At 32.2% G+C, this 72,089-nt stretch overlaps 3 protein-coding genes across 4 annotated transcripts in view; 1 reads left to right on the forward strand and 2 right to left on the reverse strand.

The window, feature by feature from the left end:
* LOC139527046 (uncharacterized) overlaps window positions 1-9,151 on the reverse strand; it is a 12,059-nt gene extending 2,908 nt beyond the window's left edge. The window contains exons 1-8 of one of the 2 annotated variants that reach the window (XM_071322301.1): window positions 8,625-9,151; window positions 7,093-7,175; window positions 6,552-6,629; window positions 5,220-5,300; window positions 3,439-4,129; window positions 2,602-2,792; window positions 1,160-1,939; window positions 1-138 (exon numbers count right to left, since the gene is read on the reverse strand). The exon at window positions 1-138 is cut by the window's left edge and continues 31 nt beyond it. In XM_071322301.1, the coding sequence (XP_071178402.1) occupies window positions 1-138; window positions 1,160-1,939; window positions 2,602-2,792; window positions 3,439-4,129; window positions 5,220-5,300; window positions 6,552-6,629; window positions 7,093-7,175; window positions 8,625-9,006 (2,424 nt within the window). In that variant the 5' untranslated portion in view covers window positions 9,007-9,151. Of the gene's footprint in view, window positions 139-1,159; window positions 1,940-2,601; window positions 2,823-3,438; window positions 4,130-5,219; window positions 5,301-6,551; window positions 6,630-7,092; window positions 7,176-8,624 lie in introns of both variants that reach the window. The other variant, XM_071322300.1, reaches the window with a different exon arrangement.
* Window positions 1-15,451, forward strand: part of LOC139529038 (immunoglobulin superfamily member 11-like) — a 238,474-nt gene extending 223,023 nt beyond the window's left edge. The window contains exons 7-10 of the mRNA XM_071325273.1: window positions 10,841-10,999; window positions 11,531-11,713; window positions 14,452-14,586; window positions 15,349-15,451. Of these exons, the coding sequence (XP_071181374.1) occupies window positions 10,841-10,999; window positions 11,531-11,713; window positions 14,452-14,586; window positions 15,349-15,355 (484 nt within the window). The 3' untranslated portion in view covers window positions 15,356-15,451. The remainder of the gene's footprint in view (window positions 1-10,840; window positions 11,000-11,530; window positions 11,714-14,451; window positions 14,587-15,348) is intronic.
* Window positions 15,452-22,075: 6,624 nt separating this feature from the next.
* Window positions 22,076-47,152, reverse strand: LOC139527051 (uncharacterized). Its single transcript, XM_071322306.1, has 4 exons — window positions 46,819-47,152; window positions 32,074-32,268; window positions 26,721-27,477; window positions 22,076-22,479 (listed from the first exon to the last, which is right to left on the reverse strand). Exons 1-3 carry the CDS (start codon window positions 47,132-47,134, stop codon window positions 26,729-26,731), a joined length of 1,260 nt encoding a protein of 419 aa, XP_071178407.1. The 5' UTR covers window positions 47,135-47,152; the 3' UTR covers window positions 22,076-22,479; window positions 26,721-26,728.
* Window positions 47,153-72,089: the final 24,937 nt, after the last annotated feature.

Consider the following 72,089-nt stretch of genomic DNA (forward strand, 5'->3'; position numbering starts at 1 on the left):
GATTCCATTCCTCTCAAAGGTGAAGTTTGAATAACTTGATATTGATGGAATGACACGGTCCACACTTTTAGGTTTTGCTGTCATATTGTCTACCACTTTTATTCTGTATCTAACTTTCTTCATTGACTTGTCAATGGCCTGAAAAAAACAACAACAATATATTGATTGCTAATTTGGATAATTTTGCATTGATAGTCAATATCTTGTGACCATGAACAATTGAAAGCTTTTGGTTTTAAACTATGAAATTGCTGTCATTTACAAAAATCTAAAACAGAGTTATATTTTTAATCAAAATATTATACACTTTTTATGCCCCATTTATATGCCCCATTTAGGACCATTATGTTTTTACGTTTGTGCGTCCCTTTGTCTGTCCATTCTTTCGTTCTTTCATTCCTCCGTTTGTCCTGCTTCAAGTTAATGTTTTTGGTTACAGTTTTAGGTGAAGTTAGATTTGAGGAAGTTGAATCCAGTAGACTTAAAACTAAAGTCTACTATATAGCTGACTATGCGGTATGGGCTTTGCTCATTGTTGTAGGCCGTACGGTGACCTATAGTTGTTAATTTCTGTGTCATTTTCTCCTGTTGTGGAGAGTTGTCTCATTGGCATTCATACCACATTTTCATTTTTATACATGTATGTTCTATGTAATAATCGTTCTAATTTTTATGCAAAATTATAATTTTGACCCCAATTTCACAGTATAATGAACATAGAAAATGAATGGGGCATCTGTATACACATTCTTGTTTATATATATTTTAGTAGAAAGGAATCAATGATGATTTAAAAAAGCATTTGTAATAGACTTGTTTTAATTTATAATACCATTCTCTCATACAAAAATATCATCATTAGAAAAAAAGCAGTATTGAATGTGTTGACAAAGTAATTTCAAGTAACTCACCTACATGACCTAGTCCATTAGGAATAAAATCAAAAGTATTTGGGATAAGTCTAGTTTTGAATTTTGAAATTACTTCTGATTAATGTAGAGCAGTGTAATGATGTTGCCAAATTAAATACAGTTTTTAAAAGTGTTATTCTTGTTAATATTATTTTGTTGAATTTAACACCAAATCTAATCACCTACATCACTTTAATGATGTTTTATAGGTACATAAATGTATCATACATGAAAAGAAAAGTTCTTACCTCTTTCATGTGATTGGCAGTTACAACATCATTTCCTTGGTTGATGTATCTTCTTATTGCTGATTTAACAGTTGCTGCTGTCCTATCACAGGGGCCTTTGCCATTCTGTGCCTCACAAAAGTTGTAGGTTTGTACACTGCCCAATTTAAAGAGTTGTGCCATCATTTCCGAGGATTTGTAACAGGCAGCATTGTCAGACCAAAGATGAAACTTTGTGCTCTGGTTATCATCTTGGATTGATGTGATGACACCCTGTATTATGCCACTGGTAGTGTGACTATCCTGTGAGGTCTGGTTTGAAAATATATGGATGAATCCAAGAGAGTGTAGAGAATTATCAATTTTCTTAAATGCTATTGACAAATGCCATGGAATCCCCCTCTTTGCAAACCAGTCACACTGACTTTCTCTAAATTTTCTGGGCAAAAATTTCATAGCCCAATCGCAAACTATGAAGACTTCATTTTCCTTCATTTGTTCAAATGTGTCATTTTTGGCTTGGTCTTGTATTTGACACCTAACAAGATGTTTCTTCAAGTTAATGATACTTTGTGCTGCCTGGTTGATTTTAAATCTCATATCATTTGCTGCATCCTCATGTTCTGTAGTGTTGGTTACTATTTTTGTCATCGCTGTTATGATTTCTTTCAGCTGCTCACATGACTCACAAATATGTGTATGCGAATGATTGCATTCAGATTTAAAATTTTCATCTTTGGGATCGCTTCCTCCATATGTAAGACAATGGTCTGCAACTTGGCATGACTGAGCAACATGGACCTGAAATTAAAACAGCAATATATAGTATATAGATATACCATGCTTTCTAAAAAAAATATCTTCCATTTACAAGTATTTGGTATTTTACTTTTTACTGTTTTTGGAATTTACATTATTAAATCTTGTTTTAATGTCCGGACATCACTCACAAGTCAAGTTTAGTGTTGCATGGAATTTAACACCAAGAGGTTGACATTATATGCAATAATTGTAGTTTGTTATATCATTCATACAAACTTACAGGAAAGTGTCATTTTTTTTCTTATTTTATTTTTCCTTATTTTATCTAGGCTTATAGACTTCATTGACCTAGGACTATATATAGTATTGCTACTTTTTATTTAAAAAAATAATTGTATCAATACCTTCTATTTTAAATAAAGAACAGTGTTTTACTGGACCCTACCCATCACAGTGCAAAGGGCAATAACTCCTAAAACAAATAGGGTATTACAATCAAATAAAAATAAAGTGTTGAGATTTCCTTGATAGCTACAATGTAGATGTAGATGGATGGACAGATAGATGCATAACAATACACTGTTCCTACATAGATGCGCATATAATAAATTTTAAAATTGTGTTTTACTGTCAGACGAAATGAAAATAGAAAGGAAAAACTGCATGTATATATATTCAGAGTACTAAATATTCACACATACCCTAAAATCTGCCTTCATGTATCTTCTTGACTGCACCAACAGTTTGTTGATATCACTGAATTCAGTTTGAGTCATCAGATCAAGACTGTGTAATTCTTTAGCTACAGCCTCTAGGGTAGCAAAAGCCCTCCCAACTTCAGCCACAAAATAGTCAACACCTTCAAAGCTTTGTCGGATGGTAGCTGTACATTCTGATAAAATTTTGTACATTGTACTTTCACCTGCAATAAAGAAGTATAATTAATATTCATATTCATACAGCTGAGTTTGATTTTAAAACCACATTTTCAACAAAACAAAGTTCTGTAACTCTATGATAACACTAGAAAAAGTCATTTAAATTGAGGTGGGATCTTATAATGAATATGACTCTATCATTCAGTTAATATACTTTTTTGTGAAAGCAATCTTGGTTTATTTTTGGAAATGGTAAAACAATTTTTTTTTTCATAAACAAAGTACTGTAACTTCATTATGAACTCTTGGACAAAAAAAGAGAAAATCATAATACATTTATGTATACCAAATAACTTTTACCTATCAGTGACTAGTGGTTTCCCCATAAACTATCCTAATCACAAATTAATACATGTAATATAAGGAAAAGTTTTAAAATCGATAGACCTTGACTAGCATATCTAAGTCTTTCTTTTTTTAATACATCAAGGTAAGACAAATAACAAAAAAAAAAGGATTTTTTGTAACAAGTATGCAATATTATATAAGATAAAATTGAGAATGGAAATGGGGAATGTGTCAAAGAGACAACAACCCGACCATAGAATAGACAACAGCAGAAGGAAGAGGCTACTTGAAACTTCTTGATTTTATTCTTACCTAATGGGATAATAGTGTTTTCTTCACAATATAGTTTATACTGTTGAATGATATCTGATGAGCCCATGCATCGAATCAGGTTTGGCACATTTTGAACTGTTCCATCAGATAATTTCAATTTCTTTTCACCATATGGTAGATCTCTGATAATATGTGGTGATGTTATGAATTCTAAGAAGCTGTCCAATTTCATTGGATCCATTTTTTGTCTGTGTGTTTCTGCTTGTGGTACAGGCAGCCCATAGCCAAATTTCTCTCCATGTTTTTTGGAAGTGTAGTATTTAAACTCTGTTAAGTCAGGGATAAGTTGCAATACTTCTTGGTAGGTCATAAACAATGAAAGCATTGATAATAATTGTCTTCTATGCTGCCAAGATTCTGATTTCTGGTAAAACTCAGCAATTGTTGATAAGGTTGCAAGAGGTTTGATATTTTCTTCAGAAGAGACCTTCGCAGTTGAGTTTGACAGAAAAATCTGCTGTGAGACATCACTAAAATTCTCAGGGAAAAAACATCCTATGACACAGTCAATAATATTTTGTAGTCTATCAACATACAAGTATTGAGATTTCTTGGATAGTTCAAACCAGGACTTTGACGGAAGGCTGGAAATAGTTTTGCTGCCATTAACTTCTAAAAAGCGATTTAAATACTGAAGTGCCTCTTCTCTTTGGTAACTGGCCTGTGATTCCTGTAAAAAAAATGTTCATCATTTAGGTTCATAAAATAAATGTGACAAATTAATGGTCAAATAATACAGTATTCTTTACTCATTGTATTAATATTGATATTCAGTATCAGGTCTGATCTACAAACTCACTATGGTGAATAGTCAAGCAAAAGTCTGTAAAAACTTAAGCTTAGGTTAACAAATTAAATGATGATAAAAAATATCTGTGTTCCCTGTTGTCTACTTGTATATTATTCTTATTGCGTAGGTATATATAGAGAAATTATTCTTCTTATGAAAAGATATAACATACACGGGTAGAGCTAATTTTATATGCAGGGATCTGGAAAAAACAAAGAGAAATTTTATTTTAAGCCCAACATTCAGCAGCTATTTTGATGCATAAACAAGGATGAGTATATGAGCAACACAAAATGTTAATTTTACATAAACATAGAGGTTCTAGATACCCTTAATTTTTTTTAGGCCAACTGTGGTTTAATTTGTATTTTCAGAGTAGAAGATCTTTGTTAAGGTTTCAAAGATAATTCAAGTTGATAACCAACTTGATCAAACACTGCAAAATTTCTAATTTATGGGCAGCAACCCAACAACAGGTTGTCTGATGTGTGGGAAAACTTCTGACATGGCAAATTGAATGTGACTAGAGGAAAAAATTTTGGTCTTAAGTTCCTGAGACAGATGAGACGATAAATATTCATGGGACGGAGGGACGGACTGACAGACAGACAGACAAAAGTAAAAAAAATAAACCCCAACTTAAAAAAAATGACAGAAATTTACAAGTTAGCTAATCATGTGTAAACTCATGTAAGTATTTAGTAAGCAGGAAGTCGTGGAGTGATGAAACTGAAAACACATGGTTACACATCAAACGGTATAGCTGACATATATAAACTCTAAAACCAAATTTCAAAAATCCTTCTTATGTAATTCCTGAGAAAGGAGCGATGAAAAATATTCATAGGACAGAGGGACAGATGGCCAGACAGAGGTAAAAAAGTATACCCCCTTTATTAAAGCGGTGTTATAATGATTCAGCTTAACTGAACAATAAATGATATCATAAAAGAGTTATAAAATTTTATACCTGTGTAGATTGCTGTTCAATTGTTTCTGAATCTGAAAAAATATTACTTCCATCATACACCATTTGACATGTCTCATGGGTCTGTAAGTAAATCATATAAAGATTAAATTCACCACAAGGCACAAGGCAACAGTAAATCTGAGAGGATTACATTTTTTTAACTTGCACATTCTGTTGATGGGCCTTACTGTGAATTTTAGATGAATAACAACAATGCAGTGCTGTTCTTTTGCTTTTTGTGTTTATTTGTTATAGTGTGTCTACTGATTTTTTGTTATGGATGGATACCCTATATCCTTAGTTTTTATACGATCGCAAACAAATTTTTGGGATCTTATAATGGTATGATGTCGTCTTCTGCTTCGTTGTCTGCATCATCCTCTTCGTCTTTGTTGGTTTACGAACAATAACTTTAGTTTGTAAATGATCTCTATGAAATCTAAGAAGGTTCAATATTACAAAAGGAAAGCATTTTTGTAGTTTCTGGACAATAACTTGTGTGTAGGATAATGGATCTCTTTGACATTGTACCATGTACAAGATTCCATATCACAAAAGGAAGGCCTGGATCATGTTAGGAGGTAATTGCTCAATTCATGCAGGAATAGGGTGTAAAACAGGGCCAAAAACAAACATTTTTCGAGTTTCGAGACAATTATTTGTGTTTAAGAGTATGAATCTCTCTGAAATTGTACTTCAAGGTCCCATACTACAAAGGAAAGGCTAGTATTCAGTGTGGGGTTAATTGCTCCAAGTGGGGATTCAATAGTTGGAAGGGGGGTCTAAATTTTTTTGGAAATTTTCAAGAAGAATCTTTAATTGTACAGTATTGCGCAATAGATTTGATAGATCTTGACATTTTTTTTGTGTCAGAAACCTATACTATGTAAAAAATTTGATCACAATCCAAATTTCACCCAACTGTTCAGGGTTTAACATCTGCGGTTGTATCGGGCTGCGCTCAGCAAAGCAATTTATTATATTATATTATAAAACTATAACATGTTAACTACAATCTGTTAAAAAAGATCAAAATGAAAAATAATTATGTTGTTGACACCAGAAATTTGTTTCAGAGGTAATGTGCTCATGATGACTGCAATTATGAAAATAAAATATCAACATATCTATAAAACTATATGCATTCATACATGAAATCTTGATCCAACCAATTTTTATAACAACTATCAAAATGATGAAATTCCAATATTAGACATGTTAAACAGACCGCTTTCATATCTAATATGCCATATACCAAATTTGAATTATTCTATCATAATTGAGCATAAAATCAAATTTCCATAAAGACTATACAAGTTTTGTAGTACTTACAATTCCATCTGTTTGTGTCTCAATTGTATTTTGGCTCTCAATCAAAGTATCCATACAATGTATTGAACTGTCTTTAACCTAAAAATAGAAAGCATACTTGAATACTACAATCAGACAGACAGACAGAGACAGACAGACAGAAAGACAGAGACAGACAGACAGACAGAAATCTGACATGTCTGACAGAAGTTAAGACCCTTTTTACCAAAGATGAAGATTATGCTTCATTAAATGTGTTAAATTATCATATCTGTACTATAAATGAGATTTTTATCAGTATATGACATCTATAAAATCATTCTTACTAGACACATTCAATTTAACATATTTGTATAGATGTAGGAAGATGTGGTGTGAGTGCCATTGAGACAATCCTCCATCCAAATAACAATTTATAAAAGTAAACCATTATAAGTTAATGTACGGCCTTCAACATGTATAGATAAAATGATTGCAAAAAAATGCTAAAATCAAATATAAACTTTTGAAAAATTAAATTTATCCTATATATTTTTGTTGCCAACTGGTCTTATTTTGGTACCTTTGATGAACATTCCTCATATGTATATATATCCTCATCTAGTTCTTTTCTTGTAAATTCTTTTCTGCAGCTAATACAGACAGCTACAAATGTAAAATTAGATAAGTCAAAATATTATAAGTAACATAATCTGCCTGGTGTATGTTTGTAGAATATATATTGTTAACTATAAAGAATATTTTATCTAAAATATTATCTAGCATTGTATTGATATACAGTTGAGCTTAATCACTTTTCAAGTACAGACATGAATTTATTCAAAAACAATAATTTCAAACTTCAAGTTTAAATATTTTTATAAAACACCATCATCATCATCATATATATATGCAAAATGTTTTATAAATTTTGTCATCATGTACATGAAAATTAGACATCATCATCATATATATATATATGCAAAATGTTTGATAAATTTTGTCATCATGTACATGAAAATCAGACTTCTGTTTGAGTAGTTGTGGCAAGTGAGATTTTCATTATTAATTCACTTTGATATTTATAAATCATGTTTCTATACATGCTATAAGTTCAGTCATGTCAGTTATAATTGAATGTAACTTTAGATTTAAACAACACTACTGGCTTATTGACCTGTTAGGTGTTTGGAAGCTATAAAAACTTTGTTAACAGATTTTTTTACTATATTTTTTCATCCATAATCTTGTCCCCGTTTACTTTTTTAATTGTAATTGAAATGTCTAATTGTCTTTCTTGTGTTACTGGGTTTCTGTACCCATTGACCTCTAACATAAGAAATAGTGATAGGGGAGTGATAGTCTTGTCATAGTGTACATTATTTGTTATAGTTTTACTATAGATGCCTGATGACTTTGATATTCTAGGAGGTAAGGGAGAGAGGGTTCAAGGGGATTTGGGAAATAAATGGTCCAACTTTATTAAAAGCAGAAATAATTTCTGCCTAAATATTATTTGAAACTAATTAACTTTCACAATAAAGAAAATAATTTATTGTGATACTTTGACTTCAGGATGAACTTTTAAATCTACAGGCCCAGGGCTCAATTGTGGGACAAATTTAGTTAGATTATGTTGGCCTGTAGAAATGATTTTCATAGGCCCAAAAACAGTTTTACTTGCCTAGGCTGCTGGGCCTTTGTGAAGACTGCATGGATACTTAAACTAAAGAAGAATAAAAATATCTGTTTTCTTAAACTAGAACCTGTCCCCATTGAGAATATCCAAATGTAATTCTAGTCAAATTGGCACCTGGTTAAATCGGCACCTGGTTAAAACGGCCCTTAATTTAGTCATTTCGGCACCTATGTAAAATATATGTGGAATATGCCTATTTTTTCAATAAAATAAATGTGTTATCTGGCAATTATCGACTTTAAAATATCTTTGTGGATTTAAGTATGTTTTTTTGTTGTTGTTCAACTTAATATGTCTTCAAGGTATTGGATATTTGTAAGATACAAAGGCATAGCACCCCTTTAAAAATTGAGTTTTACAATTGGACATCATTATATCCCCCACACCAACCCATATACAAAAGTACATTGACTTACGTGTTCCTACTGGCAGAACAACACCAGTTTTTCTGAATAAAGTTGTTACATCATCAAAGTGAAGACATTTGCTTCTTTTTCTCTTCTTCTCATTGTGGCTTACAACTTCTGACGAATGGGTGTGGTCTATTTCTGGATGTGTACTAATGTGAGATGGTACCAGGCAAAGAAGTCTATTTCTTTTCTTTTCATTTAGTTTAAGAAAGTTATTGAAATGTGACGAACAAATAGAATAGGTATTAGCTAACACATTTTGTGGTAAAATACCAGCTTCAGTAAGCACAATAATAATGTCATCATATGAACATGTTTTTAAATGGAAAAAGTCTTCAGAACATCTGATAAATTCTTTGGATAACGATCCAAACTGGCAGAAAGTCATTTTTCAATCACCCTGAATCATTATTTGTCGATCACAAAGCCTTGAATCTACTATAAAGTTAAGATGATGGTTGTTTTACATCTTGTTGTCTGCTGACATCTTGTTTATTTGTTACCTCATAATAGGAAGAGTTTTTAACAAGGGAGATAACTTTATAGCTATGTTGGAATAAATATTGATGTTAGCACTAGCTGTACTTTATAAACAGCTATATGCACTAAACAAAGATACTTATTTTTATTTATATTATATATTACATTAAAAATAGTACTCTAGTGCAGCATTTGAAAAGAATATTTATTTCAAATCACAAAAACGTCACCATTTTTTTTAACAAATTATATACAAATATAGGGCCAAAGCAATGCATTTAACTTTTTTATTTTAAATATCACCTCTCTATAATTTAACATACGTTGAAAACAATATCTTCAAGATTTATCCCTAAAAAATCCTACAGATCTGTTGTCCAATTTTTTTTTTAATTTGTTTTGAAAATTGCTGAAAATGTTAAATTTGAAAACTAGTGTATTTTCCCAGAGTTCCACAGGCTGGTACAGTAAAACGAAAATATGCACAGCTTTCATTTTTTTTAATTTGTGTAGAACTATAATAATCCTTTCAGGGTATTAACAGTGATAAAATTACAACTACTTCCTTGTTATGTTAAGATAGTTTAAATTTTGGTTTTTTTTCCAGATTTTGAATCGAAAAAAAAAACAGTCTTTTTAAATATGTTGTGTTACCATGGCAACACATATTTTTTTAACATTTTTTTTTATTTGAATATTGTTTTATGCCTATAATGCACCATTCAGCCAAGTTTTGTCTGATTTCATGACATACTATTTCCTTGTCATTTTGGTGCTTACAGAGAATGACTCTTAAAACCATGTACAAACTAGTGTTAAACATATAAAAAGTTTATTATAAAAGTACAAAACTAGTCACTTATAATTCATTTTGGAACAAATATTTTACTTTTTACTGACATCACATTATGATTATAATGATTGTTTTCATCACATTGGTTGTGATGAATGAATTACCGTGATTTCCCAGTGACATAAAAACCAATAATTTCAAATAAATCTACACATTTTACTCCTCTTACATTTACGTCATACAACAACGTGTGTTATCAAGACGTTGTCTATGACAAAGCAACAAAACAACTGAGAATGCGTAGAATTAAGTTCTTTTCATTTTCTACAGTTTTTCCATTACGAAGTTCATGGTCAATGGAAAAAAATAACTGATCCAATAATTACTCACATTCGTCAATTAACGTGTTGTTTTGTTTCTTGTTATTTCGGTATTTGAATTATTGGATTAGTTATTCAATAATCAACATAAGAGAAGTATATTATGTTCGTACATTTTCTGTACTCGTACTTTCTGTTGTGTATAAAAAGGATAAAAGTTTTGCAAAAGAGTTTTTGAAATCTTATATCAACAAAACGTTCTCCTAAATGACACAGGCATTATTCACCCTATTGAAGAAAAAACCCGTAAAGTTCACACCAGAAATGTGGTACAATACAGATATTAGGTATTTAAAGAAGTGCTTGACCTTTTTGCAATTAAAAATTAGTTACCGTTATATATTATGTTTCCCATTAAGAACTCGATATAGAAGATTTTCTGCGAAATGCATATCTGGTGCAGTAGAATTGGTATCCTCAATGTTATTTTATAATATGATAAACCTAAGATGAATACGTTTACTATGTTTTAAAGATTACCGTTATTCCACTATTACATATAGCAATCATTTTAATTCGGTTTAGTGTCTTACAGTCCTAAGTAATAATATGTTTGTTTTTGTATGTAGAAAAAGAACGCAGAACTGCTGCCAAAAACTGATGGACTGTTCAATGAAATGTAACGACGATAGCAATGTCAAGACCATTGCAAAAAGCACTATACCCTTAACCAAATTGGAATCTGGTTCAGATGATAACAAGGAAAGAGAAAATCACAGCAGGAGCAGGTATGTGTTGATATGAACATGCATGTTGTTGACACTTTTGTATTAAAATTATAGCATAATTAAAGATGTATGTCAATTGAAATATATTCAATTAATTTTAAAAAATGTGGCTTATTGATAAAACGAATTACCGGAAAAGATATATTGAATTACTAGATCTTCATTAACAAAAATGAAATAAGAGAAGGGGACTTGAGTTCTAAATCATGTCATTGTGTTTAATATATTTGATATATAAAAATATGAAAGTTATAAAATCATCCTTCATATAGAGAGACAAAATTTAACAAAGGAAGTTTAGTTTCATATTTAAATATACATATGATTGATTTAACTTGTTTTATAGCTAAGTAAATCTCTCACGTGACAGTCATATAGAATTCCATTATATTGACAACAATGTGTGAGCAAAACAAACAGACATAAATGGCCATTTGTCAACTAAGACATAGACACACATTTTCACTCAGTTTAATGTCGTACAATATTACTGTGATATTAGTCTTACTATATTGTCGTCCTAATGTTTAGAAATAAGGAAGAAAGCCGCAGCCAAAATTTGGATGACAGCTTTATCAGCTGTCATGGTATCACTTTCGACCCCGAATATACACCCGTAATCTTCATAAACAACACTGTTAAATCAGGTGACTTGGAAGATACGTTCGATGTTGATAATACCATAACTGAAAACAAAATCAACCGTAGAAGCAAGTATGTAGCAACACTGACATGCATGCCGTTATCGATTATGAAATTCACAAGTGATTTAAAAATCCTCAGATACTAATTCTTTATACCTATACCATTTATACCAATCGAATGTTAAAAATTGGTTTCCTCTCTGACTTTTATGAACAGATGTGGCGTATGGAGTACCAGGATGAAATGTAGAAGATTATTTTTCTGTTGGGCAAATTTAATTAAAAAATCGTTTATATAATTTCAAGGGCATGAAAGGGATATAAATGTATTTCAAAAATACTTTTCTCCCCGTTTTGACCATTTCATTGGGTTTATTCAAAATGATAAATAATAAATGATTCATTGTCAAATGTGCTGGTAAGCACATGGATGGTAGAAATTTATACGTTTTGATGTTGTTACAAATTGTCATTATCTGATTCACCATTTCACATTCTTTTCAAATGCCTTACTGGACTTACCAATTGCTCCAGGAATCTAAAAAAGATTTGAGCGAAAACATCCAATCATAAACATATGTAGAGACTATCAATCGATTCCTCGTAGCACATACTTTATATTCTGTTTTGGATTTAATTTCTATTCTGAAAAACCTTTATTATAGTTGTACTTTAAGGTCAACTGTAAATACAAATACAGTGGTCCAGCTAGGTCGTTTTCACAGGGCGGTCCGTCCTTCCCCGATTGCCGCCCTGTGCCCTTTTTTCAGACGCTCTGTGCCCTTTTTTAGTCTATTCCTTTATTGACTAATACTAATGTTTGCCTTATCTTTTTTGTTGCATCAAATATTTTTTAAACAGGTTCTCGTTTGTGTATCATATTCAATAACGGTTAATCCACTAATTTTGATACATTTGTAAACTTTAAATGTGAATTGAATATTAGTACTAACGACTGAGCGTTATAAATATAGAGACTTGGAGTAGCAATACATGTTGTTTATTTGAAGTTAATATTAATCAAACTATTTGCATGTTCAACATTCAGAACTTGAATGAATTGTTTTTAACCTAATTTTGAAGTTCTATATTTTAATTTATTAACCCATAGCCTTTAAACAAATTTTCGAAGAAAAACATACTTGTAAAATGTGTTCTTAAATTTCAATTGACAATGACAAAGACATTCATTTTAAATCAAATGATAAGTATTTTAATGACAACACGTTATGTTTTATTCTGTTTTTAAGATGTATTAAATTGAAAAATATAATGACCGAAAACAGATTAATCTGGCTTGTGGACCTAAAGAATTATGCAACAGTCTGATTTTGATTTGTTTTAAATGTTTTAAAATTACCAAACAAGTACTAAAGTTAACTTCATACTATCATTAACATTCCCATTATATTAATTTATGTCTATTTATAATTATGTAACATACCCTTTATTGGCCGATGATTAGTTTAATAGAAATTGTATTAGTAGAACAGCTACATGAAATTATACTGCTTTCATTTGAGTGTGTTATACTAAGATATGTGTGAAAATACATATATTGTATATAACTGCATTTTACGTGGTTTCAAAATATGTACTGTACCATGACTTTTCAGTGTTTTGTTTAATGGGCAATGTGAGGTATGTCATCATTTATCGTCCATAGTCGTTGTCCATTGTTCTATGTCGTTGATGTAGTGATCATTGTCAACTTTCCGTCACTTTATAAATATCCTCTCTTAACCTACAGAATCATTTCATTCAAACTGAAAAAAGTTAGATTGATTTACTGAGTATAAAGTGTAAAGGGCTTTTGGTCATTGTTGATCAATTGAAATGGGCACACATGTTGCATTCATTCAGAACATAAAAGAAGAAGGTAAGTAATAAAATGAATAATTTTCCAAGATCTTCAACAAGATGCTATAGCAGTTTACAAATATTCAAATGATCAAATGTTTAACAATATTTATCAAAACACAAAATCCGATAAAAATTTACAATGGTGCAAAACCGAATTTGTCGATAGGGAAATCATTGTTAAACGTCTCCAGCCTTCCATAAATCACCCCAATTGTGAATGCAACTCTGTCTCAGTATCGTACCCTGGTGAAAAGTTAACGGTTTTAAGATCAGACGATAATTCTGATAATTTTGTCCAGAGTTATTTGTCCCCCTTGTGTTGAGAGACAAACATGTCATATCAGGTACCATGTTCGATTTGATTGATTTAGGGTGTTTAACGCCACGTTTAAGCACCAACGACTTCGATAGGAAAACTGACAATATTAGTAAATTACGATTGGAATCAAATGCACCTGACTAGCAGGGTTCGAAATCACTATATCAGTGTTTACTAGCTAGTGAGCACTGTAGCAACTACATAGACCACTCAGTCACTGAGGCCCCTATCCTGTTCGAAAATTTCAAATCGTTCTTTCATGTAACCCCACTGAAGAAAGATCTATGCACTTCTATGATTACTAAAAGTAAATAAGATATAATGTGAATTAGATAATATGTAATGCATCGATTGAGTTATAAAGCGATATCAAATGGGACAGACAGGTGACATTTCTACTTCGAAATGGTAAATTGAGAATAAGATAAGTTAAATAGCATGAAAGGTGGAAATGTTCATTAAAAAAAATCATATGTCTTACTGGTGAAGGATTAAGGCTTTTTGGAGTTGTCTGATTGTTTTTTTTATGTATTTGATTCTTATATATATTATGCAATTATTGATTAATATTCTTTTGATATCGTATTCACCTGTTATATAAGAGGTAAAAATTATTTTTTTCGAAGCGGAGAAGAAAAAAACCTGGTGACAACTGTCGATATAAACCCAATATTGGAAGCTACTTCTGATTCTATATATGCTGATCCATGTGATAAAATCAAATATGGACACGTAAGCGATGAAACAGACATAGACATCAAGTATGTATATCTTATAAAAGCTATCTAACATACATATTTTTTCTTGTGGGATTTTTAAAAATTCATACACTTGGTGTTCTAATTTAACGAGTTCAGTTATCATAATCTTTTCGTTACTGACTGTAAAAAATAAAATACAAACTAAATGAAATGTATTAACAATATAAACTCATAGAAACCTCACTGCATAAGACCACACACAAGAATACACCTGAATAAGTAATGTAAAAAAAATCGATAATGGGATAAATCAATATCGAATTGCCTTTAAATTCATTCGATTCCAAGACACATAAATTAAAGCACAAAGAAAAAAAAGAAACTGTAAAGGTAATGAAAAGATACACAACTTCAACACCAAAAATTGTGAAGTTAACACACTGAATATTAGTTTTTTTCCGATGAACTTTTTGACAAAACAGCACGAGATGTTCTTTGGCTCAAACACCAATGACGACTTACAAAATGTGAGTAGCAGCTGTGATCCCTTAAATATAGATTAGGTGATATATGTATATTCCATTCGCGGATGAAGATGATATATTGCTGCAAAGGTGAGAAACATGGAGTTTGTTAAAGTTTTTACTTACAGATATTACTGCTTTGGTCATATTCGAGGTTAATGTCAAACAATGAGACAGAAGAAGTACAAAATAGCGAAAAAATGTTAATTGTTTAACTTCATATTCCCACAACGTTTTTAACTCGTTTTGCATGTTTTGTTACATTGTGTTGATTCATATTTTTCTTCTTATTTTACAGCGTTTGAGATCTTGTGTCAACGGCATCCACCAACTATATTGCTACAGGATATTACAATGGTATTGCCAAAAAGATTTAAAATTAATTTCGCAACGCATTTATTTGCAGCGTAATTGAGAAGAATATTTCAAGTGTTAACATTATTTCCATTACAGATGAATATCATGTTCCCTTGGATTAGTTTTTTGAGAATTTTAAAAATATATACATGTATCTTGCCTGTTCGAATATTATTTATTCGAGGTAAATTTTAAATTATCGTTTGTCAGCTTGTATTACTATCATGCTACTCCAAGTAATAACAAAATCTCAGGAACATACTGAAGCAATAAATCGAGTAAAAGGCAAACAATTCCCCCCAAAAAGTAATGAATTTGAATTTAATTGATTGAAGTATGACTCTTACAGGTGCTTGACATGTTAAAAATAACATCTTGACTTTAATTTGGTATTAAATGACCAATAAACAATCTTCAAAATCAATAACATGAGCCTACTGTTAACATTTGCTCTTGGTGATGGAGGACCGATATAAATTTAAACCTCCTGTCATTTGTTAAATATGCAAAGAAAATCAAAACCCTGTCAATAAAATGTTATTCCTTTTATATTCATTTGTATTATACATGTTATATTGACTTTTAGTTTAATCCACCATTTTCTACATTTGAAAATGCCTGTACCAAGTCAGGAATATGACAGTTCTTGTCCATTCGTTTTTGATGCGTTTTGTTATTTGATTTTGCCATGTGATTATGGACTTTCCAAATTGATCTTCCTCTAAGTTCAGTATTTTTGTGATTTTACTTTTTAGTTCAACCTGTTTTGTTGTTTTACTTCATTTTTTATCAATGCATGTTATAATCATATTGTTTTCTTTATTTTACCCCACAGTGTTAAATTTAAAACTGAAACAAATGGTATCCCAGTAGAACTTTTAGGAAGATATTAAAATTAATTTTATTGTTAAAATGCGCACGGTACAGTTAAATTGATGCCGTTAATGCTAGTACATCAATCTGTTTATATATTTTTTATTGTGTATTTATTATGATATGTGGAATACCAATTTTTATTGATTGTGTGGGTAATGTTAACAACGAATTTAAATGTGCAATGAAGAAGGAATTTTTCTTTGTGCTAGTATGCATCCTTTTGCAAAACCATGAAATCAACTATCCACGAAAATACTATTTCGCTCAAATCCACAAAATATTGGTTCCCACGAACATACAAAAATCCAAAGTAGTATATCTTTTCCTTTACATCTACCATTAACTGTATTTATTTGTTTTATTTCTATTTGACACTGTAATGGTTTATTTTAAATATGTTTTCATTTCTGTTTTTTAATCATTTATTCTATTATGAGTTCATAATTTATCTGTATTTCTTGTTTTTATTATTTTTAAATAAAATTTTATACAGTTTACATCATTTTTTATCAATGTGTTTTGTTAAATTCTTATTGTCTTTCATTATATCTCAAAGTGTATTATTATACACGTGTTGAGCATAAGACTTTTTTGGGTAATCTGTTAAAAAATATCTACTTCAAACATGAAATTCATCACTTCCTAGTTGGCATTTTACAGTCTCACTTTTTGCTTGCTTGAGACGTCAAGTTGGATATGAGATATGTTATCATATACTTATAGCAAATAACACATACTTTTTACACTATGATAACAGCAATGAATTTACGTGAATTCAATATTTTTTCCAAAATTGTGTTTAGCGGGCTGATATGAAAAAAGTATCCCATGCTCTGATCATTATCACATGATTTTCCGTAACGTTTGCAAACTCGGAAAATTCGTGAAAATCACCTCAATGGTACGTTTTCAGTAAATGATAAATTACAATTAAAGTAGGGTACAAATAAAGTCAACAGTAGTATACCGCTGTTTGAAATTCATAAATCGATAGAGAAAAACAAATCCGAGTTACAAACTGCTGAGGGAAACGCATCAAATATAAGAGAACTACGACACAACAGAAACACAACATTAAAATGAAACACTCACAGAAACGAACCATAATATAACAATGGCCATTTCCCCGACTTTGTATAGGGCATTTTAAGATAAAAATGTTGAGTTGAACCTGGTTGTGTGGTACCATTATTTGGATACTGGAAAGTGTATTGTGTAAAATGAAGAAAAAAAAAAAAAAAAATTATGATAAAATCAATGCTTTTTAAAATGTTTCCAACATAATTTAGAAAGTTACTTTAAAAATGTTGACTTTTCCAACCAATGGTCAATATGTATATTGTTGAAATAGATCATACTGCTGTTTTTCTTCTCTGTTGATGAGTATGATAGAAAGATTTCATATCGGATGAACTACATTTGGGGTCTGACGTCTGTAATTTTTTCACTTTTTGAACTTCTATTTTAGAACCACTTAAAAGGATCGATATACTCATTTGTGATTTTTCTTTTTTTTTAAAGCATATCATAAAAAGATCATAATATGTCATTTTTTTTTTATATCACATGTATTATCAGCCATCGGTCACTTGGAACATAGGTCTGATAATACATGCGATATGAAAAATCTTATGTTATAATCTAATATTATCATATACCTAACGTTGATACGATAGCTTTTGCATATGTGAAACCCATATCAAGAGCACCCGTGCAAAAAACAAACATAACAGTGCATTTTGTGCAAGTTGCTTCTGGCATTTCCGGTATCGTTTGTTTACTTAACCATTGTGGCGTCACATATTTTTTATTATGACGTTAAAATTTTACGGGAATATTTGTGATGCCCAGTAATAGCGATAAGGTGTATTGCCGATTCAGTGGTAAATCTGTTTGTACAGAAACAGCGAGCTGGAAACAGTTGTTTTGGAAAAACAGATGTAAACATGGCTCAATCCAATGATATAGATTTCCAAAATGATGATAGTTTAGTACTTGCTGATATGAGCTACAGGGAGTAACAATGGCCATTAACAGTTATGAATCATCTCATAGTACAACATGTAATTATAATGATTACAAACCTGTAAATACTTCTATGTTTCAAAATGCCTCTATAGAAAATATTACCATAAATACACATGGAGGTAGTATTGCTGTTGTTGGACAATAATAGTGTATTTGTTCGATTCATACTTCAAACCATTTTCAAAGTTTTTTACTGTTTTAGTTATTTCATGTGTTTGTTTTGCCTTACATTAAACAGTTACTGGCTGATATGAAAAAGACTATGTGTTTAAAATCTCTATTTAATATTAAAATGAGAAAAGTAAAAAACATTATCTCTAGCAGTCTTTGGTACTTTTATATATATATATTAACTAAAGTTTTCTATGTTGTGTTTTAAAATAGATATAGGAAGATGTGGTGTGAGTGCCAATGAGACAACTCTCCATACAAATAACAATTTAAAAAGTAAACCATTATAGGTTAAAGTACGGCCTTCAACACGGAGCTTTGGCTCACACCGAACAACAAGCTATAAAGGGCCCCAAAATTACTAGTGTAAAACCATTCAAACGGGAAAACCAACGGTCTAATCTATATAAACAAAACGAGAAACGAGAAACACGTATATATTACATAAACAAACGACAACTACGTTTGTATAGTTAATTTAAAAGTCATTGCAAGTAGTGGTTCTCAAAAAAGAAGATATTTATATGTATCCTATAGGGTCCTATGTTAAACTAAGTACCCCGCTGGTGGCCATCTTGGATGATCGATCGGCTACAAAGTAACAACAATTGGTCAGAACCTCATGAAGAACCTTCATGCTATGTTTGTTTTCATTCCATTTAGTGGTTCTGTTAAAGAAGACATTTGAATGTATCCCATATGGTCCTATGTTAAACTAAGTCCTTCGCTGGCAATCTTGGATGATTGATAGGCTACAAAGTAACATTTGTTTAGCACCTCATAAGGAACATTCATGCTATGTTTGTTTTTATTCCATACAGTGGTTCTCTAAAAGAAGATATTTGTATGTATTTCCTATAGGGTCCTATGTTAAACTAAGTCCCCCGCTGGCGGCCATATTGGATGATGGTTTGGCTTCAAAGTAACAACACTTGGTCAGCACCTTATACGGAACATTCATGCTATGTTTGGTTTCATTTCATTCAGTGGTTCTCTAAAAGAAGATATTTAGTATGTATTTCCCATAATGTCCTATGTTCAACTAATTAAGTCCACCGCTGGTGGCTATTTGGATTGTTTGGTTCCATTCCATTCAGTGGTTCCCTTATAGTGATTAAGATGATAACACAATGTTGACTGCTGTACCCCTATTTTTTACATTTTTACTTATTCATTCTGTTTGTTTTGTTCACGCATCGTTGACAATGTAATGGAATTTGATGCGACTGTCATACAAGTGAGAGGTTTAGCTAGCTATAAAACCAGGTTCAATCCACCATTTTCTACATAAGAAAATATCTGTACCAAGTCAGGAATTTGACAGTTGTTATCCTTTCGTTTTATGTGTTTGGACTTTTGATTTTGGACTTTTCTTTTTGAATTTTCCTCGGAGTTAAGTATTTTTGTGTTTTTACTTTTTTCTCTAGATGTATAAAATGTAAAAAGTTGACGAAGACTACGGGTGCCAAGTGATGAGAAAAGCTTCTCTTCCTTTCGGGCCAGGTGAGGTAAAAAAAAACCTGCTAGACTGGCATGTACATCATAAAATATTTCCATATACAAAATATAGTTGCCTTATTGCATGTAGTTCTAGAAAAAAGACCAAAACCCACAACCCCTATCTTTGACCTCTTAGCCATGAAATGAGGCCAGGGTTACATGCCCCTGCCATGTATACCTTACAATCATTCCATACACCAAATATAATAGACCTATTGCTTACAACATAAGAAAAACGACCAAACTCAAAAACTTAACTATACGACTGAACTTGAAAATGAGATCAAGATCAAATGACAACTACCAGTTGGACATATACACATTTCAATCCTTCCATACACCAAATATACTAGACCTATTGCTTATAGTATGTGAGATATGTACTTGACCACCAAAATTTTACCTTGTTCACTGATCCATGAAATGAGGTTGGGGTCAAGTAAAAGCTAATAATTTCTCTTATTATGAGTGGTATGATAACTATATTTGGTATATACATACCTTGCAAGGTACGTACATACAAAATATAGTTATCATACCACTCATTATAAGAAAAATTTACATGACGAAATCTTAACTTCCGTTTCAAGTAGTCACTGAACCATGAAAATGAAATAAGGACAATGAACATGTGACAGACAGAAACTTCATAACGTAAGGCATCTATATACACAGTATGAAGCCTCCAGGTATTCCACCTTCTTAAATATAAATTTAAAGCTTAAAGAAGTTAGTTAACGCCACCACCGCCAGACCACTATCCCTATGTTGACATTTCTGTGACAAAAGTCTCAGACTTGACATAAATAAGTTAATTTTCAATTTTACCTGTATAAGAATGATTTTTTTTGTTGGTTAAATCAGGCAATCAAAGTATTTACTTTTGTTTCACTTTCAATGTTGACATTCTTTTCTTTTAATAACTGAACATGTATCAATCATGTGTAACCCATCTCTGACTAAGGGGTTAAATTGAAGTTCACATGACATGTATAACTACAGATTCAATGAGGTTCAGTTGCAAGCGAATAATTCATCATCAAGGTTTCTTAGCTTATTTTGATAAAAGTGAACCATACTAGCTGCTAAAAGCAAATCATTATTTCACTATTTTACTTTCATTGATTTAATGATTGAACAAAAAACTGTTCTGTGGTTTCAGAGGAGTTGACATTACAAACTGTTGTAGTGGTATATTAAGGCCAAAATTTTAAGTTCAAAGGGGCATAACTTTTAGAAAAAAAATTGACTCATAATTATTTGAGTTAATTTTAAGTCCAAGGATCATATCTTTGCACAAAATCATCAGAGTGGAATAACATTCAAACTTGAACTGACACTTGTCATGATAAAGCTATATACCTTTTATTGAATTAATGTCTTTTAGAACTATAAAAAAAGGTGTGGAAAACTGAGCAATATTTGAACTTGATATATAACATGTCATGATAAAACGATACACCAAATATCAAATCATTATCTTCAAGCATGAAAAAAAAGTGTGGAAAACTGATTTGCTGGACTGACAGACGAATGGACAGACAGACAGACAGACAATGTGCAAACCTCAAGTCCCCTTTGACATCGTCAGTTGGGACTAAAAAAATAGCATGAAAACTTCCTGTACAAATGCACATCTACATAGTATGTCCTAATTATCTACAAAGTTTCATTAAATTCTATTGTGTGGTTTTAGCAGGAGTTGTGATGATAAGAACAGGACTGACATACTACAAACACAGGTACATACAGACATGACAGACAGTTAGACAGACCGACAGGTCAAAACAGTAAACTGGATGCAACAATTTACATAGGGGAGAATTAAATGGTTACATTATTGCTAACAAAAAACAACATGCAGATATTTGCTTTATTAACCAAACAGTTGACGACTCCTTTCTACAGTATATTTAAACTCCAGAGATTTTTACAGAAAAATTTGAGAAAGCAATCAAGTCCCGTTTTTTTTTATTGTTTTTTTTTATAAAGTCTTGTTGAGTTGTCATTATGAAGGCAGTAAGAATAATGATCTGTTCATAGGATACAATTATTTAGAAGATTTTGTCTACACTTTTTATCAACTTGAAGCACTTGAAATATTGTTGTTTTTGTAATTGTTTCTACAGGGTTATGGCTGTCATCCCTTCGGTATAAAGAGTTTCGTATTTGTGTGGGTCAGCAGTTATGGCATTCAAATCCTCATAGACATTTAAAACACTGGGACTAGTCATGTTAACGTATCCATGAACCTGAAGTGTATCACTTCCAGAATTGTCATTGACAAAGGTATCATCAATCCCAATATAAAAATCAGCGTTGATTGAACATGTTGCAATAGGTATATTTCCCGAAGCTCTTTCTTCGTCAGTTATTGGTTTGTTGCTGGTTTCAATCATTTCCTTCATGCGTGTTAACATCATGATAAGTGACACTTTTAAGTTTTTCGTTATCTACAGCAATCTCTTCCTGGTCATTAGACACCTCAGAGTGAATGCTACAATAAATACAGCAAACAAATAAAAAACATTCACATAAATATACAGCTTGCTGTTTGGTGAGAGCCTAGGCTCTGTGTTGAAGACCCTACTTTTACCTATAATGGTTTACTTTAATAAGCTGTGTTGTCTCATTGGCACTCAAACCATATCTTCTTATATCTATATAACCATGAAAACAAAAAATTTACTAATCTGAAATATAATGACAAATGATGTATGAACATGAAAACATTAGATGTGTAGACTTTGCGAATTTTGTTGTTTTATCTATAAATAAGTTTTAATTATGATTGACATTTTTAATCTTTTTCAAAATTGATAAAATGCTTCCCTAAGCACAGCCTGATACGGCCACAAAGGTCAAACTCTGAACAGTTGGGCAAATTTTGAAACAATATTCAAGCTTGATACTGTCTGATTCTGATTGTGATCAAATCTTTTACGTACATTTAATAGAGTTTCCTGACACAAAATAAATGCATTGAAATGTGGTCAGAAAAAGATCTTAAACATCTGATGCGCAAGACTGTGCAATTTCTGTTTTGTTTTTCTTATCCATCATACACGACAGACACATAGATAAACAGTAAGGATCAAAAGTTAATTTTTAGTCCTTTTGCTGTATCATCTGAAATAAATTTGAACATGCTAATGATTTTTCCTATTGCTATTTAACAAAAAGGTTATGTATATCAACCATGCATTCGTCTTACGATGTAGTCCGACATAAATTTACATTTCAAAGGGGGAAATATGAAGATTTGTTCAATGCAGACATGGGGTAATCGTAATCAGTAATCGTAATCAGCTGTAATCGATTACATTTTGCAGTGTAATCCTATGTAATCAGTAATCATGCCATTTCTGATTACAAGTAATCGTAATGTAATCGATTACATTGCAAAAAACAGGTGTAATCATGATTACTTTTAGATTACTTAAAGATTACATTCATATGATTACTTGCTGATTACAAATCTTGTATTTATATGAAAATAGTTTTTGATAGACAAGATGAAAATAAGAAAATGTAAAGCTTGAATGAAAATCATAAAACTAGTATTCACAACGATGGGACCTTATGTAATGTGATAAATTGTATCATCTTAGTATATATTATTAATGTCTGTATCATTTTGGTCTCTTGTGGTCAGTTGTCTTATTGGCAATCATCTCACATCTTTTTTTTAATATATAAAAAATTCGTAAGGGTTCCACGGAACCCAGTGTCTCGCCTACTTTTGCTGTTAATCGCAGACTCAACAAAAATGAGGAAAAACATCAATAAAAATTTCCCTCTCGATACTGTCTTTTGATTGAAAGAAGCTTCTAAGTTTGGTAAAAAAAATCCAGGATAGTTTATGAATCTAATAAATGTTTTATAAACTTAAACTGCAGACTGGATGTAATGTTAACTGGAAGAAAAACTAAGTCCATTTATAAGTAAAATACGGAAAAAGTGATTTGTTTTTTTACAAAATTTACTTCTGAATAATATCTTATGATCAGAAACAAGCTTTTGTTTAAGTTTGGTAGAAATCCAGGATAGTTTAAGAACATTATAAAAATTTTAAAAACTTAAACCACAGAGTGAATGTTTTGTTTCTGGCAAAAAAACTAAGTCCATTTATAAGTAAAATACGGAAAAGTGGAAATTTATTTTTACAAAATGTTTTTCTTGATACTATCTTATGATCATAAACAAGCTTCTGTCCAAGTTTGGTACAAATCAAGGATAGTTTATGAAAGTTATTAAAATTTTAAAAACTTTAACCACAGAGTGAATGTAATGTTTCCTCGCAGAAAAACTAAGTCCAGTTATAAGTAAAATACGGAAAAAATGGAATTTTATTTTTACAAAATTTACTTCTGGATACTTTCTTATGATCATAAACAAGCTTCTGTCCAAGTTTGGTAGAAATTCAGTATAGTTTAAGAAAGTTATTAAAATTTCAAAAACTTTAACCACAGAGTGAATATTTGTGGACGCCGCCGACGACGACGGAATGTAGGATCCCTTAGTCTCGCTTTTTCGACTAAAGTCGAAGGCTCGACAAAAATGTGTATAACCAAATGTTTTACTTTGTTAAAAGTTAACTAAAGGAAATTGCCTCTCCAAAATTTTGTTGTGAGATTGAGCTCCTAATTATGATACAAGAAAATTCGATGAAAGCATTTTTTTCCTTGTTTGAAAACTTCTGAATTCAAATGCAGAAAACATTTAGTTCTAATTTGACTTTGATGGTCGACATAAATACATGTATTTGAGCTCACTTTATTCAAAATGGAAGTTAAAACCATTTCATTTATTGACAAATTGAATAAATTTTGTTTTCCATAAATTAGTGTATAATATGTGCTTCCTATTTTTTTATTCTTTATTAACTTTGAGCCGTATGGCTCATCAGTATAAACAAGTACATGTACAGTCACAGTATATACATATGGCATAATATTACAAACAAAAGGTGACGTCAGAAGTTTCATGAATACAAAATACCTTTTACTACAATAAACTGTTTCTTAATTTAAAGAGAAATGTATATACTTTCCTAAGTTACAATGCTGTTTTGTGCTTTCACCTGACAATAATTCTAGTAATTATTAATTAGATCAAGTATTAAAAATTTTCAAACAAATAATGACAATCAACCACTTTTAACTTTATTGATATTGTTATTAAGACAATAAAATTTTAATACCCAAGCTCACCTATTGTTTGTTAAAAAAAATGGAAGAAGGGATTAACACCTGTAAAAACATTAATGGATGTGTCAATTATGTCCCAACAGACAATAAAACTATACTTAATTAATTTGTCCTTATTTCTTCAGGTTTTTGTTGAGCCTTTGACTTTAGTTGAAAAAGCGAGACTAAACGATCCTACATTCCATCATCGTCAGTGTCTTCGTCGGCGGCGTCCACAAATATTCACTCTGTTTTTGAAATTTTAATAACTTTCTTAAACTATACTGGATTTCTACCAAACTTGGACAGAAGCTTGTTTATGATCATTAGATAGTATCCAGATGTAAATTTTGTAAAAATAAAATTCCATTTTTTGCGTATTTTACTTATAAATGGACTTAGTTTTTTCTGTGGGGAAACATTACATTCACTCTGTGGTTAAAGTTTTTTAAGTTTTAATTACTTTCTTAAACTATCCTTGGTTTGTACCAAACTTGGACAGAAGCATGTTTATGATCATAAGATAGTATCCAGAAGTAAATTTTGCAAAAACATAAATCCATTTTTTCCGTATTTTACTTTTAAATGGACTTAGTTTTTCTGCGGGGAAACATTACATTCACTCTGTGGTTAAAGTTTTTAAAATTTTAATAACTTTCTTAAACTATCCTGGGTTTGTACCAAACTTGGACAGAAGCTTATTTATGATCATAAGATAGTAGTATCTAGAAGTAAATTTTGTAAAAAGATAACTCCATTTTTTTCTGTATATACTTTTAAATGGACTTAGATTTTCTTCCAGTTAACATTACATACAGTCTGCAGTTAAAGTTTTCAAAACATTTATTAGGTTCATTAACTATCCTAAATTTTTACCAAACTTGGACAGAAGCTTCTTACAATCATAAGATAGTATCAAGAAGAATATTTTTATTGATTTTTTTCTTAATTTTTGTTGAGCCTGCGATTTACAGCAAAAGTAGGCGAGACACTGGGTTCCGCAGAACCCTTACAAATTTTTTGTTAATTAGGCTGTTGGTTAAAATTTGTAGAATAAAATAAAGTTATCTTTTACATGGAGAAAGAAAGGACACTTGTCTATGGCTATTTTATCAAAATACACATGTTACACTGTACTTGTCTATAAATTTTTTAAATAAGATGAATAAATTAAGGCTTTTCAAAAAATCACCAAAAGTAGCTTTTTTGTGAGGATATAAAGTTATAAAAAAAACTTTGATATTGCAATATACAATGTAATCATAAGTAATCTAAAGTAATCATTATTACTTCAAAGAAAAGTAATCTAATGTAATCGATTACATATGAAATAGGGTGTAATTGTAATGTAATCGATTACATTTTATTAGCAAAGTAATTGTAATTTAATCGATTACATTTTAAAGTAATCGACCCCATCCCTGGTTCAATGACACGTGGGATAGTCTCAACCAATCAAATATTGATTAAACTATCAATATGTATAAGCAGTGGAATAAATTTTTTTATCCTGTTAAAAGGAATTTACAACCTAGATAACTTTGCATACCTATTGGACTACTTGTCAGGTGTATTAAAAAATCTTGAGTCTAAGCTTTCCAACCTCTCTAGGACACTTCTGGCATAATTAGATTTAAGAATTCTTACACCCAAAGTAGTACGAGGTGGTTGCTCTGTTTGTTTTCTTTTCGATGGCAGATTTCTGTACAACTGATGTTTGTAGACTGACAGTACTGTATCTGGCAATTTTCCTTGAAATGATGACTTCTTTAGTGCAATAGCAGTAAGATCTTCTTCATCAACCTCATTTTGAAAGATTTCAAAATTTAACGCCAGCCATATAGAGACGATTGTTCCAACATTCAGGCCATGGTTACATAGAGTATCAAACAGATACATATCTTCAGATATATATAGCCTGTCTTGTTCACAGTTGTACATAATAATCCTTACTTTATTATCTGAAGCTAAAAATGACGGAATACAAAGATTCTGGAGCTTTGGCTTCTGTTTTACTTGATAAAAAGCATTTGTTATAGTCTGAACAAATGATTGTCTTAAGGTTTTTTCAGTTTTAAAGAATCGATCTTCACATGTAGTAAAAATATCAGGGTTAAGGGTTAAAGCAGATCCTTCTCCATCTGTGCCATTTGTCCGTTCTAAGAATCTTTGCTTCTTTGCAACTGGTTCTGTCCATTCATTGTCTTCAATTTCTTCTGTTTCACAACAACTTTCATCGATATCAACTTTAACGGTACTTTTATCTAGAAGAATATCAGGATATCCATGCCAGTAGTCTGGATTTCCTATAAAAATGTAATGATAATTAAAGCACAGTGAATTTGAGCTCTTTAAAGCTTAGCTTGTCATTAAGAGCATCTCATATTGTGGGGGGGGGGGGATAAATTACACACTAGAATTACTGAGAGCTCAAAATCTGAAATAGAAGGTACATTATGTAAAATTTGGCAATTTGTACAAAAGTAAACAAGATTAACTACTCTTTACCCCACTTTTTCCAAAAGCCTAGGTATAAGCAATAGTGCACATGCTGAAATGTCTCGCCTTCTTTACTTATCATTTGGTGGACCTTTCTTCAGTATTGCTCTTTTATAACTTATTAGGTCATATAAAAATATATGTGTGTTTCTTGAAAGGTTTTTTTGTAATTTTCCAATAAGTCAGACTTTCTCTCCCATAGACTCAATGTAAAATAAAATTGTAAAATTTTAAAAAATCCATACCTACCTATTATTCTCATTCAAAGATGTTATAGGAAACACACATATTATTTTATTTGGCCTTATGATACAGTTGTATATGCAACAGGGGCATCATATGTGTCCCATGGACACATTCCCCATTTTATTGTATGCAATAGGTCATCTATATTTGGTGTATGAAGATATTATATGATGTACATGTCAGTCACGCAAGTTTTAATTGACCTTGAACATATTTTCATGGTTCATTGCTCAGTGTTCAGATTTTGTGTTTTGGTCGTTTTTTCTAAATCTATAAGCAAAAATTAAACTGTGTTTGTTGTATGGAAGTATTGAACAGTTAGAGATATAACTCTATAGGGTTATTACAGAAAATAACTTGCGTGTGTTATTACAGATACTTTTCTTAAATTTTCTAAATCTGTAATAACATATGTTTGTTATTTGTAAAATTATTTAATCAATAGTGGACTCTAGGGAACTCTTGAGACTGTGCAGAAACTAAATGCATAGCCTTGATAATTAATTTTAAAATTGAATTAATACATTTTTAATTAACCAAGGTAAATCAATGAGACAAGGCCATTAAGGAATTAACTTAGCTGTGATAACAAGGCTTAGTTATTAAAGGAATGTAACTTATTATATAAGACACTTGGGAATTACTGAGAAACTTGCACAGAACCTCATTACATGCTCTGGTCATTATTTCTCACAATAAATTAAAATACATTGTAATTAAGCATGATTTATGTCTGAGAAAATACTTTGAAGTGATACAGAGAAGCTGTGATAACACCCTTTAGTTATTACAAGCATATTTTTTCTGTAATAACATATAGGTGTACTATCCAAAATTGGAATACTATAAACTGTTACATCTTTCAATATTTAAGTAAACATAAAGACAATAGTAATATCAATAGAACTTGTATACATTTTAACTTAACTTATGATGTGTATTGTTCCTTTGAAACATGTAACATACGTACATGATGTATGTTATCACAGTTCTTTGATATTTTAGTCCACAATAACAAATGTATGTTATTTTCCTGTAATAACCCTATAGAGTTATATTCCTGACTGTTGAAAGCATGGTTCATCTGACCTTGACCTCATTTTCATTGTTCAATGTTTAGTTTACTTGGTTTAGTCTGTTTCTTAGAAACTATAAGCAATAGGTAAACTATATCTAGTGTATTGAATGATTGTAGGGTGTAAATGAATTTCTTGTTTGGTTTATATGACCTTGACCTCATTTTCTTGGATCATTTTAAGTTCTGTGATAGTTGTAGTAAAGCTTTATATTTAGAACTTTCAACATAATAGCAATGATTAGTAAAGAAGGCCAGACTTTTCAGTAAGTGCACTCATGTGCTAATAAGCATTGTTAATAAGTTTCATAATATTATGTTAAAGAAAACTTAAGTTAGAGAGCAGAAACCAAAAATTACACAATTTTTTTCCATCTAAAAAGGGAAATATTTGTAGAACAACAAAATTTAAACTTAATCTGTGGTCTAATCTTTTAATTACCGAACGTGACTTGTTCCCGATTGCGACTATTTTGCTGAGTGTGAATTCACATTGCTATAAGACGTGTTAGGGAGCTACCATTTGATTTTTATGGGGGGGCTAGGATGAAATTTGAAAAAAATAGGCAGGACAGGAGTTTTGAGTAAAAAAAAAGGCAGGATGAGACACTTGCAAAAAAAAAAAGTCAGGATGACAATTTAGGTAAAAAAAAAGGCAGGACCAATTAGAGTGAAAAAATAAAAAGGCAGGACGGAGATTACAACTAAAAAAAATGCAGGACAAAATTTTTCATCCTAGCCCCCCCATAAAAATCAAATGGTAGCTCCCTTACAGTACTTTTCTATACCAAATTCATGTATTTAGTTTTGATGTTATATTTGTAATTCTCATCGGATTTTATCAAATGTCTTGACATCTTTTGGGTTATATTCATGTGTTATGGTAGAGAAAATTAATCTCAGACACCGCCTTCATTTATTTTTGGTTTGATTTGATTTGGTTCAACTTAATTTGTACGATGTATAACTTTTGCAGTTTGATTCAGAATTAACCGGACATTGAATATAGTTAATTGTCTAATTTCTACCTTAGTTTGATATTAATAAGTATTGCAATTTTCATTGTTATTAAATGCAATATTAGTATTTAGTACAAATACAATCTTAAATCAATCCTAATTCTATCTTAATTTTGATGGATAGTTTTATTCATTCAAATGTGACGTCATTTTTTTATTGCTGTTTTACAAATTCAAATGTGACGTCCTTTTTTTGTTCTTTTTTACAATTTCGAATGTGACATCAATTTGCGTTCAGACCTTGACTAGTTTGGGTGTGTCTAATTTTTGTGTTGGATTTTGTCGGTTTATGTAATGTATCTGGCTGTTTTCTGTAATTAGTTAATACTTCAGTTTTATCATGTATATCTTTTATGTAGTCCTTTTATAAAATTTACTGTTTGCAAAAGTATAAATTATTCTAAATAATTGGGATGTTCTGGTCCCAAACAGAAAACCCTGGCCATTTTTGTCACAATTTTTTTGAACTTTTGGTCCTCGATACTGTTCAACTTTGTACTTGTTTTGACTTTCAAACTTTAGTATCTTGGCGTCACTATATATATAGCTAGTGGGTCTTGTGCGTACGAAACGCACTTTTGGCTTATGAAATTTTAAATCTGGTGCCTTTTGTTAGCTATTATTCGTGTGTTTCTTTGTCAAATATGTTCTTTTTATTTTATTGTAGTCCTGTAATGTTGTGTTGTCATTTTAATGTTATATTTAACATGGCCATTAAAGCGGGAGGTTTGGCATGGCACAAAACCAAGTTCAACCCACCATTTTTTTCTTTAAAAAATGTCCCGTACCAAGCCAGGAATATGGCCATTGTTATATTATAGTTCATTTCTGTGTTCGTTATATTTTAACATTTGTTTCCTCTTATATTTGAGTGTGAATTCACATTATTATAAATGTTATAAGACGTGTTACGTCTATCCTAAATTATGTATTTAGTTTTGATGTTATATTTGTTATTCTTATCAGATTTTGTCTAATGCTTTGTTCGTTTCTGTGTGTGTTACATATTAATGTTGTGTCTCCATCCTCCTCTTATACATGTTATATTTAACATGTTTAATGCGTTTCCCTTGGATTTGGTTTGTGACCTGGATTTGTTTTTTTCTATTGATTTATGAGTTTTGAACATCGGTATACTACTGTTGCCTTTATTTTTGTGGTCACATTTTGTATAAGTTTCATAACATTTGGTTGAGGCAAATTAAAGTTAGAGAACGAAAGCTAACTTTAGGACGTACATCTGTACGAACATTTTTGTACTTACAGACAAGGATAAAACTTAATGACCTCTCACCTATGGCGGGGGCATAAAACTCCATGAACTCAAAAACTTAACTTTGACAACTAAACCATGAAAATGAAGTCAGGGTCAGATGACACATGCAGATGTACATATACACCTTACAATCATTCCATACACTAAATATAGTAGACCTATTGCATGTACAGTACAAGAAAAAAAAAGACCAAATCACAAAAACTCATAATAACCACTGAACCATGAAAATGAAGTCAAGGTCAGATTACACCAGCCAGTTGGATATGTACACCTTACAGTCCTTCTATACAACGAAAATACTAGACCTATTGCTTATCATGCTTATAATATCTGAGATATAGACTTGACCACTAAAAATTTACCTTGTTCACTGATCCATGAAATTAGGTCAAAGTCAAGGGAAAAGTGTCTGACAGGCATGAGGACCTAGAAAGGTACCCACATACATGTACCAAATATAGTTATGCTAATACTCATAATAAGAAATCACTATCCCTATGTCATGTATATCGAGCTTCATATTGTCATCACACATCGCTGCTATTTTGGATTGGGTGCTACGAAAAAAAAGTTACCACTGAAAAAGTTTCACAAATAATGTGTCTAATAAAGGTCAAACCAGATCACACTGTTAAATTTAGATTAGACGCTTTTTTTTTAAAAGTTTCAGACATGTTCAGATGTGAATTGCATTTGTTCAGGCATATATTCCATATTCTTTTTAAAATATGTCATGTATGTATGCATAAGCAATAATAATGTATACCTCTAAATAATACTTTACCTATAGATGTATCGCCATAGACAAGGTCCTCTTTACATGCAGGACATTTTTGTAAATCAATAGGTGCACATCTACCATCTATCACATATTTTCCAGTTGGTGCAAGTTTTGAGAACAAGTGATGGGCAAGGATAGCTTGAATCTCTGCTTCACTCTTTGCTTCTTTAACTTTTTCTAAATGCTTGCTGTTACAATCTATAAATTAAGAAAATACATTAATGATAACAATAAAATACATATTGTTTCCCCTTTTTAATGTAGAATTTTAACAATCTGCTATACATTTGTATAAGCAAAGCTCACTATCATGACTATACATGCTATAAATATGATAAATTAATAATTAATTTTGTTTCACTATTCATAATGTTCATACACCAGCGTACATTTTTATCCTCATTTTAAACTATATAAAAATCAATGTCCAGCGCAGCTGAGCACTATATGACTGCAGAGGTCCATCAAGTGAAAGTCAAGCAAAAATTGTGTCTTTCTATGTTGTGATGTTTCAGTGAACAAATGGTTAAGAGATTGAGTTAACATGGTCAAGGTTGGTACCTATTACAACATTTAAACCCGCTACATTTGTTTGCACCTGTCCTCAGTCAGGAATCTGATGTTCAGCAGTTCAGTAGCCATGGTAGCTGTAGTTGTTGTTTGTTGATGTGGTTCATTAGTGTTTCTCATTTTTTATATAAATCAGACTGTTTTCCCTTTTAAATGGTTTTACACTACTGCTAGTCATTTTGGGGCCCTTTATAGCTTGCTGTTCTGTGTGAGCCAAGGCCCTGTGTTGAAGACCATACTATGACTTATAATGCAAATAATGAGTTAGTGAGGTTTAAGAGAGTGAGTGAATGAAAGTTGCTTTTCGTCCAGCTGCAAATTTAATTGCATATTCAGGACGAGAGCAAAACTAAATCATTGTAAATACCTTGAAATTCATAAAAATATAAGGAAAGATTTTAAAGTTAATTGCTTATTTTGGAGCATTTTGAAATTGTTCATACATTTTTTTTTGTACCTGCCAACTGTCACTATTTGCAGGGGATTTCCCCCATGAAAGCTTCCAAATGGAAATTTTGAAAGAGCAATTTTGTCAACAATCTTGAACATGTTGAAACAAAACAGTTAATTTTATAAATGCTATAGGCTAGTAAAAGTATGAAGAAGACAAAAAACAACATAAAAATGCATTTGAAGGCCCCCTCAAAGGTGTATTGGGACCACAAGAGTCCTCTTGCACGTAAAACCCCCAAGGAGATTTTGAAAAGTTGAGAGGTATGATTGTTCATAATTATAATTCTTATTTATTGTTGTAATAGTCATAATTGTCTTTAATGGACAGGACAATACACCTTATCGCTAATCCCGGTGTCATATGGTATTTTGAACCCCATGGTAAATTGACCCCGGAGTCAAAATACCGCTATGGTAAATTGAACCCCCCCCATGGTAAATTGAATCCCCATGGTAAATTGAACCCCCCTGTTTTTTCATCTTAGATGAATATTAGAACATTTAACATTATTCTAAAGCTTATCATAGATTAAAAAATCGTTCATACAAGAAGGGGAGGTACATTTTCAATGCTTAATTAAAAGAAATATCTTTGCTTGGTATAAGTGCTCTGAAGTCTTTACCAACAAAATGTCATTCAAAATACTTATTAACACATTATAACTAGACCATATGTAGCTTGAATGTTTTAATTATTTGTAATTATAACATATGTAAATATATATATATAAGGGTAGTTTTGATTTTCCATGGTAAAAAAAGGGGTAGGGGGTCAAAATACCATGGCAAAATAAAATTTTCAAAATATCTTTTCCAGCAAGTTAAATACATACAAACTACTTATTGGTGAATTCTAACTACATAAAAGAGTTAGAATTGCCAGATTTTTGGAAATTAAAGCCCTAGAGTAGGGGGCTCAGTATACCGCAGGGGGTCAAAATACCATGGCAAAGTAAAATTTTCAAAATATCTTTTCCAGCAGGTTAAATACATACAAACTACTTATTTGTGTATTCTAACTACATAAAAGAGTTCGAATTGCCAGAATTTCTGAAATTAAAGGCCTAGAGTAGGGGGTTCAATATACTGCAGGGGGGTCAAAATACCATTGCAAAGTAAAATTTTCAAAATAACTTTTTCCAGCAAGTTTAATGCATACAAACTGCTTATTTGTGTATTCTAACTATATAAAAAAGTTAGAATTGCCAGAATTTTTTTAATTAAAGGTCTAGAGTAAGGGGTTCAATATACAGCAGGGGGGTCAAAATACCATGGCAAAGTAAAATTTTCAAAATATCTTTTCCATCAAGTTTAATACATGTAATACATACAAACTACTTGTTGGTGTATATTAACTACATATAAGAGTTAAAATTGCCAGAATTTTTTGAATTGTCTAGAGTAAGGGGTTCAATATACCGCAGGGGGGTCAAAATACCATGGCAAAGTAAAATTTTAAAAATATCTTTTCCATCAAGTTTAATACATACAAACTCCTTGTTGGTGTATATTAACTACATAAAAGAGTAAGAATTGCAAGATTTTTGGAAATTAAAGGTCTAGAGTAAGGGGTTCAATATACCGCAAAGGGGGGGGGGGGGGGGGTCAAAATACCATGGCAAAGTTAAATTTTCAAAATATCTTTTCCAGCAAGTTAAATACATACAAACTACTTATTGGTGTATTCTTACCACATAAAAGAGTAAGAATTGCCAGATTTTTGGAAATTAAAGGTTCAGAGTAGGGGGTACAACATACTGCAGGGGGTCAAAATACCATGGCAAAGTAAAATTTAAAAAAATCTTTTCCAACAAGTTTAATACATACAAACTACTTATTGGTGTATTCTAACTACATAAAAGAGTTAGAATTGCCAGAATTTCTGAAATTAAAGGCCTAGAGTAGGGGGTTCAATATACTGCAGGGGGGTCAAAATACCATGGCAAAGTAAAATTTTCAAAATAACTTTTCCAGCAAGTTTAATACATACAAACTGCTTATTTGTGTATTCTAACTTTATAAAAAAGTTAGAATTGCCAGAATTTTTTTAATTTAAGGTCTAGAGTAAGGGGTTCAATATACCGCAGGGGGGTCAAAATACCATGGCAAAGTAAAATTTTCAAAATATCTTTTCCATCAAGTTTAATACATACAAACTACTTGTTGGTGTATATTAACTACATATAAGAGTTAAAATTGCCAGAATTTTTTGAATTGTCTAGAGTAAGGGGTTCAATATATCGCAGGGGGTCAAAATACCATGGCAAAGTAAAATTTTCAAAATATCTTTTCCAGTAAGTTAAATACATACAAACTACTTATTTGTGTATTCTAACAACATATAAGAGTTAAAATTGCCAGAATTTTTTGAATTGTCTAGAGTAAGGGGTTGAATATATCGCAGGGGGTCAAAATACCATGGCAAAGTAAAATTTTCAAAATATCTTTTCCAGCAAGTTAAATACATACAAACTACTTATTGGTGTATTCTTACCACATAAAAGAGTTAGAATTGCCAGAATTTCTGAAATTAAAGCCTAGAGTAGGGGGTTCAATATACTGCAGGGGGGTCAAAATACCATGGCAAAGTAAAATTTTCAAAATAACTTTTCCAGCAAGTTTAATACATACAAACTGCTTATTTGTGTATTCTAACTTTATAAAAAAGTTAGAATTGCCAGAATTTTTTTAATTTAAGGTCTAGAGTAAGGGGTTCAATATACCGCAGGGGGGTCAAAATACCATGGCAAAGTAAAATTTTCAAAATATCTTTTCCATCAAGTTTAATACATACAAACTACTTGTTGGTGTATATTAACTACATATAAGAGTTAAAATTGCCAGAATTTTTTGAATTGTCTAGAGTAAGGGGTTCAATATATCGCAGGGGGTCAAAATACCATGGCAAAGTAAAATTTTCAAAATATCTTTTCCAGTAAGTTAAATACATACAAACTACTTATTTGTGTATTCTAACAACATATAAGAGTTAAAATTGCCAGAATTTTTTGAATTGTCTAGAGTAAGGGGTTCAATATATCGCAGGGGGTCAAAATACCATGGCAAAGTAAAATTTTCAAAATATCTTTTCCAGCAAGTTAAATACATACAAACTACTTATTGGTGTATTCTTACCACATAAAAGAGTTAGAATTGCCAGAATTTCTGAAATTAAAGGCCTAGAGTAGGGGGTTCAATATACTGCAGGGGGGTCAAAATACCATGGCAAAGTAAAATTTTCAAAATAACTTTTCCAGCAAGTTTAATACATACAAACTGCTTATTTGTGTATTCTAACTTTATAAAAAAGTTAGAATTGCCAGAATTTTTTTAATTTAAGGTCTAGAGTAAGGGGTTCAATATACCGCAGGGGGGTCAAAATACCATGGCAAAGTAAAATTTTCAAAATATCTTTTCCATCAAGTTTAATACATACAAACTACTTGTTGGTGTATATTAACTACATATAAGAGTTAAAATTGCCAGAATTTTTTGAATTGTCTAGAGTAAGGGGTTCAATATATCGCAGGGGGTCAAAATACAATGGCAAAGTAAAATTTTCAAAATATCTTTTCCAGTAAGTTAAATACATACAAACTACTTATTTGTGTATTCTAACTACATAAAAGAGTTTGAATTGCCAGAATTTCTGAAATTAAAGGCCTAGAGTAGGGGGTTCAATATACCGCAGGGGGGTCAAAATACCATGGCAAAGTTAAATTTTCAAAATATCTTTTCCAGCAAGTTAAATACATACAAACTACTTATTGGTGTATTCTTACCACATAAAAGAGTTAGAATTGCCAGAATTTCTGAAATTAAAGGCCTAGAGTAGGGGGTTCAATATACTGCAGGGGGTCAAAATACCATGGCAAAGTAAAATTTTCAAAATAACTTTTCCAGCAAGTTTAATACATACAAACTGCTTATTTGTGTATTCTTACTTTATTAAAAAGTTAGAATTGCCAGATTTTTTTTAATTTAAGGTCTAGAGTAAGGGGTTCAATATACCGCAGGGGGGTCAAAATACCATGGCAAAGTAAAATTTTCAAAATATCTTTTCCATCAAGTTTAATACATACAAACTACTTGTTGGTGTATATTAACAACATATAAGAGTTAAAATTGCCAGAATTTTTTGAATTGTCTAGAGTAAGGGGTTCAATATATCGCAGGGGGTCAAAATACCATGGCAAAGTAAAATTTTCAAAATATCTTTTCCAGTAAGTTAAATACATACAAACTACTTATTTGTGTATTCTAACTACATAAAAGAGTTCGAATTGCCAGAATTTCTGAAATTAAAGGCCTAGAGTAGGGGGTTCAATATACCGCAGGGGGGTCAAAATACCATGGCAAAGTTAAATTTTCAAAATATCTTTTCCAGCAAGTTAAATACATACAAACTACTTATTGGTGTATTCTTACCACATAAAAGAGTAAGAATTGCCAGATTTTTGGAAATTAAAGGTTTAGAGTAAGGGGTACAACATACTGCAGGGGGTCAAAATACCATGGCAAAGTAAAATTTAAAAAATATCTTTTCCAACAAGTTTAATACATACAAACTACTTATTGGTGTATTCTAACTACATAAAAGAGTTAGAATTGCCAGAATTTCTGAAATTAAAGGCCTAGAGAAGGGGGTTCAATATACTGCAGGGGGGTTCAATATACTGCAGGGGGGTCAAAATACCATGGCAAAGTAAAATTTTCAAAATAACTTTTCCAGCAAGTTTAATACATACAAACTGCTTATTTGTGTATTCTAACTTTAGAATTGCCAGAATTTTTTTAATTTAAGGTCTAGAGTAAGGGGTTCAATATACCGCAGGGGGGTCAAAATACCATGGCAAAGTAAAATTTTCAAAATATCTTTTCCATCAAGTTTAATACATACAAACTTCTTGTTGGTGTATATTAACTACATATAAGAGTTAAAATTGCCAGAATTTTTTGAATTGTCTAGAGTAAGGGGTTCAATATATCGCAGGGGGTCAAAATACCATGGAAAGTAAAATTTTCAAAATATCTTTTCCAGTTAGTTAAATACATACAAACTACTTATTTGTGTATTCTAACTACATAAAAGAGTTCGAATTGCCAGAATTTCTGAAATTAAAGGCCTAGAGTAGGGGGTTCAATATACCGCAGGGGGGTCAAAATACCATGGCAAAGTTAAATTTTCAAAATATCTTTTCCAGCAAGTTAAATACATACAAACTACTTATTGGTGTATTCTTACCACATAAAAGAGTTAGAATTGCCAGAATTTCTGAAATTAAAGGCCTAGAGTAGGGGGTTCAATATACTGCAGGGGGGTCAAAATACCATGGCAAAGTAAAATTTTCAAAATAACTTTTCCAGCAAGTTTAATACATACAAACTGCTTATTTGTGTATTCTAACTTTATAAAAAAGTAAGAATTGCTAGAATTTTTTTAATTTAAGGTCTAGAGTAAGGGGTTCAATATACCGCAGGGGGGTCAAAATACCATGGCAAAGTAAAATTTTCAAAATATCTTTTCCATCAAGTTTAATACATACAAACTACTTGTTGGTGTATATTAACTACATATAAGAGTTAAAATTGCCAGAATTTTTTGAATTGTCTAGAGTAAGGGGTCATTATACCGCATGGTATTTTGACCCCGGGGTCATTTTTCACATATGATATTTTGAACCCCCCTGCGGTATATTGAACCCCCCTGTTTTTGATAAATAGTCTTGCAGATAATCTAATTTACAATTTATTGGCTATCATTTTTTTTAATTTGTGGTTTTAAGTAGGGGGTTCAATATACCGCAGGGGGGGTCAAAATACCATGGCTAAGCAAAATTTTCAAAATATCTTTTCCAGCATGTTTAACACATACAAACCACTTATTGGAGTATTATAACTATGTTATGGAGTTTTACATCCCAGCTCCTTTGTTCTAACAGGGGTGATCTGAGCCGGATCACCCCTGCCAGATCACCCTAGTTTGAGTTTCTTTGTTATGCATGCTTTCCTTTGTTCTGTAACATTTTGGCGGGAATGTCAAATCCACTATAAAACTTATAATTAATTTTACGGAAAAGACTATCTATCAAAATTCACGTAGAAAAAATCCAGTAGATATGCTGGGATTCGAACTCAAGACCTTTAGCATATCAAGCCAAAACACATACCACTACACCAGGACGACTTGATACGAAATAATAGTAATTTGACATACTTAAAGGAAGCAAGATATTTTTATTAGTGGGGCGAGTTGTCAAACCTTTATTCAGTGGGGTTTTAACCTTTCACGTTTATTTGTGAGTTTTCAGACTGATTGTTTAATTTGATTTTACACTTTTTCAAAGTGGGGCAAGTCGGTAAACAAGATTGGGACGATATTTTTATAAAGTGGCGATATAGCGTGGGCCGATTGGCAAGTGGGGCGAGTTGACATTGTTTGATATCTACTCATCGTGTTTGGGGGTCAAAAAGGGTATACATCATATAGTAATATATAAAGTATATTGTTATGGTTGTGTGGCGTTCTAAACTAGATTTTATGAATTGTAAATGATTTTTCGTCTAATCTAAAACAGCTGGGATGTAAAATAGTTATCCCAGTCGGACTTGGTGTGTCAGTGTTAGATCACCCTCTGGCCTCCGGCCATCGGGGTGATCTTACACTGACACACCGCGTCCTTATGGGATAACTATTAAAGAATAGCTTGAATTTTTGAAATTAATGACGCGTGACAACATAATCGGATTAGCCAGATTTATTACCTTTGTACATTTAATCGATCTTGATTGCACCTGTGTGCTTTAAAATACGTTATTTAAATGTCCATTCATTGTCAGATAAAAGTGTGACATTTTTATTTAAAATAAGATAATTATTCTTGTATGTATATGCCCATGTCATTGTCATATGAAATAAAAAGTAAAAACGTATAAAAATACGAATAAAACACTTATTTAGTATTTTCATTATAGTCCGATCAGGTCATAATTTTTGTTTTTTCAACAAAGTTTCAACAAAGATGATTTTACCACAATTAGAACCTTTTATGACCTACTCAGTGAGCAATATCCGGTTCATTAATAGTTCAATATTATATAATTAATATCAACTGGCTTAACACAAAATGATGTTTTTACGGTAATTTGTCCAATCTAAATCAAACCCTAGAGTTAATTTATCGGACCAACAAGTGAACTCTGTTACTTTCAATTTATTTTGAAATGTAAAATATTATGTTTCACTACCTCGGTAGATTACCGACTTGAAATATTTGAATTTAAAAAAGAAACAAATAGTTTTGTATGCAATGTGGCAGCCCTATATTCATAAATACTGAGATAATTCCCCGCCCAGACACAACACAATAATCACAACCTTATTTAATTATATGAAGAAATACAAGAGTGCACACGCTGAAATGTCTCGCCTTCTATACTAATCATTGATATTATGTTGATAGTCCTTAGTATAAAGCTAAGCTTTATAACAACTGTCACATAAACTTAACATTAACCAAGATAACTAAACATAGACCAATGAACCTTGAAAATGAGGTCAAGGTCAGATGAACCATGCCAGGCAGACATGTACAGCTAACAATGCTTCTATACAACATATATAGTTGACTTATTACTTATAGTTTAAGAAAAATAGACCAAAACACAAAAACTTAACACTGTGCAATGAACCGTGAAAATGAGGTCACGATCAAATAAAACCTGTGCGACTGACATAAAGATCATAAAATATTTCCATACACCAAATATAGTTGACCTATGGCATATAGTATTAGATAAAAAGACCAAAACTCAAAAACTTAACTTTGACCACTGAACCATGAAAATGAGGTCAAGGTCACATGACATCTGCCCGCTAGACATGTACACCTTACAATAGTTCCATACAACAAATATAGTAGACCTATTGCATATAGTATGAGAAAAACAGACCAAAACACAAAAATTTAACTTTGACCACTGAACCATGAAAATGAGGTCAAGGTCACATGACATCTGCCCGCTAGACATGTACACCTTACAATCGTTCCATACAACAAATATAGTAGACCTATTGCATACAGTATGAGAAAAACAGACCAAAACACAAAAATTTAACTTTGACCACTGAACCACGAAAATGAGGTCAAGGTCACATGACATCTGCCCGCTAGACATGTACACCTTACAATCGTTCCATACAACAAATATAGTAGACCTATTGCATATAGTACGAGAAAAACAGACCAAAACACAAAAATTTAACTATAACCACTGAACCATGAAAATTAGGTCAAGGTCAGATGACACCTGCCAGTTGGACATGTACACCTTACAGTCCTTCCATACACTGAATATACTAGCCCTATTGCTTATAGTATCTGAGATAGGGACTTGACCACCAAAACTTAACCTTGTTCACTGATCCATGAAATGAGGTCGAGGTCAAGTGAAAACTGTCTGACAGACATGAGAACCTTGCAAGGTACGCACATATCAAATATAGTTATCCTATTACTTATAATAAGAGAGAATTCAACATTACAAAAAATTTGAACTTTTTTTTCAAGTGGTCACTGAACCATGAAAATGAGGTCAAGGACATTGGACATGTGACTGACGGAAACTTCGTAACATGAGGCATCTATATACAAAGTATGAAGCATCCAGGTCTTCCACCTTCTAAAATATAAAGCTTTTAAGAAGTTAGCTAACGCCGCCGCCGTAGCCGCCGTAGCCGCCGCCGCCGCCGCCGGATCACTATCCCTATGTCGAGCTTTCTGCAACAAAAGTTGCAGGCTCGACAAAAATCATGTGTTTTTTTATCTGTTATGATCTGTTATTGATCTTTTATTTTTTTTTAAATAAAATTGGATTGGCGCAATCCGTATTTTACTGCTCGTTAAAAGTCCTCGGCGAAATATAAAAAGAAGTATTTCAACAATTTATACTATAGAATATTAAAATGAAATTATATCGTACAAGAAAGAAATAAGTTAAAAAAAATGTGGATCGGATTTTTACGATCGACACATTTTCACAGATCTAGAGGATCTCACCAACGCCCATCAGGAACTGAACGACATGCATCCTGTTTTCATCTACCATTAATGTATAGTGTTGACTATGGAAGTATAAATAATGTCCAGGTTTATGTCCTCTGTTGACTGAGAAACGTATAAATAAAAGGCTGATGTTCGTTTATTCAGAAAAGGAATAAAATTTAGAATCCGGTTAATCAATTGTAAAAGGACCTTCTAGAGCCTCAATCTTAACGCACACAAATGTCAATCATTACAAAGCAAGTTTAAACCATCAATGAATTTTCCCACGGTTATCCAGAAAGGTCACCTGAGTTTACTGTTACATGATACTATTTCCCGCCAAATAAAAATCTCGTGGACAAAATTGATGTCACTATTTTTAGCATTTTATATTGTGAGCGAAGTCAAGTTCAAGTTCAACCACGCACTGTTGATCACTGAGATGCGTGTAATCTTCCCACGGCAATTAATTGTTTTAAAAATATTTAAAGATCACTGTTCTAAATACAACACAAAAGTTTACATTCATTGTGTGTAAATGAATATTATGCAACGACGAGTTGATGCAGCTATAGCAGTATTCCTGTTGTAGCCGAAATGTATTATATCCTAAAGTAATGCTAATCGTGAAGAGAAAATGCCGTAGACTTATTAAGCATAACGAATGGTGAATAGTATTTTCTTTTTTACTTGCATATACAAGTTTTAAGACACGTAATTTTCTTTAAACTCACTGTTCACATTTTATACCTTCAGCGTTAGTTTCCGTTTATTTTCACGCAAGTATGTCTCTTTTCGTAAGTTATATAAATTACCGATAAATAAAAAACGAGGTCATAATCAAGTATAGATTTTTTTTTATAAAACTTTAATGCCAATTGAAAGCATTAACAACAACGTTTTGGATTTTAAAACTTTTATTTTGTAATCGTAAAATGGAAATGGCGTAGAATTATTAGCATAACATATTTATATTACAAAGTCTCTTCGACCTAGCTAGATCGCAAAAGAAAAAGTTATTCTGTGTTTTTATTGATTTTGCTAAGGCGTTCGACACAGTTTGGAGAAACGGCCTATGGTTTAAGATGGCATTGAATCACATTGATGGAAAAATGCATACAGTAATACATAGTATGTACAACAATATAAAATCAAGAGTTATATACAATAATCAAAAATCTGATTTTTTCCCATGTAACACTGGAGTTAGACAAGGGGAAAATCTTTCCCCTCTATTATTCTCTTTATATATCAATGACCTCACTGATTTTTTGCTATCACATAATGTGAAAGGTTTGTCATCAATATCGAACTCCCTTGAAACTAGCCTCAATATCTATTTAAAGCTGTTCATTTTATTATATGCCGATGATACTGTTCTAATGTCAGAAACAAAGGAAGACCTTCAAATGCAATTAAATTGCTTCAGTGAATATTGTGATACTTGGAAACTTAAAGTAAATACATCTAAGACTAAAGTTTTAATTTTCTCTAAAGGAAGACAGCCTAATAATATTAATTTCATTTATGAAGAAAATGAAATTGAAATAGTGAAAGAATTTAACTACCTTGGACTATTGTTAACAAGATCCGGATCCTTCAATAAAGCAAAGAAAAGACTATCAGAAAAAGCAACAAAAGCTATGTACAACGTTATTAAAAAAGGGAGGCAGTGTAATTTATCAATTGAATGCCAATTAGAGTTATTTGACAAACTGGTGAAACCAATTCTTCTATACGGATGTGAAGTATGGGGATTTAGAAAAAATGACATTATTGAACAAGTTCATCTCAAATTTTTAAAGCATTTACTACACCTCAAGAGATCTACCCCAAGCATGATTGTGTACGGTGAAACTGGACGTTACCCATTGGAAATAAGCATTAAATGCCGAATGATAACATATTGGTGCAGACTGCTTATAGATGAAAACAAGTTATCATCAATATTATACAAATTTGTATATTCCCGATATCACACAAACAATGATGATATTTTATGGATAAAGATCATTAAAAATATATTGGACAATGCCGGATTTTCAAACTTATTTTATGTGCAAAATACAGACCTCACCAAATGGTTACCAAAAAGTATCAAACTTAGATTAATTGACCAGTTTAAACAAATTTGGAACTCAGCTATTCAGAACACATCAAAATGCATTACATATAGGCTCTTTAAAGAACATTTTGAATTTGAGAATTATTTCAACATCATAAATGACCGAGATATATACGTATACACTTTGTAAATTCCGAACATCGAATCATTCACTGCCAATAGAAAAGGGGAGATGGTATAACATTGAAAGAAGTGATAGAAAATGTTCAATATGTACAAAAAGAGATATCGGAGACGAATACCACTATATTTTTGTTTGCCCGGCTTTACAAGATGAAAGAAGAAGATTTATTCCAAATGGACTAATACCAAGACATAGCATTTTTACATTCAACAAACTGTTTAATTCAAAAAAACCAAAGACACTAAGAAACCTCTGCAATTTTATAAGATGTATTAATAGTAAGCTCACTCCTTCTTAACAACCATAATTTATTTAACATACTTATAGAAAGTATTTTTTTATACAATTTTAGCTTTTACATTTGACTATACAAGTCTATATATATATTCTTTTATATGTTATCTCACCCGAAATTTTGAATTTTATGCATTTTTAATGCATTTTTATTTTTATGTATACTATATTTTTTTTTAACTTCTCTGTAACCTTTGTACTTGCATGGTTTTATGAGAATAAACTATCTATCTAATAATATTTTCTTTTTTACTTGTAGTATAAAAAACTTTGAGACGTGTAATTTCTCTTTAAACTGCCCTCATTTATTCTCCGTTTATTGTTGCACAATTATATCTCTTTTAGTAAATTAAATATTTATTTACTGATAAAAAAACGGAAGTCAAAATCAAATATAGTTGTTTAAAAACTTGATTAAAATGTACAGTGTAATTGAAAGATTGAAAGAATTAACAACAACGTTTTGCTTTTTATTTTAATCTTTCATTTGTTTCAAGCAATCAGATATAACCTGATAATCAATAGACAGGAAATACAATTGTTTAATTACATTAGAAATTTCACATACCTTGACTGTCGCGTGCCGGCATAGATCAGACGGATTAGGGCAATTAATTACCTGGTGTCACACCGCATCACACCAGACTGGGAGAGATGTCGCTAATACAATAAACAAAAGGTAGCGGATTTACGCTGAAGTCGGAGGGAATACTCCCAAATTTCTCCGAGAATTTTGGGAGGGATGTCGGAGTTTCCTGGTGTTACACCAGGAAAAATATCGGAGTATGGAGTTTGGGATTAAAAACTCCTTGGGCGTACTGTATATTGAACCCCTTACTATAGACCTTGAATTTCAAAAATTAAAGCTATTCTAACTCCTTAACATAGTTATAATACTCCAATACGTAGTTTGTATGTATTTAATATACTGGAAAAGATATTTTGAAAATTTTACTTAGCCATGGTATTTTGACCCCCCTGCGGTATATTGAACCCCCTACTATAGACCTTGAATTTCAAAAATTCAAGCTATTCTAAATCATTAACATAGTTATATTACTCCAAAAAGTAGTTTGTATGTATTTAATATACTGGAAAAGATATTTTGAAAATTTTACTTAGCCATGGTATTTTGACCCCCCTGCGGTATATTGAACCCCCTACTATAGACCTTGAATTTCAAAAATTCAAGCTATTCTAACTCCTTAACATAGTTATATTACTCCAATAAGTGGTTTGTATATATTTAATATACTGGAAAAGATATTTTGAAAATTTTACTTAGCCATGGTATTTTGACCCCCCTGCGGTATATTGAACCCCCTACTATAGACCTTGAATTTCAAAAATTCAAGCTATTCTAACTCCTTAACATAGTTATATAACTCCAATAAGTGGTTTGTATGTATTTAATATACTGGAAAAGATATTTTGAAAATTTTACTTAGCCATGGTATTTTGACCCCCCTGCGGTATATTGAACCCCCTACTATAGACCTTGAATTTCAAAAATTCAAGCTATTCTAACTCCATAACGTAGTTATAATACTCCAATAAGTGGTTTGTATGTGTTAAACATGCTGGAAAAGATATTTTGAAAATTTTGCTTAGCCATGGTATTTTGACCCCCCCTGCGGTATATTGAACCCCCTACTTAAAACCACAAATTAAAAAAAACAGGGGGGTTCAATATACCGCAGGGGGGTTCAAAATACCATATGTGAAAAATGACCCCGGGGTCAAAATACCATGCGGTATTATGACCCCGGGGTCATTTTACCGCATGGTATTTTGACCCCGGGTTCACTTTTTAGGGGGTTCAAAATAGCATATGACACCGGCTGACGCTTGAACTTTTGACAAATGACAAGTCAGAAACATGAGAATTAATACATTGTCATTCCTGTATTTTACTATGTTTAGTCCGAGATTACTCTGATGCCCAACTGTTGTTTTGCCAGACAAGCTGGGCCATGTCTTGTCTTGCAAAACAGCCGTTGGGTGTCAGAGAAATCAGGTATAGGGGGAACATGTATTCAGGACGAACATGTATTCAGGGCAAAACAGACCCAATACCCTATTGGTACATGTACATCCATTCCGCATTCATACGAGTGAACAAGGAAATAAATACTTGCCGTCTTGTATAAATTTTTGTACACATTGTATTGAAAGATTCAATACTTGATATCTTGATTCATTAGATTTCTTTTCACCGCAGCAATTCTCGACAATCTCTTCTATTGCGTCACACCAAAACCAAGATAGAGTGATCGAATCCTCACTGCAAATTGTGTATTTCAGAAAAGCTTCAGAAAAGTATACAGAAGAAGTAGCATCTGTATTATCTATTTCTACATTTGAAAAAAGTCTATTTGTCACATTATAACATCTTAATGTCTTCTTATCTAAGCTTGTTGACTGACTAAAACACAACGGGAAAACATCACCCATTTTCCTAATTAGGGGAAAGTAAGTAAAGGGGAAAGAAACCAATGTTAATATGCTGGTAACATTTTATTCGCTTCTTTTCTGTTATTTCCTCCTACTAATCAGGAGCACATCCAATAAGGATTTAAAAATAGAATATGGCGTTTATACGTACATTCTCTTGTTTTGATTAAATATCGAATAAGAGCTAGCTGTTCGGAAATATATTTTTATATTTGAACTCTGTAAATTAAAGGTCAATACCCTACTTTATACTGAACCATAACCGGCAATGGGCAGATCCAGTTGGGGGTAGGGTTGGGGTTGGAATGGAGAAGGGGGGGGGGGGGGGCCTGGGGACCCAACCCCCTTTTCTTGGGAAAAGATTTGTTAATTATATAGGAAATCACTGAATCGTGACTGGAGTCCCCCCCCCCCCCCCCCTTAGGTCAGTCAGCGCTTCCTTCATGAAAAGTATTGGAATCGCCACTGCCGGCAGTTGTTTTTTGTTTAAATTAAAGTGCATTTTGCCGTGTTTTTTTTTTTTTTTTTTTTTGCTTATTCTTTGTGAACGAATAAGAATCACTTAGTAGCAGCTAGATAGTAAATTGTTGTCGATCTGAAGTACATACTTGGTCCGCGGCGTATTCGAAGTGTTTCTTTTAACGTACAAGTTCCACTGCAATTTTTTTTTTCAAATGCTCTTGTATTTTGAGACTGGGGATAGGCACAAACCATTATGGCGGGGTTTAATATGTTTCATGCAACTCAAACCAGCCCCTAAACATCAAGTGAAAGTAAAATAAATTCCACATTTAGAGTAACAGTTAAAATCAGAATTTATTAAGCCTGACCGGCGAAAAAGGCGGGGGGGGGGGGGGGGGGGGGTCCAACTATATGTCCCCATTCAAATGCATTGATCGGCCAAAAAAGGGGGGTTCCAACCCCCGGACCCCCTCCTAGATCCGCCACCTGGGGGGGGGGGGGTGTACTTTAATACTTAATTGATAGAGGTTGCCGCTTGGATTCTGTTTTGGATTCTGTTACTCACTCTTTTCATATAATTTAGATTTTAAAAATGCATACCTTTTCGTATATTGCATAGGTAAAAACATTTTCTTATATACTGTTTTGGTTACACATTGTGTGATGGAAGATTGGAATATCAAAGTACCAAAAGAGAAAACAAAATGGTTGGTTAAAACCGGCGGGAACACAAAGAAATAGGACAAACCTTAAGTTATGGGAACTTTATTGACCTAATAATGTATTTCTTATAGTTTTCCCGACCTATACAAATATTTTCAAGCTTGAAAAGGTGGCCTATTCCAGTTGCACGTCCTATCACCTTGCATATAGGAAGTGGTCCACCCGATAATAAGACATCTGTATTTTAATCCAATACGTGAACACCACTTCACTGAACAAAAGAAAAGAAAAAAAAAATGTACAATGGATTCACAAACAACTGCTGACAGTAATGCCATGCCATCTGAAGACATCATAAAACTGAAAAGAAAGATTAATATGTCGTTCTAAAAAAAACAAATGCATCACAATATAAGTGTTTAATTATTATTCTCATTTGTATTTTGTGTCTTCTTCTGAATAATTTCTTCAAAATGGTTCTTGCACAATGATTTTACAGTATTTTGGCTTCTATTGTGACATGAGGTAGAGCATTGTCTAATTTTTTGTAAATAACGGCTTTCCACACTTTTTTGGCGTCTTTTAAAAGAGAATAATAATTAAGTGCAATCAAATTGGTTTAGAATACTATCAACCTATATCCATTGATTATATATTCTAAACACAATGACCCAAGGGTGACAATGGAATAGAAGTATGGTCACTTGCCGTGGTCTTCTTCCGACCGACAGCAAAACGCTTGCCAAAGTAGGGCATCCGTTTGGCTGTGCGGGATGTACAAGTTTGTAGCCACGTTATGTCAGAAAGCGGACGTTAAATCCAATGCCTAGTGTAAGAGAGTGCTACGCTCTTAGCACGTTAAGAACCCTTGCAACAACTCTTTGAGGGGTCCATTGATGGCCTGTTGCAATGCAACATCTCTGTCCCTATCCAATGTATACCCTAATTTTCCATTGGCAGTCTAAATATCCCCTACCTTCATCCCGGATGGCCTTAAAATAACAAGACCTTTCTATTGTATTTATTGTTAACTTGTTCTCGTCCTGAACATGCATGAAATATTTTTCACTGGACGTAAAGCAACCAACAATCAATCAATCAATAAACCTAAACCCAATGGGTTACTTTAGGTTATTATTTTCATTTAAAAGGTGAAAAAAGTTTGGAGAGAAGTTAGTTTGTGCCAGGATACAGTACGATTTCTACGTCTGGTTTTTATGTCATTTACAGGTGTCACATTTGGTACAGGAAGAGTTTCTTTTTAATCCTCAATTAATAACCTATGATCTGTAAGCAGAAATCGTAAAATGGCAAAAATTGACAAAATTGTTGCATTTTAACGCTTTGAAGTTGAAAATTAACTCATTAAATTAAGCACAACCGTCAACCTGTTATATATCCCAAATGACCTCTTAAGGAGTTATTGCCCTTTATAGTCAATTTTTAACAGTCACGAAAATTTTCATAAATTTTGTAAATTCTTACAAAATATTTTCCACTGTAACTATTGGGCCAAGTTCATTATAGATAGAGATAATTATAAGCAACAAGAATGTTCGGTAAAATAAGATCTACAAACACATCACCATCACCAAAACACAATTTTGTCATGAAACCATCTGTGTCCTTAGTTTAATATGCACATAGACCAAGGTGAGCGACACAGGCTCTTTATTAAATAATGCACCTTCTATTTCAGATTTTGATGTGATTGATAATTTGCTCACAGTTATTCTAGTGTGTATTAACTGTAATTTATTTTCCCCCAATATCAGACGCTCTTTATAAAAAATTGAAAACAACACGTTTAATAATTTCATGCGTTCGAAGCACTTTTCTGGATTTACCTTCAACAGGAACGCTCAAAGCCAAACATTTGAAATCTGAGGATGTATAAGTACCGAAACCGTTGAAGAGCTATATGTCAGCAATACCTAATATAAATAGCTAAATTCTTTTAAAGTCAACTTTGCCACAGAGAGTTGGAACCTTAGTTTCTTAATAATTTCAAATTTTATAAACGGAGAATTTTAGGAAAGTTTGTTAAATCATGTCAGTACCGAAGTACTGACTACTGAGCTGATGATACTCCCGGGGACTGATAGTCCATCAGCATAGGTATCGACCCAGTGATGTAAAAAATTGAAAACAACACGTTTAATAATTCCATGCGTTCAAAGCGCTTTTCTGGATTTACCTTCATCAGGAACGCTCAAAGCCAAACATTTGAAATCCGATTATAAATGACATGATAAGCTTCAAAGAGCTCAAATCCACTGTCTTTTATCATTTTATTTTTACAGGAAATCAAGATTACTGGCACGGATATCCTGATATTCTAATAGATAGAAGTACTGTTAAAGTTGATATGGATGAAATTTGTGAAACAGAATCTCAAGAATATGAATGGCCAGAACCAGTGTCAATGAAGCAAAGACTATTAGAACAGACAAATGGCGCAGATGGAGAAGGATCCATTTTAACACTTTATCCTAATATTTTTACAACATCTTTTAAACTGGAAAAGACTTAAGACAAGCATTTGCTCAAGTTGTTACAAATGCTTTTTATCAAGTAAAACAGAATCCAAATCTCCAGAATCTTTCTATTCCATCATTTTTAGCTTCCGATAATAAAGTAAGGATTATTATGTACAATTGTGAACAGGACAGGCTATATATATCTGAAGATATGTATCTGTTTGATACTCTATGTGACCATGGCCTAAATATTGGAACAATAGTCTCCATATGGCTGGCTTCAAATTTTGAAATCTTTCAAATTGCGGTTGATGAAGAAGATCTTACAGCTATAGAACTAAAGAAGTCTTCATTTCAAGAAAAATTGCCAGATACAGTACTGACGGTCTACAAACATCAGTTGTACAGAAATCTGCCAACGAAAAGAAAACAAACAGAACAACCACCTCGTACTACTATGGGTGTAAGAGTTCTCAAATCTAATTATGCCAGAAGTCTCTTAGAGAGATTGGAAAGCTTGGACTCCAGATATTTTAATACACCTGACAAGTAGTCTAATAGGTATGTTATTCATGTTATCCAGACTGTGATCATAAGTTCCTTGTTCCTTTTCATTTGTTACCAAACACATACCTGCCAATTGTCACTATTTGCGGGGGATTTCCCCCATAGAGGCTCCCAAAGGGAAATTTGGAAAAGTATGAAGCAGCCAAACAGCAACATTTAAATATATGTGAAGGCCCCCTTGTAGGATTAAAAGTACCATCTAGCACGTACAACCCCCATGGACATTTTGAAAAGTTGACAGGTATGGAAACACCTTGAATCAAGTTAATTTGGATCGTTTAATTTTCATTAAATTTTGACAAAATATTAACTTTGACTCTTGACAAATGCAAAAAAAAAAAAAAGAATTCAACCACACACTTTTTGGGATATATAACACTTTGACAAACCCTTATTATGACCATTGAGAAGCTTAATATTCATGTAACAATAAAACGGGATTAAAACATTCTACTGAGTTATCTCCTTGTAATGTTATCATGGTTATGTACAGTACCACCTTAACAGGATTAACATTTTGTATCCCACTTAATCAAGACAAATCATAACTTTAAAGTTTCAATCAAGGTGTGAAATGTACAAAATGTACTTATTGATTCACTTATATGGTCTTTGCATCGGAACTAAACATATTTGTTTAAAAAAAACAGTTGTTGGCATGACACGGGTTATGTTTTTCTCATATATTTTATGATAGTATGATACTAAACCCCTAACGGGAGGGATTGTGCCTGATATTCATATGATGAAGACATAATCTTCTAATCAGTTTAATTAAGGTCTGGAGCTGGCATGTCAGTTAACTGCTAGTAGTCTGTTGTTATTTATGTATTATTGTCATTTTATTTATTTTCTTTTGTTACATCTTCTGACATCGGACTCGGACGTCTCTTGAACTGAATTTTAATGTGCGTATTGCATGTATTGTTATGCTTAACTTTTCTACATTGGCTTGAGGTATAGGGGGAGGGTCCAGATCTCATAAAGTTCACATGTTTAACATGTTTAACCCCGCCGCAATTTTGCGCCTGTCCCAAGTCAGGAGCCTCTGACCTTTGTTAGTCTTGTCTTTTTTTTAATTTTAGTTTTTTGGTGTATAATTCGGAGTTTAGTAGGACGTCCATTATCACTGTACTAGTATACATATGTTTTAAGGGGCCAACTGAAGGACGCCTACGGGTGCGGGAGTTTCTCGCTACACTGAAGACCCATTGGTGGCCTTCGGCTGTTGTCTGCTCTATGGTCGGGTTGTTGTCGCTTTGACACATTACCCATTTCCTTTCTCAATTTTATTAAGGTGGTACCTAACACTGCAGGGAGATAACTCTAAAATCAGCTAAACTTTTTAAATATGTTGTGTTGTTAAGGGAATATTAGGCTTCTCAATGATCAAAATTAGTGTTTGCCAAACTGCTATGTAACCAGTGTATTTTTTTCTGATAAATTGGTTGGTTCAAATCTTTTTGAATTTTTTATATTTTTGTCAAAGGGTGAGAATAAATACCTTGACAAAATTTTATGAAAATTAAACTAGCCAAATTAATTTTAGTGAAGGTGTTGGGTACCACCTTAATAAGAAAGGATGTCATATTCTGTTTAAGCAGAGTTGATAACATGTATGTTTGGGATTTTTATAATCCATCTATCATGTCTATGATCAAGTGTTAGTCACATATCAAATGTAAAAAGGCTTAATTTTTATCTAATCCTTTCTCAAAAAATAACTTCAAATTAGTTTAAACTATCTAAAATTTGTTTTTTGTACGACAATGAAGTTTTGTGGTCCTACATGTGTATACAAATGTATGTGTAACTTCCCTGCCTGATGTTGGCCACAATTAAAGTGTTTATTGGAAATACTTATTGTATGTGTATACTAGTTGTTTTGTTCAAATTCTGAAAGGCTGGATAAATTGTGACCAAGAATTTGAGTAATTTGCACTGTTTTGTCAATCGTTAAAATATAATTTTAAATAAAACAAAAACTCTGAAAGACAGTCTACACACTTCACACAGTCTACACATCTAATGTTGTTCATGTTGATTCATCACTTGTCATTATATTTCAAATTTATATATTTTGTAATGTGTATGTTTTTTTTTTAATTTATTGTAGTATTCAGTCTGAAGTATCTGATAAACAGGAAGAGATTTCTGTAAATAATGATTATGAAGAATTCGAAAGTGTCTCTTAACGATTATGAAGAAATAGAAAGTGTCTCTTATCAGGTTTTTAACATGAGTAACAAATGAGTAACGCAAGGATTGTAACTGGCAACCAACCAATTGCTGACGAAGAAAGGGCTTCTGAAAATATACCTGTACCTATTTCAACATGTTCAAGAAGCACTGCAAGTGAAATAACAATGAGTATGCATCTACAAGCATGTTTACGTTAACACAGATATTTTCAAAACAAATGAATCCCGTAAAGGGTCTCTTTATATTGACACTGTTTCTAATAATCTAATAAGGTTAGAGAAATTGTAATATCAGGATCGATGATACTGTTGTCAACGACAATTCTGGAAGTGATCGCAGGTTCATCAATACGTTAACATGACTCGTCTCTGTGTTCTAAATATCTATGAGGATTTGAATGAAACGACTGCTGACACACACAATACGAAACTCTTTATTCCGATGGGACGACAAAGCCATACTCGTGAAGAAACAAAGACATATACAACAATATTTCAAGTGCCTAGAGCTTTTTCGTAAACATTTACGATTCTTGTAGGCAAAATTGTCTATTAAATAATTGTATTCTATGAAAGAATCAAACTGATACATCTATGTTGATTGAGTTATGTAAAATAATTTTCTTCTTCTAGTGTAGGACCAAAATTAAAACTACGAGGCAAACAACTATTTCTTTTAACAAAAAAATAATTTGAGAATGAAAATGGGGAATGTGTCAAAGAGACAACAACCTGACCAAAGAGCATAAAACAGCTGAAGGCCACCAATAGGTCTTCAGCACAGCGAGAAAAATTCTGCACATGGAGGCAAGCATGTGCTTCAGTTGGCCTCTAAACCAAAATGTGACATGAAAATTTTACTAACCTCCGAAATTTATAAAGAAATAAAATTAAAAAACATACAAGACCAGAAGATTCTGACTTGGGATACACACAACCATGCCGCGGGATCAAACATGTTTTGTGAGATCTCAACCCTCCCCTATACCTCTATACAATGAAAAAACCCACACACATCAATAAGCACTGTTAAACTCAGTTTAAAAGTAGTCTAATTCGGATTTCATAATAGGTAACAAAACAAACTAAGCAAAATAACATTGATACATTAATAAACAAAGGACTTTTAGCAGTTACTGACATGCCAGCTCCAAAACTCAATTAAACTGATTGAAAGATCATGTTTTAATCATCTGAATATCAAACACAATCCTTCCCATTAGGGGTTTAGTATCATAATATCATAACATATGTTCATTCATGCTTCAGTGATTCCCTATATAATCAACCAAATTTTTCCACAAAGGGGGGGGGGGGGGGGGGTGGGCAGGCTCTCCAGATCCATCTTTGAATTCCCACACCCGGAGGTGTTTGTTTTGGGTGAACGATTTAAAACTCAGGATGCATTTTAATCTGAGACGATTTCAATTAAGACTGAAGTTCTGTATAGTTAAAAAAACGCAGTTGTAAAAAAATACATCAATAGCAAAGTTTTTTAACAGTGAACTAAAATACTATAATACTGCGAACTTCTGAATACATCTATTAATGGAGGACGTAATTTCGTTTCAAAATCAGATGAAGCATGTCCAAACCAAAGGTAATTTGTTTTTCGAGCCTGCGACTTTTGTCACAGAAAGCTCGACATACGAACAGTGATCTGGCAGCGGCAACGTTAGATAACTTCTCAAAAGCCTCATATTTCAGAAGATGGAAGACCTGGATGCTTCATACTTTGTATATAGATGTCTTACATGTATGTTACGAAGTTTCCGTCTGTCACATGACCATTTTCTTTGACCTCATTTTCATGGTTCAGTAACTACTTGAAAAAAAGTTAAGATTTTTTGTAATGTTAATTTCTCTCTTATGAGTAATAGGATAAATTTGGTATGTGTGTATCTTGCAAGGGCATCATGCCCTTCAAACAGTTCACTTGACCTCGACCTCATTTAAAGGATCAGTGAACAAGGTTTAGTTTTGATGGTAAAGTCTATATCTTAGATACTATAAGCAATAGGTCTAGTATATTTGTTGTATGGAAGTAAGGTTTACATGTCCAACTTGCTGGTGTCATAAGACCTTTACTTTATATATATATGCAAATTAAGTTTGCGGCAAGCTTGTGGTAAACTTCAGATAATCATATATAGTAAACTTATTACGTATTACAACAGAGGATAAATGCACTTACTTGCAAAACACCAATTACCGCAAACATTGATTGAGGAAATATGTTTTTGCAATTTGTACGAGATAGCAATTAAAGGAAAATATGACCTGAATGGTCCTTTTATGACACATACACCAAAATAACTCTTTTATGAATGTTCAGTAGAGGCACAAAGCAATATAATTAAAATATTGATCTCTGATTTGAACATGAATGTTGAGATAAAGAATTTTTTTAAATGTGGTTGGGACGAGACCACTGGACCGCTCTTGGATGCCGCTGTAAATGTGGAGTGATGGACAGGGTCGGGGAATTTGGCTGTACAAGTGACAGGTAAGGCATTCTCTTGTCAAAATCTGATATAGGGTTCTTTAAAGTGTCAAAAACGTGGCATTCAGTTAAATGTGAATATTCTATTACAACTAGCTGGAGACGACCTTTTTGACAGATAAGATAAAAACAATGAAACATTACTGGACTCGTACAATATAAATTTACTGGTAAAATAATGTGGAGTAAAGCATCTCACCATGTCTGTAGCAGGATCATTACCGATATAATTGGACTTGAATCAGGCAACATAAGCTGTTATATATATCAGCTCATGCTTTAGAACCTAAGGGAGTTCACTAATTACTAGTTTCAAAATAATAAGCTTTTCATAACACTAGTATAAATTGATTGGAGATTAATAAAGGAACAAAAAGAGAAAAAATAAATTATAGGTCAATGTGTAATTACATACGGAACAAATAGAATTAGACAGTTTTTTAGGCACATGTAGTGCTGTACCCATGATCAGATTCATGCACATCAGAGGATTTAGAGGAACCCAGGGGACCCGCTCCCCTCATCTAGGAAATTTTTGTATTGATTACTGAAGCATGACCGGAGTGGGCCCACTTATGAAAATTTCTATATCCGCAACTGTACATAATTTCATGTGATAGACTTAACTAATTTTCCTATGAATTTTATCTAGCTTAATATGACTTTTATTGACAATGAACAACGAAGATTATGTTCTAATTTGACAAGAGACTATGAATTTTTACATATCATTTAATATGTTGTCTATGCTGCAGCTTCAGAATATTTATTTTCAGTCTCAGTGCCCAAAGTTACAAAGGTACTTCGGCATTATTATATTCAATTTAAATGTATTTCTATTGAATATATATTTGTGATGTCCCTTTAATATACATGTTATGGAAGTCACACAATATTACAAGTTGAACGATGTACATGTCTTTAGTCATAAACAAAGTAAAAGTATTGTTTTCTTACATATCAATCTGTTTACAATTTCTAAAATTTAAATAAATTAACAATTAAGACAATTTGGAAATATATAATTGTAAGCCTTTGACCCTCATTATGTAAAATTGAGATCACCTTAACATGATGCAAGAGCGTGCCATATTTAGCCAGCCACTTGAGTATGGCACGCTCTTGCATCATGTTAAGGTGAAATCAGATGAAATTTGACCTTCAAACAAGAAGGTTCAAGACAAAAATTTTCTTCTTTCCGACTAACAGTTAAGATGCCACCAAGTAACCGTTTTTTTTTATGCATCCTCCAGACTTTTCAAATAAGATCTCAAAATCCGCATTTTAAAAATGCTTCATAAACCGGAAGTTATACTTACTTTACAGGAGGAAAATTTACAAGCAGCATGTGCATATTTTTATGTCAACGTTTATTGCACCTGTAGATGCGATAGATATGGCATTGCCGAATACTATGTTAAATTAACCTTAACTTTCATAAAATCATGTTACTAGTGTATCACGTATGACCAATCCAATGACTCGAATTGAAAAAAACCTACATATTTAGACTTCCGTCTTTTCAATATCACCTATTTAGGATGTCTGTATTAGCACATATTGTATTATTTATTTGTATTTTACAACCTTATGGTAAGTGGGTTTTTTTTCACATTTTTGTCAGTTATCATTGTTATAAACTAGCGTAATATTAAATCGTAAGATGAACTTAAATGTTCAAATCAACGATCGTTTCTTTGTTTATATTTTCAGAATGTGAAAGAAAATGCCATTAAGTAAAAAAAAAAATGGATGTTAAGGATTTGATTATTTTTAGTTTGGTGGGATAACATTTTTTAGCAATTGATCAGTTGTTTCAAAACTAAGGTAACAACTTGCTCGGATAAAAATAATTCGACTGGTTTGACTGTTACTACACATACCATGTATGTACAGCTTCTGGTTTTGTTAACCCGCCCTGCAATGTTTTATATTTTTGGCTTTCGACATTCGAAAGTCACGACTGAACGCTATTCTAGTATCATAAGTAATTACTAGTATCTATGATCAGTTTATTCAACCGTTGTTTTCAGCTGATAAAAAATAAAAACATTTTGACATTCAATCAGCACTTACGTAGTCTTCAACTCTGCTGCACTTCAATGAATAAAAAACCTATGACCCTATTATATATTTTTTAAATACATAAATAATATTAACGTTACAATATACACTGCATCAGTTACACATGACAACCATTATTGTTACTTCAGTAATGTTCGATTCCTAATTCATAAAAAAAAACGAATCTCAAAACAATCGCCGAAGAGACAAGACAATAAAAAGAAATCTACCTAGAAAGAGCACCTACCGGACAGTTTATCAGAACTAACACTGAATAAACACCACTTTAACGAATTGTCTGCTCCTGAGTGGACCGTTCACACAGTGTCATGTTAAAGAGACAAGAGGGAAAACAAAATGATATGAAAACTGATAAGTCGAAAATAAACTGACAATGCAATGCATGACAACAACAAAAAAAGAGATGAAAAGACAAACAGCAGTACAAAAAATACAACAAAGAAAACTAAAGACTGAGCCACACAAACCCCACAAAAACAACGGCATTCTAAGGTGCATTGGAAGGAGAAGCCCATCCAACTCCACGTATGTTACCCGTCGTGTTGCTCCTTGTATCGACAATTGAAACATATCTGTCTCCCTCTGTGAAACAGATATTTCATAACCGTCAACCAATTCATGACGACGTCTGTAAAAGTACGAAGGGATGATTTCAACTTCACTACTTGGAACTCTAGGTATAGTAGCTTCCGTTTGAGCAGAGCCTTCTTTCAAGGAAATACAAGCTCTGGAATATCGTAATATCTGGGATATATATACTTTGTATACAGGCGCAGATGTTATGATTCTACATAGAATTAGAGTATTACATTAAAATATTTTGATTTTATTCAGCGAGCAATAAGCGATTTAAACTAGATATGAAATAGAGTTATTTTAATTATTTTAAACACAAGACAGGAAATATCTTATCAATTAAGTATTGTTGTAAGGTATGTTTAGTTATTTCCTGTCACTTAATCTTTTAAATGTATCATAATTTTGTTTTCGCATGTTTACTATTAAAACGATAAGAATGAAAGGAGGACATAGGTCAATCTAATGTATCCGTAAAAATATTGAAACATTCAAAAACGTAAATGAATTATAATAGAAAAAGGAAAAGGTGATGTTGTTTCGATTTTGTTTTGTTTTTTAAATTTAAAAACCTTTTCAGTTTCCCTATTTCTTTATCATTTAAATATTTATTTCCATTTTTTTCCAAACTTTGCTTTTAAATGGTGCATATTGGAAATGTATATAAGGCACACGTTTTATGGTAATCGAATTCATATTTTATATATTTTTTCCCTTTAATATATTGTCAAATATATTCTTAGTCAATATTTCAGGTATCTTTCGACATTGTCTTTCTGTAGTTTGTATAAACAAATGCAATACACAATGACACGGGTTATGTTCTTCTCATATATTTTATGAAAGTTTGATACTAAACCCCTATCGGGAGGGATTGTGCCTGATATTCATTTGATGAAGACATAATCTTTCAATCAGGTTAATTGAGGTCTGGAACTGGCATGTCAGTTAACTGGTAGTTATCTGTTGTTATTTATGTATTATTGTCATTTTATTTATTTTCTTTTGTTACATCTTCAGACATCGGACTCGGACTTTTCTTGAACTGAATTTTAATGTGCGTATTGTTATGCGTTTACTTTTCTACATTGGCTAGAGGTATAGTGAGAGGGTTGAGATCTCATAAACATGTTTAACCCCGCCGCAATTTTGCATCTTTAGTTTCTTGTGCATAATTCGGAGTTTAGTATGACGTCCATTATCACTGTACTAGTATACATATGTTGTAAGAGGCCAGCTTAAGGACGCCTACGGGTGCGGGAGTTTCTCGCTACATTGAAGACCCATTGGTGGACTTCGGCTGTTGTCTGCTCTATGGTCGGGTTGATGTCGCTTTGACACATTCCCCATTTCCTTTCTCAATTTTACTACTACAAAACGGCATTAAAACAAAACGTTCCAAAACATTGTTTTGAAAGACATCGACCATTTTCTCTGAGAAAGGACACTGAACTTATTCTTTTTGTTTTGAAATCCGGGTCTTCAAATTTTGTTTTCGAATTATTTACTGTTGATTTATTTATTTTAGAAGGTACCAAATTTCTTGGATCTAGTAGTATTTGGAGTTTCGTGATATTTTATTACGTGGTTTTCAAAATTATGTATAAACTACTATATAAACTTTGTAGTTCGTTAAACATTTGGATTTGTGATTCAACTTAACCCACGAAATCCCCCCAAAAAAGGAAAACAGTTACATGAACTATAATATATCTTCAGCATGTAAATCGTTGACTGCATTTTAGCAGATAAACATAATTTCAAACCGTTCTGAAGGATAAGGTACCCATCGAAGAAATATCATAAGGTGATAACTTGAAAATTGCAAAGATCTGCCATTTTCCCGAACGTACACGATTGAGACAGATGTAGTGCCTATTTTACAACTTGAATGGGCCTGCATAACTACAGGCTAAACACTTATTTTTTTCAAAGCCATTACCTTAATCTATCTTTTTTGACCGGTCTTAGCTTTTTTGTTTTCTTATAAAATGGAAAGATACAGACAACTTTGTTTTCATAATATAACATGAGAACCAATTTAAATTGTATTACTCTTTATATTGTCATTAAACATATGATTTTATTAAGAGTGTCTTCAAATTATCCTTAATTTTCGTCCATTTTCCTTCAGTTTAACGCATGTGCACTTTGTATTATTTTTTAATGAAATGGTAACAACGTTTGTAAAACTAGATCACATCGATAATAACATTAAAAAGTAATTAAATTTCCCTTTGTAACGATATAAAAAAAAGTCCAACTTTGTTTGTATTTCAAACAAATTAACTTTTTGAGAATTTTTAGATTTTGCTTATAATTCAATGAATTTTCGGATTTACCGATACGAAGTAAAGTGACTTTTAATCGACAAATCGCTTCAGGTGGCACGGTAGTATTTCTTTACGTTTTTGATAATGATAGTCATTTTAGAATTTTCACTACCTTCTAACATTGTCCATAATTTAACATACACAGCTAACTGTTGTACTTCCATTGTATTATAATTATTCAGAAATGCATTTTGATATGTATCATGACCGTTTAACTTGTTTTGCTGTCTTCATAATGCTAAGGCCACTAGTGTTTGCGGAACTTTTATTTCGCAGTGAAAACAAAATTCTCAAAAATTCATTTGCATGTAAAATTATTTCATATTTTTCTATACCTTATTCACCCCGCAGTTTGGAAGAGTATGTTCAGAAGATACAGTAATTTTCTCTAGTCCCTCCGTTTAGATATATTGATATAAGGAGGGTACACAAAAGAGCAATTTAAATTCTGGAATGTAAATACTACCGTACCACCTTCTAAAGTTTATCATAGTATTGTTCGTAGTTGTGCAATTTAGTTATTGTTGTATTGATTTGTTAAAAATAAGAAGTTTATTGTACATTATTTTAAATTTTGTTGACTTATTAATTTTGCGTTCAATTGTTATTTGTCTTCTACTGCCCTACTTTGAAGTGCTATTTGATGACCTTCGAGGATATGAAATAGACCTCAACTTTGGGTGTAAATCAGATGACTATGTTATATAAACCCAGAAATAATATTTCGTCGTGCTTTTATTTTTATCCTTTGCAAATGTTCGAGATGATATGACTATAGACAAAATTTTGCTATATCCTTTGCATACTCTATCCGCACTCATTCCCGCAGCTCTCTTTTATGATGATGGTAACAGGCGGAGGGGTTGCAAATCTGATATAATCAACCTCTTTGACGAGAAAACTTGCTCTTCTTTCAATCTTCCAAGTTTTGACAAATCACACAAAGTTCTGATACGCGATGTTATGGAAATTATAAAGAGTATGGATGCCAAAAAATGTAGCACATTTTGGGGTTCTTGTACAAAGGTACCTCAAAATTCTATGCACCTGTTTATTTGAATCCTAAAAGGGTGATTGATGGTTTTGTGATCGCTACGATACCAAAAATTCAATGTTAACTACGGAAACGTCTCACTTTGTCATTTAAAAGAGTTTACCAAGGTATCGAACGAAGAGCAATTCCATACTTATTATATATTTTGCGTTATACAGAAAATAAACAATCACTGATCAGACTACTCAGTGAGTATTGCGTGCAGTATTTTAAGTAGTCCCAATAGTTTAAGACGCAGTGTTGTTTCTCGCGGTTATTTTTATAACCCCCGAGGTGGTGAATCTCATCTAATGTAACGGTATGCCAAACGCTGTCGATTTATACAGCACACAGAAAGAAGCAGACACTCGAATACTGTTACATTCCTTGTACTGTGAAAGTACTTTAACTCATGGGTATCAATTTTCGTGGTTTCAGAAATATTTACATGTTCGTGGGTTTTTAAATTCGAGGACTTAAGTTTTCTAGAAAGAAAACAATTGAAGCATTTTAAACGACAGTTACACTTAGTCTGGATTGAAGGAAATTGCTAAGTAAACATTGACCCGTAAAAATCGTAGTGACACCACTAATTAACCCAAGACAAAGTGATAAACATATTAAAGACCATCAAATGTGTTGATTAGGCCATTAACATGTCATTTAAAGAAAACAGTAATATAAACAAATGCTATCAAAAAAAAAAGTAAAAACACAAAAATACTGAACTCCGAGGAAAATTCAAAAAGGAAAATCCAAACTCAAAAGGCAAAATCAAAAGTCCAAACACATCAAACGAATGGATAACAACTGTCATATTCCTGACTTGGTACAGGCATTTTTATAAATGTATCTTGAATTGTAAAATAATTCTTATCAAAATCAAGCCCAGCATGAAATTATTATTTCCCATATGTACGAGAACGACGAGGATATAAAATGAACACTTTATCATACTAGCATATCAATACCTAGTCTCGATAACCCAGACGCATATTTAAATATAGCGTCTGGGGTGATTAACCGGACTGGTCAGATATTTATAGGGGGCGTAACAAATAATTAAATATAGAACATATCTATAAATAGCACTTCCGTTATCCCCATTATATTTAAACAAAAAATAACAACAGTAAACAGTGTAACGTTACATTTATATGTGACTATTAAAACTGACATTCTTGTAGCTGATCCTATGTTGCCCAACTTTCAGATGGGCAATGTAAAAAAAAAGAACGATAAAAAAACTGTGATTAGCGGCGATCTTTTTTTCTGAATTTTGTACACATGTATAAGAAAATTAAAGACATGATTTTTTTCGTGGAAAAAATTTGGTTGATTATATCATATAAGGAAACACTGTAGCATGACTGTATAGTGCCCTCCTTATAACAAGTTCTGGATCCGCCACTGGTCGTGTATAGAGGATACCACGCTCTCTGTGCGCTAAGAGAGGGATCCGTAGGTGGACCGTTGTACATAAAGCAATACAATATACCTTAATTTTCTGGTGAGTTATAATTTCTCGAACATGTATCCCCAACGGGCTATAATTTAGGACCTCATCTTTATAGTTATTATTTTTTTTCGTCCTGAACATTACACTATTTACCACAAGACTATAACCAAGCAACCCAAAAGAAAAGTCAATCTTTTTTTATATTTTATCACACCACGTTTAATATTCTCTTATCTTCATACTATAAAATACCATTTTTCTCTATTTTCATATTATAGCACACCACTCTATTCTTTATATTGTATCACACACATTGTCCTGAACCGTCATGAAATATTTGCCACTTGACGTTAAGCAACCAACAGTCGGTATAGTGTAGCCTCGTTAGTCTGTATTCCTTATTTTTAATTTTTATCCATTTTTCTTAGTTTTGTCTCATTCTTATTTCTGTAAATTCTTGTTATAATTTATGCTTTCCTTTTTATAATAATCTTTCAGATATCTGACGCACTTAACTTACTCGAAAAGCACACATCAAGTTACGTTTATGGAAAGAAAAACAACTCATACAAATACTAAGATTACAATGTAGAAAACCCTGCTTAACAACTTATCACTGCAGATCAGTGAGATCACACAATGAGTCAACTCAATTTTTATTTCCAAATTAACTGATCTTAAAATTGCTAACGACAGAATAGTCTGAATGTTTCACCAATAATCTATATCGCCTAATCCTTTTGGGAAGAAAACATTTGGTGACAAACCTTCACACAATACCACTTTGCCAGTCTCCGTGTCTATGAAGTAATACAGAAGTTAACCAGTCCTTCATTAAACCCAATACTCTTTGAATGCATGTTTCAATCAATCACATGGAAAAGATGAAATGGGATTTATCCCATACTGCATAGTAACTTGTACAAAAAATAACTGAAAAGTGTATTCCCCTACTACAAACTATTATAATATCCATCATGACTTTTGTATATAAGGGCAGCTTCACAAAAACAACAACTTCGAATTCTCCTGTACATGTGAACCTTTATATAAAATAAGGAAATTGGTATGATTGCTAATGAGGCAACAACCCAGCAGAGTTCAAATGACATGGATATTCGCAAATAAAATCACTGCTCGGCCTCAAATATTAAGAAAACTCCATACCATAAAGTTAACTGAGAAGGGCCAGAAATGTAAATGAGATACAACGCAAACGTGAAAACTGTTAAATTGTTTATATGATTTTAATTTGTAAATACAAATCTTAATTCTCAGACATATCTGACAACAATGTGTTTCTTGATGTTTGTTTTATTTACTTAATATATGTCTGTGTACCTTTTTTCCCTTTGTGGTTGCTATCAAAATAAAGTTAACCCAACATTTTTGATACTGTGATTTATTTATAATGATTGTAATTAAAAAAAATCTTTGAATCTTTTTTCTTATAAAATTGAAGCTGTTTATGATACAAAAAAATTCGAATATTTATATAGATTTCTTTTAATTCTTCACATTTTACACATAACATCTGTGTCCCGAAATCATCATTGGTTTGTCTACAAAATAAAGTAAATGTTAATAAAATCATATTAATTTTTGGTCACCAGCATAGCAAATATGAAAAACAAAATGTTTGGAAAAAAACATCATACAGAAATATACATTTAGAAATGTCTTGCTGCAAGCTGAATCCCGCTACGGGATGCGAGATTATCTCGCTTTGGTGATGACACGACCCATTGGTGGCATTGGGTTGTTTCCTGCTCTTTTGTCGGGTTGATGTCTCTTTGACACATTCTCTGTCTGTATTCTCTATCAAAATCATGCATGCATTTTTATCATTGTTAAAGGCCATGCAGTTGCCTATACTTGCTCTCATCCACCTCTGAGTCATTTGAACTTGGGGTGGATAGTTGTCTCATTGGTATTCATACCGCATGTTCATATACTTGTATAATGTTGACCTTTTGGTACTTTTATTCTCAATTTTTGTTTCAGTCAACAAGATGTCCTGTTAATCATGTTGATGTCTACTTTTGGTAATGTATGTCATTGGCCTCACTGGTTGCTGCCTCATTGACACCTCCTTTCATTGATGCTGGATTTATTGTTTTACTGTCTTCTTTTGCATAAAAACAAATTTTCAGTGTATTCCTCATGCCATGGTTTTGTTTCAAGGTTTAGATAGACAATTGGTATATATTCACTGATAACATTTGTATTCTTTTATGGACTTTATTTAGTGTGAAAAAAATGCCTATTAAAAGTGCAAAAAAGTATTTTTCTTTTTTAAGTTGACCAGTCCAGACTTGGTTTACTAACAGTTTATTTAAATTACTTTTCATAACAACGTGTCCTACTCCTTATATGTTTCTATAAGCTAAATGCATTTGTTTTAAAAAAAAATCGAGCATAAATCATTTTGACCGTTTGGTGTATGTACAAAATCAGTGGCATCTTCTAGATATACTTTGTTTGTTTTTCTTCTGCTTATGGTTTTGAATTGCGTTCCCTCCTTCAAATGTGAACAACATTGCGCATCTCTCCTCCCCCTTTTTTTTTACACATATCAAGATGCAAACTCCTTTATACACTACATATTAATACAACAAACTTATCTTGGATGAAGTTCATATTTCGGCGCCATACCACTTTTCCATCAAGTATTTTTAAAGTTAACAACCCCAAAATGTATTTATATCGTACACACGACTGTTCGAGTGGTCCCAGTCAATACAAAAATTGCCATTTATTGTATAATTATTAACTTGCTTACGTAGCACGGACATGCATGAACGAATGTAACTACTTGATGTTTCAGTTTGCATTAAAATTTATGTAACAGTTTGTGTTGTTATATCATCTTACCAAGGTTTGATGTGCTGTTATTTTCCTTCGCGGTCATAGAAGCCATGCTGTCTGGTGTTTTCCACGACTTGTATGTCGTCACAAAAAAAATATAAATAGCTTTAAACAACAATCGGTACACTCGGGCTTTTCAATTGTATTATCGTAATATAATTTCTTCCGAAGTCAATAACCAACTTCTTGGTTATTCGTCTTGAACATTATCTTTAAAAACAAGCTAAAAAAGCCGATACTATTCCGAATGTCATAAATTACCATTTTTATATCACTTGTCATCCAGACGCTCTACTTTGAAAAATAAAGCGGCTGGATGATCGAGACTAATCAATACCGGAAATCTGACTTTCATCGTTCAAAATATTATTGATGAGAATTAAAACATAAAAAGTTGTACAGTTTAGGTTATTAACTATTAAATGGATATAATTCTGCATGCAGTTGTAGTTCATGGTGCATTTGCCCTGTGACTACTATTATAGTATTCACAGATTTGGCGTTATTCAATATATTCTTGAAATCATAACAGTAGTCAAACCTACATGGATATCTTTCCATGTTTTGATTTGGACACTTAAATTCATGGATAAAGTCATCCACGAAAACCAAGAAAATTGGTACCCCACGAATAAAAGTACTTTCACAGTATGCAGACGATAAAATGTTCTCGAATAGAACCTAAGGTCGAATAATTTTACAATCTGTATCTGATACTGTGTGTTAGTGGTCTATGTTCACTATCTGAAGAAGAAAAAAAGGCAAATACTGAGAAGCTATGGTTCCAAATTTGATCCGTATCAAATTTAAAAGAGGGAAGGCGTTTCTTGCCAGTTAATGAAATCTGTAATCTACTGCCAGCTTCACATGCGATGACAGATTGCAACATACAATCCTCTTTTTTGTCTAGATATCAAGTCCATGTTTCAGGTTTTTTTTTAGAAGGATGCATAATAATAATTCCTACAAACTATTCCTGTAATCTTTACAACGGGAGATCTAGAACCCCCTATTAACAATGGACGTGCATTTGTTGCATCATTGTATGATCACAGGAACAAGTTAAGGAATCTAATGATGATTTAAACAAGCTTAGGGTGATATTATCCACCACAAAGGATGATAATCTTCTGAGAATTTCTAAATGTGAAAACTCGTTTTTACAGCACATTCTACGTTCAATGCTACAGGCGCGGTTTTAGGTGAACTCTCATATTGCTACACTAGTGATCAGACTTCCAAAAGACTCTGGTTGGCAAGAGGGTGAAAACGGTTTGCCACCCAGTATTCGTTGAGAGACCTATGTCAGCAGATTTCCATTAAGACCTTGTTTGTTCGTGCAAGGAAAATTAGCTTGCAATAAAAACTGTATGTGCAACAAATGATTTTTTTTTTCGTGTACCTATATTTGTTCATCTGAAAAGTCTGATGGGTGTAGATTTTATTTAAATCATCAAACAATATCGGATAAGGACGACGTTAAAATGGATGACTGATGTGAGGTACTTGACAAATACCATGTTCTTTGCTTGTACCAGTACACTTTCAGCCACCCTTTCTGAGGGGTCCATATTTGCTTCTGTAAGGCTCAGCCCCATAAAACCTCATAGTGATACGCTCACCCCCTAGTCCTTCATTCAACTCATTTAATTAGATTGCCTTGTGAAATATTTGTCATTGTCAACCAATGTACACCAAAACAAAAACAAAATTGACTCAAGAAACAACTACATTAAAAAAAATATATACTTAAAAGTACATGCAATATAGTAAAACATTAATTGAATGTCGGTTGTTGGAATAACACGTCCAATATAGTAAAATATTAATTGAAAGTCGGTTGTTGGAATAACACGTCTTGTATGTTTGTATTATTGTTAGTCGTTTCCTTCGAAATGGGCATTTTGTGCTTTTATTATTTTGAAGTGAAAAAATTTACACTAGTCTTGTGAAAAACGCAAACAATAACCTTTTTTTTTAATTTCATGAGATTTCGTTTTTACAACCAAGCAAATATTAAAGTAGGGTAATTCTCTCTTAACGAAAATTCATGATTTAGCATGCAAGTAGGGTGGTCCATTCATGTCAAAATTGTTTTGGCTTGGTCACTCTGATCCACTATTTATTTTTCTTTCAGAAATTTACATATGTTTAAGTGATACACAAGCTTACATTACATATTACTGGTGTCAAACAATGCATTGTATCCACAACTCTTGCTATATATATTCATTATATTAGCATGAAGTATTTGCTATCGACATATTTTCAACGATATCTTTGTTACTTAAATATCTAGACTTACAGTGGAGATCACTTCTAACCTCTCATTAGAACTGTCAGAAACTTCTGTCATAGAACTGTTCTAACTTGTCCTAGAACAGTTCTACCTAAAACAGTTCTACCCTAGAACTGTTCTAAGAAAACTGTCAGAATCAGTTCTAGGTAGAACTGTCAGGATCAGTTATAGGGTAGAACTGTCTAAATCAGTTCTAGATAGAACTGTCCAAATCACTTTTTACCGTAGAACTGTCAGCAGAACTGACTAAATTAGTCAGGACTGTAGAACAGTTCTAAATGACGTCACTGCAGTAAGGGCACTTTAGAATTTAGAAGAAATAAATTACTTTCAATTACTTTGCTATATAATAGCAGATTTTCTAATTTTTTACTGATCAAACGTCACCCTGATGTACAAATATCGAAGTGAAATGAAGGTTATCCAACTGATCGGAGAAATATTTCTATAAGATTGCATACGGAAACATCATTGTTTACGTTTCTTCGTTCCCCATTTTTAACAGTCTCTTCCTAAATATAACTCTGCATTTAATTCATGGAATCTTAATCTTAATTTACCTTGTTTGCCTTAGGTTTACATTCATTTAAGATTCTGTTTTGACAAATGTTCAAATGAAAATTGTACAGTAGATGAATTATGGGATATTAATGTACTTTTCATTTTATTTTTAAAATAAAGAATATGAATCAGTCATGTGAGTGTTGGATGATGCCGTTAAATAGTTTTTAAATTGTTATTTGTATGGAGAGTTGTCTCATTGGCACTCACACCACATCTTCCTATATATATTGTTTAAAAAAAAAAAAATCATTACAAACTACTGACTTAAAAAGTCACTTTAGTGACGGTTCATTATTATGGATACAAAGAGGAAATAACGGCGCGCTAAATTCTTAGATATGGTATAAATACACCTTGTCGCTATTTGTTTGCCCTTACTGGATATCTCACAGGTTCCCGTAAAATTTTGACGTCATAAAACAAAATATCTGATGCCACAATAGTAAAGTGATTGTTGTATGCTTCAAAAGTTCAAGAGGCCGGGTCAGCCAGGATAAGCGATAAGGTGTATTGTGTTTCAAAGTTGATGTCATTTTTATCATACGATCCGTCCTCGCATAGAAATATTATTGGTTTACAATGAGGCCATATATATTTACATAATAAAGTGTAAATAAGATCAGTTTTGGTTGATGCGGTCAAATAATTTTGTTAAAACGACTCTGACTCAATCTGATATATCGAAACTGCTGACATTTGTTTACAATTCAATATTTTGAATAAAGAGGACTTGCTGATACTATAAATTGATGTGGAAATTTGTGTTCGAATATTCATTGATATTGCTGTCATTTGAATTATACAATCCATCGTAATATGTATTACTGTAAGTGATTTAGTATGCGGCTATATATATATTAAAGTTTACATAACAAAGTGTAAATATGATCGGTTTTGGTTTATGCTGTCACATATGGTCAGTTTTGGTTGATGCTGTAAAATATGGTCAGTTTTGGTTGATGCGGACAAATAATTTTGTTATAGTCATGAGTCAGTCTGAGATATCAAAACTACTGAAACTAGTTTACGATTCAAAATTTTGGTTTAAAAGAGGACATGCTGGCACTATAAACTGATGTGAGCATAATTTTGTTTTCCAATATTGCTTTCATTTATATTAAACAATCCATCCTGATATAAAATCATAAGTGATTTACTTTGCGGCTATTAAGATTGACATCATGTACATAATAAAGTGCAAATATGGTCAGTTTTGGTTGATGCGGACAAATTATTTTGTTATACCAGTCAGTCTGAGGTAATAAAACTACTGATATTTGTTTATGAAGCAATATTTTGAATAAAAAGAGGACATGATGGCATTCTAAATTGATGCAAATGAAATAAGGTAGCGTTGTGTTCCAATACTTCTATCATTTGTATTTTCATGATTTTACAATCCATCCATACATAAAAATATTACAGATTTACTATGCGACTATAACGTATAAGAGTTACATAAAAAAAGAGCAAACATGGTCAGTTTTGGTTGATGCGGTCAAATATGGTCAGTTTTGGTTGATGCTGTCAAATATGGTCAGTTTTGATTGATGCAGACACATAATTTTGTTACATGAGTCAGTCTGAGGTATGAAAACTACTGATATTTGTTTCTGATGCGATATTTTGAATAAAAATAGGAAATGCTGGCACTCTCAATTGATGCGAGAGAAAAAATTGTGGTCATTGATTTCCAATATTGTAGTTATTTATATACTACAGTCCCTCTTGACCTAAAATTATAACTGAATTACTGTGCAGCTATTTAGATTTACATGAAAAAAAAGCAAATATGGTAAGTTTTGGTTGATGCGGTCAAAAGATTTTATTACACGACTCAGTCTGAAGTATGAAAACTACTGATATTTGTTTATGATACAATATTTTGAATAAAAAGAGGACATGCTCATTGACGGATCAAGGAGGGAGGGCTTCCAGGAGTTGGAACCCCCTTTTTTTGACGATCAATGCCTTTGAATGGGAGCATATAGTTGGAATCCCCCTTTACTCATGGTTGGAACCCCCCTTTTTAAAATGGCTGGAACTGCCCCTGCATGCTGGCACTATATATTGATGCGAACAAATATTTTTTTCAAATATTGCTGTAACTTGTATAGTAAAGTCCCTCTTGACCTAAAATTAAAATTGAAGTACTGTGGAGCTATATAAATTTGCAGAAAGAAAGAGCAAATAATGTCAGTTTAGATTAATGTGGTCAACAGATTTTTGTTAAACAGGTTGCTATATATATTCATTATATTAGCATGAAGTATTTGCTATCGACATATTTTCAACGATATCTTTGTTACTTAAATATCTAGACTTACAGTGGAGATCACTTCTAACCTCTCATTAGAACTGTCAGAAACTTCTGTCATAGAACTGTTCTAACTTGTCCTAGAACAGTTCTACCTAAAACAGTTCTACCCTAGAACTGTTCTAAGAAAACTGTCAGAATCAGTTCTAGGTAGAACTGTCAGGATCAGTTATAGGGTAGAACTGTCTAAATCAGTTCTAGATAGAACTGTCCAAATCACTTTTTACCGTAGAACTGTCAGCAGAACTGACTAAATTAGTCAGGACTGTAGAACAGTTCTAAATGACGTCACTGCAGTAAGGGCACTTTAGAATTTAGAAGAAATAAATTACTTTCAATTACTTTGCTATATAATAGCAGATTTTCTAATTTTTTACTGATCAAACGTCACCCTGATGTACAAATATCGAAGTGAAATGAAGGTTATCCAACTGATCGGAGAAATATTTCTATAAGATTGCATACGGAAACATCATTGTTTACGTTTCTTCGTTCCCCATTTTTAACAGTCTCTTCCTAAATATAACTCTGCATTTAATTCATGG

Source organism: Mytilus edulis, chromosome 6 (assembly GCF_963676685.1).
Source record: "Mytilus edulis chromosome 6, xbMytEdul2.2, whole genome shotgun sequence".
Lineage (NCBI taxonomy): Eukaryota > Metazoa > Mollusca > Bivalvia > Mytilida > Mytilidae > Mytilus > Mytilus edulis.

Bases quoted from the DNA above. Each gene is read 5' to 3' on its own strand.
- LOC139527051 (XM_071322306.1), bottom strand. From the start codon at position 47,134: ATGGGTGATGTTTTCCCGTTGTGTTTTAGTCAGTCAACAAGCTTAGAT. The intron at 32,269-46,818 runs GCAAGTATTTAT...CTTAATTTATAG, and splicing joins ACAAAAATTTATACAAGACG to ATTGTAACAGCAAGCATTTA. The intron at 27,478-32,073 runs GTAAAGTATTAT...ACATTTTTATAG, and splicing joins CTATGGCGATACATCTATAG to GAAATCCAGACTACTGGCAT.